The sequence below is a fragment of the Takifugu rubripes genome, chromosome 15 (assembly GCF_901000725.2).
Source record: "Takifugu rubripes chromosome 15, fTakRub1.2, whole genome shotgun sequence".
Classification (NCBI taxonomy): Eukaryota; Metazoa; Chordata; class Actinopteri; order Tetraodontiformes; family Tetraodontidae; genus Takifugu; species Takifugu rubripes.
This window is the reverse complement of record NC_042299.1, coordinates 1299369-1360316: the sequence shown is the minus strand read 5'-3', so window position 1 is coordinate 1360316 and position 60948 is coordinate 1299369. Positions and strand designations below refer to the sequence as shown.

The 60948-nt window shown below is 51.2% G+C and overlaps 6 protein-coding genes across 14 annotated transcripts in view; 3 read left to right on the top strand and 3 right to left on the bottom strand.

Moving 5' to 3' along the window:
• The first annotated feature begins 2352 nt into the window (after positions 1 to 2352).
• Positions 2353 to 7696, top strand: nherf4b (NHERF family PDZ scaffold protein 4b). Of its 5 annotated transcripts, none has more exons than XM_029848555.1 (11): positions 2353 to 2435; positions 4347 to 4374; positions 4615 to 4679; positions 4747 to 4955; positions 5482 to 5686; positions 5773 to 5909; positions 6071 to 6275; positions 6343 to 6542; positions 6695 to 6898; positions 7055 to 7255; positions 7337 to 7696. In XM_029848555.1, exons 3-11 carry the CDS (start codon positions 4658 to 4660, stop codon positions 7370 to 7372), a joined length of 1419 nt encoding a protein of 472 aa, XP_029704415.1. In that variant the 5' UTR covers positions 2353 to 2435; positions 4347 to 4374; positions 4615 to 4657; the 3' UTR covers positions 7373 to 7696. The 5 variants fall into 5 exon arrangements, with proteins under 5 accessions (XP_029704415.1, XP_029704411.1, XP_029704412.1 ...); XM_029848551.1 differs by lacking the exon at positions 2353 to 2435 and adding an exon at positions 2701 to 2973; XM_029848552.1 differs by lacking the exon at positions 2353 to 2435 and adding an exon at positions 2702 to 2973 and having other exon boundaries at positions 6346 to 6542.
• Positions 7697 to 8105: 409 nt separating this feature from the next.
• Positions 8106 to 9335, top strand: atp5l (ATP synthase, H+ transporting, mitochondrial F0 complex, subunit g). Its single transcript, XM_003970689.3, has 3 exons — positions 8106 to 8267; positions 8575 to 8735; positions 9143 to 9335. Exons 1-3 carry the CDS (start codon positions 8216 to 8218, stop codon positions 9239 to 9241), a joined length of 312 nt encoding a protein of 103 aa, XP_003970738.1. The 5' UTR covers positions 8106 to 8215; the 3' UTR covers positions 9242 to 9335.
• Positions 9336 to 9756: 421 nt separating this feature from the next.
• ftr82 (finTRIM family, member 82) lies at positions 9757 to 13908 on the bottom strand. Its single transcript, XM_011611006.2, has 7 exons — positions 13165 to 13908; positions 12062 to 12157; positions 11761 to 11994; positions 11519 to 11678; positions 11385 to 11441; positions 11133 to 11201; positions 9757 to 10853 (listed from the first exon to the last, which is right to left on the bottom strand). The coding sequence occupies exons 1-7, from the start codon at positions 13753 to 13755 to the stop codon at positions 10333 to 10335; spliced, it is 1728 nt and encodes a 575-aa protein (XP_011609308.1). The 5' UTR covers positions 13756 to 13908; the 3' UTR covers positions 9757 to 10332.
• Positions 13909 to 16549: 2641 nt separating this feature from the next.
• LOC115252685 (tripartite motif-containing protein 16-like) lies at positions 16550 to 20153 on the top strand. 2 transcript variants are annotated; one of them, XM_029848550.1, is made up of 7 exons: positions 16550 to 17226; positions 17500 to 17595; positions 17741 to 17974; positions 18106 to 18265; positions 18356 to 18481; positions 18863 to 18941; positions 19397 to 19527. In XM_029848550.1, the coding sequence occupies exons 1-6, from the start codon at positions 16657 to 16659 to the stop codon at positions 18913 to 18915; spliced, it is 1239 nt and encodes a 412-aa protein (XP_029704410.1). In that variant the 5' UTR covers positions 16550 to 16656; the 3' UTR covers positions 18916 to 18941; positions 19397 to 19527. The 2 variants fall into 2 exon arrangements, with proteins under 2 accessions (XP_029704410.1, XP_029704409.1); XM_029848549.1 differs by lacking the exon at positions 18863 to 18941 and having other exon boundaries at positions 19397 to 20153.
• A 585-nt stretch (positions 20154 to 20738) lies between these two features.
• LOC115252686 (ruvB-like 2) lies at positions 20739 to 25518 on the bottom strand. 3 transcript variants are annotated; one of them, XM_029848559.1, is made up of 14 exons: positions 25385 to 25518; positions 24170 to 24232; positions 24023 to 24078; positions 23707 to 23848; positions 23496 to 23625; positions 23361 to 23427; positions 23161 to 23267; positions 22811 to 22904; positions 22500 to 22718; positions 22303 to 22421; positions 21989 to 22108; positions 21787 to 21916; positions 21596 to 21710; positions 21291 to 21316 (listed from the first exon to the last, which is right to left on the bottom strand). In XM_029848559.1, exons 2-14 carry the CDS (start codon positions 24225 to 24227, stop codon positions 21291 to 21293), a joined length of 1383 nt encoding a protein of 460 aa, XP_029704419.1. In that variant the 5' UTR covers positions 24228 to 24232; positions 25385 to 25518. The 3 variants fall into 3 exon arrangements, with proteins under 3 accessions (XP_029704418.1, XP_029704419.1, XP_029704420.1); XM_029848560.1 differs by having other exon boundaries at positions 24170 to 24227; positions 25385 to 25507; XM_029848558.1 differs by lacking the exon at positions 25385 to 25518 and having other exon boundaries at positions 20739 to 21316; positions 24170 to 24227.
• Positions 25519 to 30171: 4653 nt separating this feature from the next.
• The window catches only part of LOC101075093 (protein spinster homolog 2), a 34254-nt gene continuing 3477 nt past the window's right edge, over positions 30172 to 60948 (bottom strand). The window contains exons 2-13 of one of the 2 annotated variants that reach the window (XM_029848565.1): positions 53337 to 53403; positions 45866 to 46002; positions 44290 to 44441; positions 42679 to 42745; positions 40787 to 40929; positions 40084 to 40236; positions 39800 to 39989; positions 38421 to 38486; positions 38016 to 38114; positions 35857 to 36020; positions 34440 to 34486; positions 30172 to 32830 (exon numbers count right to left, since the gene is read on the bottom strand). In XM_029848565.1, coding sequence (XP_029704425.1) covers positions 34444 to 34486; positions 35857 to 36020; positions 38016 to 38114; positions 38421 to 38486; positions 39800 to 39989; positions 40084 to 40236; positions 40787 to 40929; positions 42679 to 42745; positions 44290 to 44441; positions 45866 to 45985 — 1197 coding nt within the window. In that variant the 5' untranslated portion in view covers positions 45986 to 46002; positions 53337 to 53403 and the 3' untranslated portion in view covers positions 30172 to 32830; positions 34440 to 34443. The remainder of the gene's footprint in view (positions 32831 to 34439; positions 34487 to 35856; positions 36021 to 38015; positions 38115 to 38420; positions 38487 to 39799; positions 39990 to 40083; positions 40237 to 40786; positions 40930 to 42678; positions 42746 to 44289; positions 44442 to 45865; positions 46003 to 53336; positions 53404 to 60948) is intronic. The other variant, XM_029848564.1, reaches the window with a different exon arrangement.

Sequence of the window (60948 nt, the reverse complement as noted above, 5' to 3'; positions counted from 1 at the left end):
TTAGTAAGAACGGTTAGAGTCCGTAAATAAGTACGGTTCGAGTCCGTTAGTAAGAACGGTTAGAGTCCGTAAGTACGGTTAGAGTAAACCGGAACTAGTACAGTGCTGTATTTCATATACAGTGCACTGTATATGAAAAAGATTTGGGTTGGGACTCGGAGCGCAGTTGACGGGACGGACACTCCCGACGCCCGAGATTTGTGTTTTTGTGTGGGTTGGAAAAGTGCCAGAGTGAACGTGAATTAAAAGGCTCTTTGTCCTTGGGAATTAACCCCCAGAGTGGAACCGGATCAAAGACGTTTGGTCTAGAAGCTTGTTTCACTGAGGCATTGAGTTGACCGTTGGAGTCATTCACATTCAATCTCACTTGGGAGCATAGTTAAAGATGGAACTGGAATGTGGCAAAACGTGTTGGGATCAGGGAGAATGTTCTCCCTATCCTCGGTCTGTGGAAGAACAGTGGAAGTGGACTCTTGATCAGGTGGTGAGTGGCATGAAAGAAGAGGACAGGGAGAGAGAATTGGATGCAATAAAATAGTTGTGGAAGGAAGCTCAGAAGCAGAAGATACTTCCCCCTCCAGAGGTGAAGGTTAATTTAGCTGAAGCATTGTGTAAGTGGGAGTCAGAAACTCACACCATATTACAGGATCCTCTTGATAATCCAAAATTAGGTTTTATAGCAGGAGAATCATGGCAAAAACAGGGTAAGGAGTTAGAAGATGAGCGTCGAAGGATATATGTTGTGGCTGTGGCAGGTGCAGCGGTGCACAATTGCAGATCTAGGGGGGTCACACGAGTGCCTAATGTTGAGAAGCCTCCATTAGAAGATCCAAACCAGACATTGACACTTAACACCACTCTTTACCCATCATTACCTACTACCACTTCCCCACCCCCATATCAATTGCCAGTTTTGACTATTAACAGTGGTCAGTTAGATGTGGACAGAGATGAAGAACTGCAGGAGTTACGTGAGACAGTGGGTGAACTTCGGAGACAGGTTAGAATGATTAATCAGGGACAGGAAGAGGTTGAAGATAACTTAGGAAAAATTGAATTTAGAGAGGAAGCTCAGGTGGTTCGCCCTAAAATATCCCAACAAACTACATTTAAAAAACAGGACAGTCAAAAATCTACATTAAACGTCTTTAAAACACTTAGCAATCAAACAAAACAAGTGAAAAGAGCTGATCCCTCAGGAGGATTTTCCAGGGCTGAGCACAGGGAGGAGAAGGCAAGATTGATTTATGGCAGTGATAAAGAGGAGAGCGAGAATAAGACAGATACCTTCAAAATTCCAGCTACATTTATTGGAGAATTGGAGGTTCAGGAGCCTGTTGAAGCTCAGACAGAATTATACCAGTATAATAATACTGGTATTAGCTTTAGGGTTAGCATTAGGGTTAGGGTTAGCATTAGGGTTAGGGTTAGCATTAGGGTTAGGGTTGGAGTTAGAGTTAGGGTTAGGGTTAGGGTTAGCATTAGGGTTAGGGTTAGCATTAGGGTTAGGGTTAGCATTAGGGTTAGGGTTGGAGTTAGAGTTAGGGTTAGGGTTAGGGTTAGCATTAGGGTTAGGGTTGGATTTAGGGTTAGGATTAGGGTTAGGGTTGGAGTTAGGGTTAGGGTTGGAGTTAGGTTTAGCATTAGGGTTAGCATTAGCATTAGGGTTAGCATTAGCATTAGGGTTAGGGTTAGCATTAGCATTAGGGTTAGGGTTGGAGTTAGGGTTAGGGTTGGAGTTGGAGTTAGGGTTAGCATTAGGGTTAGGGTTAGGGTTAGGGTTAGGGTTAGGGTTAGGGTTAGGGTTAGAGTTAGGGTTGGGTTAGGGTTAGGGTTAGAGTTATGGTTAGGGTTAGCATTAGGGTTAGCATTAGCATTAGGGTTAGGGTTAGCATTAGCATTAGGGTTAGGGTTGGAGTCAGGGTTAGGGTTAGCATTAGGGTTAGGGTTAGAGTTAGGGTTAGCATTAGGGTTAGGGTTAGAGTTAGGGTTAGCATTAGGGTTAGGGTTAGGGTTAGAGTCAGGGTTAGGGTTAGCATTAGGGTTAGAGTTAGGGTTAGCATTAGGGTTAGGGTTAGAGTTAGGGTTAGCATTAGGGTTAGGGTTAGAGTTAGGGTTAGCATTAGGGTTAGGGTTAGGGTTCGAGTCAGGGTTAGGGTTAGCATTACGGTTAGAGTTAGGGTTAGCATTAGGGTTAGGGTTAGAGTTAGGGTTAGCATTAGGGTTAGGGTTAGGGTTAGGGTTAGCATTAGGGTTAGGTGAATGACGTATACACTCAAGGACTCTCACTACCCTGACCATCGTCAGCATAGATCTCACGAGAGCCCCAGGCATGGCACTGGCCGACGCATGTTAGTCCCCAGTTCAATTCCCACCTGACCACAGGTGTCAGAAGGGGACAGCAAGAAGAACTGATAAAGTGTGCCAGAGTAATGGTAAGTCCATGTCCCACATGTACCTATGCCAAGGTGGGTTTGGGTTAGGGGTTGGTTTTAGGGTTAGGGGTTGGGTTTAGGGTTAGGGGTTGGGTTTAGGGTTAGGGGTTGGGTTTAGGGTTATGAAAGTTAGAAAGTTATCTATGAGTGTGTATAAGAGAATCCTTTGTTCTAAGAGAGCTGGGCAGGTCAGGGTTAGGGTTAGCATTAGGGTTAGGGTTAGGGTATGGTTAGGGTTAGAGGGTTAGGTTATCGTTAGGGTTAGGGTTAGGATTAGCTCTTCAGACGATGGTCGTCCTGCATCTTTCGTCAACAAGGATTCAGTCAAATGGACAACGTTGAGCTGTTAAGACTGATGATGAGACTCTGCAGGGAGATCCAGGACAGTTGGTCAGGCGGTTACACATTAAACCGGCTGTCTTTTAAAAGGCAGCCCTCTGAATGCTAACATTAGCACAGTCAAGGTTCCGTCAGACCTCCCCGACTGTCAGTGTTGATGACATGAACGGATCGAGAGGCAGCATGCAGTCAAGAACAGGTCATTCATCTCTTTCATTGTTATTACCTATATATAAATGTCAAATAGGCAAAACCAGCTCTTCCATGAGGGTGCTTTTGTGTTTACAGATTTTAATAGTGAATCTTAAATGTTAGGGTTAGGGGTTTTTTGCGGTGTGCTGCTGCGCTGCAGTGCATGTTTTGACTCCAACCGTGGTCACCGTCTCAAAAGTGAAACATTTAACTCTTCCTTCACTTTGAATCAGCACTTCTTTTGTATTGAGCCCAATCAAAATGAGCTTTTTCAGCTTTGTAATGCAGCTTCTCTTTGTGTATATATGAACCGCCATGAGTTGAGAAGCTCATAAACACATTTTATAGCGGAGAAAAGTCAACAGGAGTCCATTAAATGTAACTAAGTGTCTGCGGTATGAATGAGTAAAAGTGTGTCGGGAGCAGGGTGGATATTTGCCATTTTTCCATTTTAGAGATGATTATTAGGTTCAGAGCTTCTCCTGCTGCCAGAATAATGGACTTTACTTCAGCTCGGTGTCCTAGAACCAAGGACTGATGGTAGACACAGCAAAGATAAACAACACAGTGGACAGGGACACCGGTCATTCCTCTAATGGCCACTAGGGGCAACAATTGTGCTGCACTTTTCAAAAGGTGACTCCTAATGCTGCAAATTAAGCTTTTTAAATGTATTTTAAAAGTAACACTCTATAATACAAGTCTAGAGCACTGCTTTTACGTGTGATCATGTTGTATCTGTCCATTTGCTGCCTCTCGGGGTCCAAGGTTGGAGGATCCTTGGAGCAGCAAGGGCAGATAAGTTTTGCTGCCCACTTCCACCAGGGAAGAGTAACACCTCAGACTCACCATGAAGCCCACAGCAGGATGCTACATGCCACCCTAAAGGGTGCCTGCTGCTCGTCCGTGAGCCAGACATCTTCATGAGGTGAAAGCAATAAAAGGTTGGGCAGGAAACCGACGCTCCCTTTTGAAAACCTTGGTTTCCTCTGGTTTAACACGTGAACACTCTTTTTTGGAGGATCATGATAACCTTTAATGCAAGATCCCAGGACATTTTATTGAGTTCAAAGGCTGATCACATGATCCCATGAAGTCGAACCCTGTTTTATGGTTTCTCGTTAGAAGTGATAGCTCAGCAGTTCTGACCCAAGGCAACAAAAGCAGTCTGCACTGTTGAGGTCAAGTCTAGCTGGCAGAGGCAGCAACACAGGCAGGAGAGTACGCTTATTTTAACAGAATCCTGATTGATTGCTGATCACATCAGACATCACATCAGATTGTAAAGGTGACTGCATGCGTAGGAGCTGTTCTGGTAAATACAGTGGCTTCCAGTGGTTCTGCTGACGACATTCTACCTTTATTCTCTTCTTTTTCAAGGTCTGGCAGAAGGAAAAGACGTAGCAGAGTAAGTATACTCTTTTTTGGACTAAAAACAACACAAAAGAAATACTGGAAAGCACAATTGTATGTAAAAATGTCCCTTTGAATTGAATGAGGACTTTTGGATCTAATCAAAACGACCGGGCCGGAGATAAAGTTCACGGTCTGTTGATAAGATGTCAGATTATACAGCTAACGAGCTTTAAAATGCTTTATTGTGCTTGGAATAGAAATATCTCCAAAAATTACAATTCTTCTTCTTTAGGAAATTCAGCTTTAATCCCAAAGAAGGAATAGACAACCCAGCGATGGTCATCACAGACGATGCAGGTATTCCTGAGGTGAGCTCTGGTGTTTGGTGGGACGGCCAGGTGGTTGATGCTTCTGGCTCCTTCAGACTCAGCGCCCAGCCCAAGACTGTGCCTTCTCAACCGCGAGGACGACGGGGAGTCCTACGGCTTCCGTCTGCGGGTTGAGAGGGGACGCCTGGGTCACATCATCCGATCGGTGGCGCCGGGAGGGGCGGCAGCTCACGGCGGCCTCCGAGATGGAGACCGACTGCTGGAGGTCAACGACTGCTACGTTAACGACCTTCCTCACCCCGAGGTAGAAGCCACACGATCACTCAACTGTAACATTTGAATGTGTGAGCAGGACGTGTTCTTCCCACTGGAACTGGATCACTGCCTGGAGAGACATCAGCAGAAGCCACGTGCACTAAACTGCTCAGAACCGGGCTCCCTTGTTTGCTTTGAGCAATATTTACACATGCATGTGCGCTCTGATAAACACTGGCTGGTTAAGGAGACGGACTCCGCGCAGGTTTGAGTCCTGCCGACGTGTCGTGACAGTAGAGTCTGTAGGAAGGGCTTGTGGTTCCTGAAGCAGCTAGTGCTAGCCAGCTCCTTTTTGGAATACTGCTTAGGTGCCCTTGAGCAAAACACTCCGTCTTAAAATGCTCAAAGCACCTGTCAATGGCAACTTACTCACTCTGACTTTATTATTGTATGTTCCCGTGACTTGTGTGAAATAAACTAGCCTGTCAAAACAGTCATTTTTCCTTATTTCCATTGGAATTTCAGTTTTAGGGCTTTTTACCCTGCTGCTTCTGAACGTCTCTGTCACCCTTCAGGTGGCTCAGAAGATAAAGTTAAGTGGAAACCAGTTACGTTTATTAGTGCTGGATGGGGAAGGGTACGAGCAGGCCCTCTACCGAGGTCAAGACCTCCAAAGTGTTGCCAGAGCGAGCCAAGGCGAAAGCTGCAAACCCCCCAGGCTCTGCCACATCACCAAAGACCCTGCCTCTGGCCTGGGCATCAGCTTCACACCGGCGGACGGTAGCTAACGCGACTCGGGGGGCCGAGGCTCCAGGTCCTGTGTCAGGAGGCCATGAAGTCTGATGTTAGTGCTCCTGTTGCTGTAGGACAGAAGAGCCGCTTCACCGTGAGCCTGCTGAGAGGAGGTGCTGCGGAGAGAGCTGGGGTGTGTAAGGGAGATCTCCTGGTGTGGATGAATGGAGCAACAGTGTCTGACCTCACACACGCTGCGCTCAGAAGGATGGTAGGAGGTCAAACGCAGCAGCCCCTCTTTTAACGTTCCAGTACAATAAATGCTGCCATGAGGCTGTTGTTGTCATGGCAGGAGGATTTTAAGATTTCCACAAACATATATTTATGTTTTTCTCTAACCTCAAAAATGATGCTAACAATGTCTTCAACCAGATGAAAAAGTGTGGCGACCACATCACCATCCTGGTGATTGACGGGGAGAGCGAGAAGCACTACCTGCAGCAGAGGATGCCCATCCTGCCCACCCCTGGGGTCCCACACAACCTCCCCCACACCGCCAGGAAACTCCAGCTGCTCTCGGACTCCAGGGGCTTTGGCTTCGTTCTCCGGCTGGAAAAGGCAACCTCTGGGCGCACGTGTAAGTGAGCAGAACCTTCTGGTCCTTCTGAAGGCCATCCTCCACCCAATAATGCCCCTGTGCACAGCAGTTCATGTTCTGCAAGAGCTGGAGAGCGGTGGCCCAGCAGAGAGAGCGGGCGTGAAGGATGGAGATGTGCTGCTGGAGGTCAACGGAGAGTCCGTGGAGTCGCTGAAGCATGGCCAGATTGCAGAGAGGGTGAGACAGAGTGGACAAAAGGTCTCTGTCACCACCATCACGCCACAGGGGCTGGAGTTTTACACCAAGGTGGGCAGCAGCACAGCAACAAACGGACACCAGAGTCCCCTCTTTCCTCAGGAAAGAAGAATCGTTTAAGTTGTTCAGCATAAAATGGGCGGCAGAATGGAGAAGGCAGCTGCTCAGTGTCGGTGTCTCCTGCCTGTGTCTTGCTCCTGCAGCTGGGTCTGTCCCCTCTTCTCTTCTGCGAGGAGGATTCTGACGAGGCAATTGACAGAAAGGAAACCTCCACAGCTGAGCAGACGTCACAGAGGGAAACAGGCAAAGCACCCAAATCCAGACTCTGCTCTCTCCAAAAGGGCCCCTTGGGCTTTGGCTTTAATCTGGGCTGCGTCCCGCGGCGGCCCGGGACCTTTATCAGCCAGGTGAGGAGAGGACCAATAGCTGTCTCCCAGATCTGCCTTTAAATCCAACTGTGAGCAACATTTCAGGAGGAAAATAGAATAAAATAGATCTGACTTTCAGGGTGTTCTGCTTTTTAGTTGTAGAACAGGGGTTCATTTGTCCTTTTCCTCCTGCAGGTGGCTGTTGGGGGCCCTGGGCAGCGAGCGGGTTTACATGTGGGTGATGTGGTGCTTGAAGTCAATGGACAAAATGTAGCCCAGGAATATTTGGAAGATGTGATCATGCTGATGAAAGAAGGAGGGAGATCTCTGTCTCTACGTGTCAAAGAACAAGCTGGTCATCCCAAGAGGCAGGAGAAGACACCACCCGCAGCCAAGGCAAGCCGAAGCCTGCAGAAGTGGAATCAGTAGCACCGTCCATTTGAACAATTCATAACCGACCTCCTGTTTGTTTCCCAGCACGGAGAAGAGAAATACAAGATAACGTGTTTGTGACAGAAGCTCGCCAGAAGCCGACCAAGGACAACTCCTGGATGATATCAGCTTCACCAGTGTTGCAGGGTTTGATGAGACACCCCGCAAGATGAGCGGAATTTAACCGTAACAGTTAAAGTTGTGAAAAGAAGCCTGAACTGTGTCTTTATTTATGATCCCAAAATGTGTTCCACTACGTTCAACAATGCAAATAAAGTTGTTTGTTTTTTTAATAAAAGAGATAAATTTCAACTTAGCAAGTTCGGCAACTACAAAAAATGACCAAAACAATAAGAAATTTATAAGATTCAACATTCTGTACAAATAAAAAATTATTTTAGGTTATACAAGTGTGCATGTTCTCCCCGTGCCTTTGTGTGCGTGTGCGCGTGTGTGTCCTGTAATTGACTGGTAAACTGTCCAGTGTACATCTTTCCTTTGATGACCCTGCTTATTTCGGTCCTCTTTTCTTCGAGGAAGGACGCCATAACTCCACATATGACAAGTGGCAGAGCACTAAGTGCGTGCGTGCGGCCACCGTGAGCCGTGTGCGTTACTGTGCACCAGGAGCTGTGCATGAAAGGCTCATATACTCAACTACCCCCTCTAGTGGTCATCTGGCAAAATGCTTCATTACAATGACGGACAGGCCGAATTAAATGAGGGAGATTTACATTATAATGCAAAGACCTGAATTTAGTATTACCGTATCCTGACTGTAAAACATCAAAACATGTAAAACATGATCGCGCTGGGCTCTGTGCTGGTTTCTGAACAGGCACCTGGGTGGCCAGCTACAGGGGTCCTTGTGCTGGTCCTGGAGGTGACATTCAGGAGACAGTTAGCATCGACTGCAGCGTAAACATGGCACAAACGGTGCAAAAGCTGGTCACTAAAGTACCCACACTGGTTAGCGGTAAGTGTATTTATTGTATTTTACCCTGAGGTCAGGGATTACCGGTAACTCAGCTGCACGCGTCAACGTCGGTAGTTCTTTATTGACACGGTGGAGACAGCGATGCTCTAAAATCTGCCGAGACTCATTCATCCATTGAATGAGTCAAGTGTGCGAACAGAGATAAACACCGAGGATCAGCTGTCACAATCCTGCTTTCCCCTCTTTAGCTGTTGCGGATGTGCTGGTTGACGTGTGTATGTAAGCGTTTGTGGACGGAACGCCAGCTCCGGCCTCCAGGACTGACTGTCATGACTGTCTCTCGTAGCCGCTGTCACCTACTCCAAACCCCGACTAGCAACCTTCTGGCACTACGCCCGGGTGGAACTCGTCCCTCCGTCCCCTGCCGAGATCCCCAAAGCCATCGAGGGGGCCTCAAGCCTCCTGAAGAGCTTCCAGAGCGGCCGTGTGGGTCAGATCACAGTCAAGGTGCGTTTGTGAGCCCCACCTGAGCCCCAGTTGACTCTCTGAGGCGCTTTAATGGTTTATTAACAAAGTCCTTTTAGATGTTTTAGTCGTGCTGCAGCATTTTTGATGGGATGAAGATAGGTTTTTGACTTTTTTCCCCACAGAGGGGCCCCCATCTGATGTTTGTAGTTGAGGACCTGCATGTGCAGGTAGAAGGGAGTTTAGAGCGTTGTTTCCAGATTAATTTTGAGTGTTGTGCAGTGGAGGCAGATGTTTAACCTGCGTCTGACCTTTGAGGCTCCTTCCATGTTTGCAGATGTCGCTGGTGTATTGATCACTTTCAGGGTCCAGTTTTAGTGTGAGATGAAAATAGATCAGCCTGTTAGAAGATGAAAGGTCGGGCTGACTGTTTGCTCTCTTTCTGACAGGATGCGCTGAGGAACGGACTGGTCGCCACTGAAGTCCTGATGTGGTTCTACATTGGAGAGTGCATCGGCAAAGGAGGCATCATCGGCTATGATGTCTAAGTTTGGACGATCCGTTTTTCCTCTTAAATGTGTGTGAACATCTTCCTCTAAGAATTCTGGGAACCAATAAATGCATATTTATTGTTTAAAACAACTCTTTCTGAATCACTGCTTTTTGTAGCGCTCCTACCAATTTTTTCAAATCAAACTTATGTTTATAGATTTAGGTTTCTACATTTCGTAGGGAAACCTTTAATCCTGTAATGCTTCTATTCTATGTTAGCATTTCCAACAGTCCACGGTGATTTAGTGCTTGATTTGTGATTGGTTCTGGCTTTTAAAGGCAAACAGTAATATATTTTAGCAAAACGCATATTTGAATATGTAGGAACGATGACAGTTGCTACTATTATATTTGGACTATTAAAACCACAGAAAACGATGGACGGCTTAGTGCGTTTCCCGCAGGCGGCCGCCAGGGGGAGGTGTTTGCTGCACGCTGTTCACGTACTTTATCCACGATTTAGGAAGGAAAACATGAATGAATAAATATCAAACCAACACAAGCTTACTCATCTAGGGCTTTATTTCAAACCACAGACGAATAAATGTTTTTTTACAAAACAAATTTCTATGATATCGGTCATACTGCGATGGTCCATTAAACAAGTAAACATAAAATTAAAAGTTAGTTCAAAGGTGGTGATTTCGAGAAGTAATGAAATGTTCTTCTGTGAGGGTTGAACTCATAATGTATTCATGCACCGATAATGTGCGTAAGAGTGTAAAATATTTCACACTAATGCAGCAATATTGGTCAAATGAGTGTTACTACTGGCAAATGTACCTCTGGTTATATCATGACTTATAACATCATGTTGTGTGAGAATATAGAACGTTTACATTTTAGCACAGTAAGTGTGACACGTTTGAGTGAAATTCAACATTCAAGAGAATCTTAAAAAGGCTCATTCAAATCGACGTCTTGTACTTGTGGGATTATGAAGTCGTGCATTTCTAAAAAACGTGAGCGTGTCAGCAAGTATATACATATTTTTCTTTTTTTTTTAAAAAAAAGGCTTGGTTTGGTATAGCTGCAAAAATAAATATTCCAAAAGCAGTTTGATGTCAAATCTTTGCCACAAAGATGTTCATTTGAGATTGCAGATCTTGACCGAGGTCCCCACCCCGAAGCCTGGGTAGAGGGGCTCCACGAAGGTGGTCTCAAACCTGTGCAGGAGCGTCATGCTGCCGCTGATGCTGTAGAACGCCAGCACGCCCGCGCTGTGGTCCAGGTACACGCCTATCCGGGGGGAGTGGGGGGCGCTGATGCTTTTGTCCACCCGGTTGTGCCAGGCAGAGTAGCCCGTGTCGGAGCACAGCAGACTCCAGGATTTGTCATTGTAGCCCAGCAGGCACATGGAGCCTTTGCCCTTCCGGCTGATGCTGCGGTAGGCCACCCCGATGGAGAACTCCCCGTTCCACTCGATTTCCCAGTAGAAGCGCCCGCCGGAGAGCGCCTCCCTGCACAGCACCTGGGCGAAGCTGTCGAACCTGTCGGAGGTGTCCCCGTAGGGCTGCAGGTCTCTGGTGCGGATGACCTTCCTGCTGTTCTCAGAGATGTACAGCTCCTTGTAGGCCGTGTTGGGGTCCAGCTTCAGCTGGCAGAAGTCTGCAAATCAAATCAAATCAAATCAAATCAGTCTTTATTTATATAGCGTCTTTTACAATCAAAATTGTTTCAAGGCGCTTTCCAGAATCCCAGGGCCTGACCCCAGACAAGCAACAGTGGCAAGGAAAAACTCCCCTTTAACAGGAAGAAACCTTGAGCAGGACCAGACTCATGTAGGGGGACCCTCCTGCTGATGGGGGGCTGGAGGAGAGCGCAATCATCCCGTCATCCTCTCCGACCGCGTGGGAGCGTTAGACCGACGTGTGCGGGGACACTTACACTTTAGAAAGTCAGCTCTGCTCTTCGGCTCTGAAGAAACACCGTCAGTCGTCACTTCTTTAGCTACACCTGCACAAAGAGTTCTGTTAGTTTTCTTAGTAAAAAAGAAGCTGAATTAGAATTGGAGGTCCTGGGGAAAGTGTGCAAGTTTGACGTCGCGACCCGAGGTTGCCGGAGCAACGTGGTTCTGACAGGCCCCCGTTGACTCACGGCTCCACCATCAACCTAAAGGATCATTAACCTGCCGCTCACCTCTGCTCCTCCTGTCCAACGTCCGGCTCTCGGTAGTGTACACCGGCATCTCGCTCACTGCAACACACGCCACATTCTCGTTTATTAAAACGGACGCCTCCCTTGTTTGCGTACCTCCGTCGCTGGAGTCACACCTGACTTGGAGATCTTGAGCAGCTCCTCCCGGCCGAACTCCTCCAGGCGCTCCTTGATCTCGGCCACGGCTTTCCTGACGGCAGCGAAGGAGAAGTCGGGGTTCAGGCTCACGCGGGGTATGAAGCCGTCGTCGGTGGGGGTGCAGAGGTAGTTGAAGTTCTGAGGGGGAAGAAGAGCGCGTGGTGAGTCGGCTGACGAGGACGATGGCGGAACGACCAGATCCCGCCGTCTCTTTAGGTACCTGCAGGAAGTGGATGTGGTCGTCGGTGCCGTACAGCTGCTTGAGGCCGGACTCCTTCTTCTTCAGCTCGTCGATCTCTTGCTCCAGCCGTTCGATCAGAGCCTCGGCCTGGTTGAACGCCGCCTTTTCATTGATGCCGATCAGCTTGGTCACCTCTGACCTCATCCTGTCGATGGAGCGGATCATGTCCTCGAACATCTTCTGGCTCTCCACCATGGCCCTCTGGGCCGAATTCTGGACACAACTTAAACTATAAGACGGGAGCGGCCTCGTTGACCACCACCACCACCATCATCATCACCTTCAGTGAATCCACAGCCGTCTTCAGCTCCTCCAGCTCCTTCACCCTCTCCTGACATTTCTGTCTGATCTCAGCTTGAGACACTCCCAAGAGTTTCTGCAGATAAAAACGCGTCACATCACTTCACGAACTTCTCATTCGTTCCGCCTCCCATTTTGCTGCCGCAGCAACAGACATTCTTTCTCATGGTGGAAGATCTCAGGGAGGCCTTTTTTTGGCACATCTAATTCACCCCATTCAGAGTTCCTTCTTAACGCTGGCAGCTTTTATCTCGGAGGGGGCTCGCGGGGGGAATCTCTAATGGAATTCTGGCCATTTTAGGAATGCGAAGCTGCGGCCGCCTGATTTGTAAAGAGATGTTTCAAGGTGCGCACGGCACTGATGTGCAGAATAGAGGGGTTCTAATTCAGCTTTTACTCAAGCCCACCAACCCATTCTTCAAGATAAGCTTGAGGAATGTGGGGAATCTGTTGGGGGGGGGGGTGGACAGAGGAGGGGGAGGGGAGAGAGCGGGAGATAGAGTGAGATTCAGATTATAAATCTTCTAATGGGGGAGCTTTGAAGACTTTGTGTTGTGGAAGGGTCCTTCAAACACCTTTGGCTCCATAAAACTCCCTCACACATTAAAAGTTTGCCCTTCTGCGTCCATCTTATCTCCACTTTACTGGCTGCGCGTTTGAAAGTGCACGGCTGTGGTTCTGCTGTGATTGGCTAGCCGTGGAAGACCTTGACATTCCACTATCGTGACTCCCGCAGGTGGGAACGAACTGGAGCGGAAGGAATTGTCTGGTTTCTGTGCGTCTCTCCCACAGCTGGAACAGCAGGCTCTGGTGACACTGCCCCCGCGCCTCCAATCACAGAGCGCTCCTCTCGGCGCTCAGGGCCCGCCGCTTTAGCTGATAGCATTGGTCAAACGGGTCAAAGTCCAGCGAGCGGCCGGGCTCCAGCAAAAACCGCCTGTTTGTGTTCACCTGATAATCTGACCACGGGTTGCCTCAAACGTATTCCAGGAAAAACAGAGAAGAGAACCTAACAGAGGGGTTTGGGACCTGAAATCCTGGTCCTACTTTGGTTTTTAGCGTGTGAAAGCGAAGGGTTCTTACCTGCTTCTCGCTCCTCTCTGCCTCCGCAGAGACGATGTCGTGGCCCCTGTGCTCACTGACTGTGCAGATAGCGCAGATGCACATCTGGTCCGTTCTGCAGAACAGCTCCAGGGACTTCTGGTGCTGCGGGCAGATCTTCCTGTCCAGGTTTCCCAGCTCGTCCACCAGCTTGTGCCTCTTGAACGTGGCCGACTCGTAGTGCGGCTTCAGGTGCTTCTCGCAGTAGGACGCCAGACAGTTAAGACAGGACTTGACAGCCTTCAGCTTCTTCCCCATGCAGAAGTCACAGGGGACGTCGCTGGCCCCGGCGTAGACGCTGTCCTGGGCTGCGTTGGCGTTCAGGTTCAGGCCGCTCTTCTTGATCTTCTCGGCCACCATGCTCAGAGTGGCATTGGGCCGCAGCACGGGCCTCTGGGTGAAGGTAATCTTACACTGAGGACAAATGTATATCCCTGTGTAGTCGGCTTCGTTCCAGTAGCCGCTGATGCAGTCCATACAGAAACTGTGGCCACACGGGATGGCCACAGGGTCCCTGAGAAGGCTGAGGCACAGGGTGCAGCTGAAGTAGTCTGGCGACGTGTGATCGGCCATTGTGATGGGCTGCAAACACAGGCGGACCTGTGGGAAACCGACAGAGAATGCCAAGAGCAGACGAGAAAGTCTGTCGAGTGTGCCTGGGAGCCCGCCCTCGAGAGTGTGGTACAGCCTGCCAGAGACAGGACCTACTTGTATTTCTGAATTCCACAGGTTATTGATTGAAAGCAGACAAGGCCCTCCCCCTCTGCTGGGAGTATATCGAGCCCTGCCCAGTTCAGATAAGCAGGTTGAACAAGGAGGGAGGAGAGAGAGAGAGAGAGAGACTGAAAAAGCACAAGAAGTGGCCTCTGTGCCAAAACACGCTTCCATTTCCCTGACAGTTTCCTTTATTCTCACATTTCTCATGTGGCTCATCTGTGCTGGGCCGGCACACACACCTCTCTGCAGCTGGATTTCCACCTATTGTTTTCAGCCTGAATCGCCATTGTCTCAGACCGGTTACAGTCTAACAAACACAAATGCAGCCTAAGGTGCTGCAGGAATGTGAAGGGACCACCTCATAAACAAACAGACGCCGCCAGCTCCAGCAGAGTTTCAAAGTCGTTCCAGGCTCTCCTTCCTCTCCCAAAACTGCTGTAGTATTTTAGCTTGCAGCAGGAAGCCTGTCAGGGTTCAGAGAGCAGTGTTTACACGGCGTCCAGTCCAACCAGTCCGGCCACTTCTACAGTCGCCTTGTAACTGTAGACACACACACACACACACACACATATTTGAGCGGCAACAGAGAGGAAATATTTGCTGCTGCATGGGTGTGCACACATGCCTCAGCAGACATCGGACCCGCTCATTTACATTTCAATTAGTCCCCCCTGTTTTAGCCCCTTTCACTCCGTCTTTTGTTCAGCTTGATTCTACTGTAAAATAACTGCAGTTATAACTCCCCCCCCCACACACACACACACACCTGCTGTATAATTATCACCATATAGGAAAATATCTTGGTTTTAACAGTACGTGTAGAGTTCAGCGGCTCCTGGTTCAAGGCCCCTGCGTTCCGAGTTCTCTGGGCAGTTTCACCCTCCATATTTGGTGAGTTTTCTGATAAGCCACTTTTCCTTCCTTCCTCCGGAGCGAAGGGAGCAGCTGTACTTAGAGGGAGGAACGACCTGCGAACTGGTACCGGGGAACCAACTTCACCCTATTGTTAAGGTTCTCCTTTCTCAGTGACCAACTAGGCGCACCTCTTTGAAGACGCCAGAGCGGAGCGGCAGTCTGTTTATCACAAAACACACCTGAATACCTGCTCATTCCCAGCCTGTGGGCCGGAGCTGCTGTGAAGACACAGAAACTCCGGTCATAACCAGCAGCAGCGCTCGGGGGCAAAGGTCAACCCCCCCCTCGGGTGCATCCAGCGTGTTTTCTACTGGGCCAAGAGAACGTAAATGGATGTTTGATCAAAGGGAACTGGACAGCGTTTCATCAGAGTGGTGAAAACAGGAAGACACCATCTTGAAATCTGTAAACACCACTATTGTCAAGCCCCCCCCCCCCCTGAATGATGCCTAAAACACTGGCTGACGTCATGTCAGAGATTAGATGTGATATTAAACCCTTTGGTTGGCTGATTTAATACTTGAAACTACGGCGAGAACAATCGGGAACAATTCCCAGGAAGTGCAGCAGCAGCGGGTTGCGTAACCCACGCGGCGCTTGGCTCAAAGGCACGTCTGACGTGTGTTTGATCACGCTTGCCCTCCCAAACCTCCCGTCAGCGGGAGCATTTGTCAGAGCGAATCATCGTAAGTTTGATTGCTCAACGCTAAAGTCTTGTAATTACAGACCAACCAGTCATTTTTGCGGTTTATATTTGGATCTCTTTATTTTATGAAGCCAAAGTCCACCCCCTCCCTCCCACAGGTCTCAAATCAATCCACTGGCAACCTCAAGTCTGGGATATTGGCAGTATTTTCCCACAGATGCCCGTTAAAAGGTGCAGTGTTAATGTGAGGCCATAAACAAATGGAAATCAATCACCTTATCAGAAAGCTAACCAATAAAGAAGCTATCAGTAAGGAGATTTCTAGGAGGGACTATTTTCACGTCCTCGGCTTCTGTCGCATCAGATGCTGCGTTTAATCGGTGCTGTCAGCTGATGCTGAGGGACGCCAGAGCCTCCGCTGGCTGGGACACAATGCAATCTTTCAGGCAGGCTTCCTCGGCCCCGCTCTTATCCGCCCTATCAAGAGGAGTCGCATTCCTGCCTTCGTTTCAGCAGCCCCGAAACTGCGTCCCGCTGGGGGCGTGTCCAGCGAGAGCCACTCTGCCCTTGAAGCGTTGCTGCCAGAGCGGAACATTCCCGGCATTGTTTTGGTTTCAAGCAGCGACGAGCACAAATTGATCTGTTAATTGATCGGCGGCGGCATCCAGGAACCACAAAAGGAACCCGGCCGGCAGGGAAGTCGTGCTCACATGGTCCAAACAACTGGACCTATTTCCTGACCACAGATCGGCAGGTAATCCCTGCCTGACCCCTGACCTTCACCACTCCTGAAGGTGGCCCTCGCCGCCTGGAATCTGGCTTGAAAGTGTTCATGTGCTGAGGTTAAGTGGCAGCGCGGCACGTTCCACTGAGGGTTGTTGTTTTTATTTACTTTGCCGTCTTCTACGTCAATAAGAAGCGGGATATAAGCGGAGATGAGGCAGAGGCCGCCACACCTTTCCCAGCTTCCGATTCGACCCTGGAAGCCGTGGAGGCATTCGTCGCTGCAGACTTTTTTATGCCCCTCCTTTGTTTGACTGGTTTCTGCTTAACCAGTTTAGCCTCCTTGTCTGTTTACTCTATATAAGTGGTGGCTGTGGTGGCTGTGGGCTCACTTTGCCACTTGGCTGACACCAGGCGCCGGCTCTCTCTGCAGGATAATCGGCACCACAGGAAACGGCGCTCCACTTGCCCCCATGTCGTCCGACCAGGATAGCTGCTACCTGTGCAAGGAGCACCTGAGGGACCCCGTCTCCATCCCATGTGGACACGTTTTCTGCTCCATTTGCCTGAAGACGTACTGGGACCATGCTGACCACACGGGCTCCTTCCTCTGCCCCCAGTGCAGGGTCACCTACAACAAGAGACCTACCCCGCGACGCGTAGGAGGCTCCCGCTACTCCACCCTGCCGCGCGACTCCTTTCCACCTCCGCCTCCGTCCCCTGACTACAACTACGCAGGGCCCCAGGACGTGGGCTGCGACATCTGCATCGGCAAGAAGCACAAAGCGGTGAAGACCTGCCTGATGTGCCTGGCCTCCTACTGCGAGAAACATCTCAAGCCCCATTTTGAGTCGGCCACCTTCAAGAGGCACAAGCTGGTGGATGAAATCGGCCACCTGGACCGGCAGATCTGCCCCCAGCATCAGAAGGGCCTGGAGCTGTACTGCCGCACCGACCAGATGTGCATCTGCGTGCTGTGCACGGTCAAAGAGCACAAAGGTCACGACATGGTGTCGGCCGAGCAGGAGAGGGCGGAGGAGCAGGTAGGCGATTGAGCCTTCGACTTTATGGCAACCGTTGTTTAAGGCGATCCGACGTAACGCGTACACGAGCAGGACCGTTGTCACGGTGACCTGCTGAATGAGTGGTTAACAAGAGATTAAACAAGCGATAAAGAAAGCCTCCAGCGCTGTGTCACACACACACACACACACACACACACACACCCATGTCTGATCATGGCCGCCAGCTTTAGCTCCGCAAGTTTCAATCGAATATCTTCCAGGTTCAAACGTATCGCTCGTTCTTTCTCGTAGCAACGGCTCGGCGCCACGCAGGCCGATGTCCAGGAGAAGATTCACGACAGGCTCAAGCAGATGGAGGAGCTGAAACAGGCGGTGGACGCTCTCAAGGTTTGTACCGCCGCCGTACACCACAAACGAACCACTCCTGAGAGCGCCAGCATGGGCGCATTCCTCCGAGCCAGAGTGGTGACAGCATCTGGTCGAACCAGTGTGGCAGCCGGGCTGACGGTATGTGGCCGTGCTTCCTGTGCAGAACTCGGCCCAGAGGGCGCTGCAGGAATGTGAGAAGACCTTCAGCGACATGATCCGCGCCATCGAGCGCATGCAGCAAGAGATGGCCAAGCTGATCAGCTCCAACAAGAGGGCCGCCCTCAACAACGCCGAGGGTCACCTGGAGCGCCTGACCCACGAGATCTCCGATCTGAAGAGGAGGGACAACGAGATCACGCAGCTGTCCCGCACTGAGGACCACATCCACTTCATTCAGGTGACTGACGGCGCCCACCGGCGCCACCTTCAGGCACTCTGATTCGGCGGGAATCCTCTGCCGAGGACGGGTTTCCTGCTGGGGTCAGACTGGTCGGGGGGGCCGAGAGTAACTGTGGGTTGCCGTTGCAGAGCTACCACATGCTGATCGCGCAGACCGAGGCCGAGGAGCTGCCCACCGTCAGCGTCAATCCGTACTTCTCCTTCGGCCCCGTCACGAAGGCCGTGTCCGAGATGAAACAGCACCTGAACGAATTCAGCAACGAGGAGCTGGTCAAAGTGGCCAAAGCGGGTGAGCGAAGGGTCCGGGGAGCAGGGGAGGCCTCCAGGGGCAGAACACGGGTGGATTTAAGGGCTCATTGTGCTTCTGCTGTCTTTACAGTCAACAAAATGACCTTCTGCCAACTGGACGAGTCCAAGAAGAGGCTGTCGATCAAAGGTGAAGAAGCGCCCATGTACAAGTCGGTGCCGGTGCAGGAACCCCAGTACAGGGAGGACTTCCTGAGATGTGAGTCTGGCTTTATCTCCTGATCTTCTGCTGTGACGCACGCCATCGCTCTGGCTGCTCGTTTCCCTGCACGAGTCCCCTTAGATGCTGACGGAGTTCTGCGTCAGACCCTGTGGCTGACCACCAAATCTGACCCTGGTGACTACTGTCTGTCCTCCAATCATGGCTGAGACGGGGGCTGATTACAAAGACACCCGTTGGCCGTTTGTCCTTTTTAACTGAATGTTCAGTTCTGATATGTCTGTTTAGAGGAATTATCAGCTTTGTTCCTCATTATCTAATCATCGTCGTTCAGGGAGGAGAGCTTCAGGTTTTGGCTGTCAGAGACATTTCTGTTTGTGGTCAGATTCACAAACAGTGTTGATACCTCTATTATTCCAGATAATAGGCCGCCCAGATCTAGTCGAGGCCACCGGGTGTCTCACCAGCTGTGACCTGCAGAGGTGGAGGCACACAGCAGGCAGGTGACCTCTAATCCCTGGGATTATTCTGGTGTCTGTGTCCGGTCAGAGGGTCTCACTGCAGAACTGAATGCAGTCATTATTTACTCACCAACGGGCCACGACCACAAGGTCTCCTGCGTTCTTGCATCCTTACGAGCTTTAGAATGAAAGATAGACGCAGAGAGGAGGTGGAGAGGGACGCGCGTGCGTGCGTGCGTGCGTGCGTGCGTGCGTGCGTGCGTGCGTGCGTGCGTGCGTGCGTGCGTGCGTGCGTGCGTCCAGGAGAAGGTGAACCGTTCTGGTGCTCAGAAGTGTGAATAAACAATGACTGCATTTCATGGTCAGGTGACTTTTTCCTTTCCAAGTCTGGTGGGGTCCTGGTGGAGGGTGCTGGGAGCAGAGGCTTTCTCCAGCTCCATACTGTCAACAAAGCGAGCACAATGTAACAGTAAAATGTCCCCCCCCCCCACAGATGCCTGCCAGCTGACTCTGGACCCCAACACAGCCTACAGGCAGCTCTACTTATCACGAGGGAACAGGAAAGCCACCCTCAAGAGGGACCCCCAGGCCTACCACGACAGCGCCGCCAGGTTCGACTCCCTCCCCCAGGTCCTGTGCGTGGAGCCTCTGTCTGGGGGGGCTTACTACTGGGAAGTGGACTGGAGCGGCGAGGGGGCTGCCATCGGAGTCACCTACAAGGGCATCAAGAGGGCGGGCTACGGAGACGGCTGCCGCATCGGATACAACCGCAAGTCCTGGAGCCTCTTCTGCTCCGACTCCAGCTACTCAGCTCGCCACAGCAAAGATCAGCTGGAGATCACGGCGCCCTACTCGTCGCGCATCGGCGTGTTCCTGGACCACGCCGGGGGCACCCTCTCCTTCTACGCTGTGGGTGAAAGCATGTCTCTCATCCATCGCTTCAAGGCCTCCTTCGGTGAGCCCGTCTATCCCGGCTTCTGGGTTTGGTACGAGTCAGCCATCACCATCATCCAGCTGTGAAACACGGCGTCCACTGAGCCGCCCGCCGTTTGATGTCCACGTGCATCTACTGAACAAAAACATGTATATTCCACGATCATGAGTCCAAGGTGCTTCCTGTTGCCTTTTGAAGGAAGCTGGAAGTCTGGATGTGGGGAAAATCTGGTGTTTTATAGAGTAATTACGTACTGATGAAACGTATCATGTGATCATAGCCTATTTTTTATTAATAAACTATTAATGGAGAGATGCACTTTTCCTCTTCTTTCTTCTTATTGCATGTTGGTCATTGTGCAGCTCTCTGCCGCTGCCGGGCACAAGAACGGGGCTCAGATTCATGATTATTGGCCTAAAGATTCATTTCAGTTACATGTAACTCCAGTTAATTCTGCTGCCAAGGACGCAGACGCGTCAGCAGGCCGAGTGGGGGCAGCCAAAGCAGCGTGGGCTTGTGGAGCTGGGAGGAATCCTCAGCGGGAGGGGGCCATGTTCTCACCTCCACACCCGAAGGCAAACCAGCCTGATCAGCTTCAGAATGGAAGGGAAAAAAGCCTGCAGATTTAACACAAAAGGCCTTTAAAGCAGCTCATTTACAGGTCAGACCCATTACCGTTAAAGACTGGAAACACGACGTTCCCAGTAAGTCTGGAAGGGCTCCTCGAGCTTGAGGGAAGTGAGTTGATTGTGTGGAATCCTAAACTCTCAGCCTTCAGGGGGGAATCTGAAGAACTTGTGAAGGTGCAGAGGACAGGATATGAACCATCTTAAGACTCAAGCCAATGCTTTTGTATCCCTTAATAATAAGTTTGTCTAGAAGCAACCATCAAAACAAGATGTTCCAGAACCAGCTTTAATATGGGTGACTGTGCAGTTCTCGTAGATGATCACCACCGTCACCAGGGACAACAGGTCCTTTCAGCTGTACACACAGCAGATACAAATCTGCTACATTTTAGATTTTACCGCTGCTCGTCTCCCTCTGACTATTTTACATGAATGAGTGCATACAGAGAACAAACATAAACCTGAACAACAGGTTGAGAGCTTTTAAACACACATGTAAATTGAACATAAAGAGGCACGTTTTTACTAGAATGCAAAGGGGCCGAACTGTATCTTCACCAAAGCCACCAAGTCTTTGCTGCCCTCTAGTGGTCTCATTGTGACCTACAGGACAAAACAACGTTCATTTGAATGTGATGGTCCAAACTGTTGCTTGGTTTTAGAATCTGCCAGATCCCGTAGTTGATGGACAACAAAAACTATCCCAGTGTTTAAAGAAACATCACTTTAATCGTTTCATAAAAAGAAACCATGAACAAACCGAGCAACAAAGCAATGAATTTTGCACAATTGAGAATATGGAAAAAAGGAACGCCGCCTCCATCCTATGATGTGTCCATCTGAAGAGATTCTGAAAGGAAAGGACAGAACACATGTATAAGACCGGCTGAGCTGAGCATTTCTGCTCTTCATTGACATGTAATAACAGACCAAAGATGAACACTACTACCTACCCTCCTTCCTCAGTCACAACTGCACACGGTAGTAGCTAACCTCTGAACGACCTCAGGTGTTCATATTTAGATTTCTGATGACACCTCTAAATGATGCCAACCTCAACAGTGAGCTGCTTTCTTTAAGGCTGCCCGCTGAGTCTAGAACGGAGGGACAGGCTGCAGAGAAAACTCACGTGTTTCATTGAACAGGAAGGAATCCTGATACTCCTTCATGTACTGGGAGGATCTGGTCTCATCCAGGAACAGAGAGTACACCCTCCTGATGTCCTCCACCTGAACTTCTGTGCCCTGAGGAAAACAGGCCACACCCAGATGAAGCCGCCGCATCGCGCCCACGTGGGCTCCCCGGGTTAAACCCGCTTACCTTCCGTTTGCGACACACGAGTCCGGCGGTGCTGATCAGCTGGATGGCGTAACGCAGAGACGTCTCCATCCCGATGCGCGTCAGGACCGTGTGAGCCTCTTCGCTCATCTCCACGTCCTCCTCCTCGCAGCTGAGTCAAAACCAAACACCTTTAGTTTGCTTCTGCACGGATTCGACCGAGACAGCGGGCGCAGGAGCTCACCGGATCTTCAGGATCTGCCTGGTCTCTTTCTCGGTGTAAGGAGAGGTGGCGATGATGAGCAGGCGATCCAGCAGGTCGATGGGGATGCCGTGGGGGCTCTGATAGTTGGTGCCACGGATGCTGAACAAAGGCTGGCAGTTAATACTCACAGTTCTCACACACAGGAACCATTTCATGACCCCCCAAAAACAAGGTTCCAGCTTTGTGGATGTCTCCCCGTACGGCTGAGACACTCTAGAGCCAGTGAACCGACTCTGGGCCCGTTTATCTGGCCGCTTACAGGACAACAAGGAGTGAGACGGGCAGAAGAGTACCGAGTGATGCCTCTGTTGGTGGCCATGATGAGAACTGGGGACAGGTCGCTCTCCAGGGCTCGATTCAGAAAGGAAAAGCACTCCATGTCCAACATGTGAACCTCGTCGATGAACAAGACCTGGAAGTGCAAGCCCACGGGTCAGATACGAGCAGAAGCGGAGCGAACGGAACGAGGAGGTCCTGCAGCTGAACGCACCCCTGGGATGATCTCCGCCTTGCCCTCTTCCCTCCACTCGTACACCTTGGCGTTAATCTGCTCGCGGACTTCGGACTTGATCTCTCCGGTGTCTCCGGAGAACAGAGCCAGGAAGCCCTGCGTGCGGCTGTTGATGACGTCGATCTCATGGAGGGACACGGTGTGGACCACCTCCTTCCTCTTCTGCAGCTCCCCCTCTGGGCACTGGACAAACTGGGTCTGCAAAGGGCCACAAAGGGGGTCAGAGGTGTTCGCAGCCTCCAGCCGGCGGCAGAACCAAAGGGCAGCGCTGGGCGCCACTTTCAGGATACCTGAGCTCCCATGGCGTCGTAGTCTCGGGCTCTGGTGAAGGAGCGGCCCAGCTTGCTGATCTTTCCAGTGGCTTTGTCGATGGTAATAACATCTCTGAAAGAGGAGTTCATGACAGCGTTACAACCATTTCCCTCAGGTGATGAAAACATGAACGAATGACGCGTCTTTAAAAACAAACCACCTAACTCCACGACTCAAGGTAAACTTCCTGTATAGCTCTTCTAAATGTCCCTTTTATCTAAGCAGAGTTTGAGACGTGTGAAGACTGCGGCAGAGTTCAGAGTTCTAATCTGAAGGGAGACCATTTAAAACACCGGCGATCCGGGAACCAATGCAGACATGAGCTCACCCTGCTTGAACTTTCTCCTTAACGAGACTCTCAATCATCTTGTTGCCCAGATCATAGATGGTCTCCATGTCGGTGGTTTTCAAGGTCAGCTTGCCCACTTTGGTCCCCTGAAAGAAGGGTTAAACATGCCAGTCTACCTTTACGGAGTGTCGGGATGGTGTTCTGACGCTCGAGGAAGCCAAGCATCGCGAGCAGCCTACCGTTCCGGTGGCCGGCCTGTCGATCTGGATCTCCACCACCTCTCCCTCTATGATCTCCGTCTCCTCTCTGTTGAACAATTGCAGCATGAGGAATCCTCCGCGTGGGTGCAGAGCAGCTCTCATCTTTGTACTCACTTGATCCTTATTCCGATGGCCTTCCGAAAGGCCTGGCTCAGAGCTTCAGTCTTGCTCATCTCTAGAGAGAAGATCTCGCTCCCAGCCAGAGCTGTGAAGGGCGTGTCCTGCCCAAGAGACTGGGCGATACCTGCGTCGACAGGTTAAAGGTCACCACCTAGGAGTGGAAACTACAGCCCAGACAGACCATGACCTATGGTGCTGGTCGTACCCATAGCAATGGCGGTCTTCCCAGTGCCTGGTTGGCCAGCAATCAGCACTGCTCTTCCAGCTATGTGGCCATCTTTGATCATCTCCAGGATGACTCCGGCTGCCCGACGAGAGGCCAGCTGACCGACCAACCCCTGAGACACCTGCAGGGGACAGAAACCACATCCACGATGCCTGGTGGGACCTCAATGGAGCTCTGCACGTCTACCTACTATTGGAAAGGTGTTTTCTAGCGCTCTCAAAGCATCGAAACCAAAGGAGGAACATCTTAATTTATATGCTTTATAAAATATGTACAGAGAGGGAGGGAGACTTACCTGTCTTGGCTGCAGAGCATCATCCAAACCAAGGCCACGGATGTGTGAGTGAGCTCCTAAAGGTGTTTAAACCAACCACGTTATCCACGCCATACATCAGATCCCACTAACAGCACAGCTGTGTAAACCTAGTTAAGATCTGCTTACCAATTCGTTCAACCCTTGTGATGTCACGGACCTCTGGAACCTTGGTAGCGGCCGCCATCTGTGCTGAAGAAAAGGCAGACGTGAGCAGTCGCACACACGAAGGGAGTTGAGCAAAGAATGCAGGCACATGACACCATATAATGAGAAACCTAAATGCTTTGGACCTTTTATGAGCAGGGATTTCCAGGAACCAGAATGTTACTAGTGTCTGAGTAGGCCTGGATGGAAGGATTGCTGGCTAGAGAAGCCGGGTGTTACTAACAGGGTTCAGGATGGGCTGTGGGTCAGAACGCATTAACAAGCCACAGGGTTTTTAGATTTGATTCACAACTCTTGAGGTGGAGGAGGAAGCTTCAGAGTTACGAGGGCAGGAAATTAGAAAGGGAGCCTCAACGTTGAGTTCCGATGATTTCCGAACTTCAGGGTTCAGTCGTGAAACAAAGGTCTAGCAGTAGAGGTAGTAGAAGCTGTGAGATCGAAGCCCTTGGCATGGATCCGTTGATCATGCCTATTAATCCCGTCTCTGACATCGAGCTGCAGCTGTTTCAGGAACCTAAAATTCCCTGGAATTCTGGCTCATTTGTGCAATATCACGAATGCAGTCATTATTTATGGAAAAACCACGAATAAAGTTAAATATGATTGATTCACTGTCAAAACTAACATAGATGCCATTTAATTTGATGTAAATATGAGGGCAGCGCTTCGAATTAAGGTCGATTTCCTTTTCGAGCGTGATTTTTAGCCACTATTTCAGTCACAAACCTCGGAAAGAGCTGGTTTTGCCAAGTTTCCTGTTATTTAAACATGATGAATAAAGGTTAACGAACAAACGTCAAGTGGTTGTCATAGTGACAACGAGTCAGATCACAACACAAGGAGCGCGTTTTAAGGGCTAGCTGTTGCTATCGCCCCCAAAGTTCTACCTTAGCCACAAAAACAAGACAAAGGTTGCCAGAAATACCAACTACAGTCAACTGTTGAAGGGAGGCCGAGATATTAGATATGAAATTAACAGCAGACTAGTTACTACAGCAAACTGAGGCGCTAATGCTAGCTAGTGTTGCGTTAGCCATCAAACTAGCTTCATTCACGGCTGGTCTGTCCTCACTGTTTCACGCCAAGAACTCCCACGGAATGAACACCTCTCATTATACTGAGGCCCAAAGAATAATGTACTGCATTTCTGACAGGTAAATGTGCAGATAAGCTCACCTTTACAACCACGCAGGTAAAACGTGAGACCGATGTGCCGCTTCTTTCTGAACGTGTGCCACCAGGGTAACTGTTTCCGGGGCGACGAGAGTGGGCTGCCCCCGTAGGGGCGGAGGGGAACTGCAACACGCGGTTCGAATCGAACAATAATAAAGTTATCGCCACACGGCCGCGCTATTAGCCTTATGCTGCGTCATGAATCTGAAACTCCTAATTGTGGGACCAGCCCAGCGTTTAGAGAGCAACAACGGCCAATGATCTCCCTGCATGTGTCCATTAACGCCTCCTTACAGCTACATCATAGGTCATATTTTAGGTGAACGTATTTATCATCCTCCTCTGACATTAATATGGGAGAACCTCCTCACACTTCAGATTCCTCTGTGCATACCTAATCATGCTTATCAGTCCAACTGAGTTCATTGTTATAACTCATTCAGATCGCCTTAAATCCACAGTAAAATGACAAAATGCAGTCAAAATGTGAACACGTGTTACATATTTAAAAGTGGTCACAGTAGTGATTTATATATTTTAGGTTGTTATTGAATGTGTAATTTACTCTGAAAATAAGAAGACACTCAATCAGAATCAAATCTGCACTCAGCAATAATAATTACCAGAGTTTGATGGGCTCTAATGATCAGAGGTAATTAATCCGGTCTACTGGAGGAGCAGTTTATAGCAGACTGTCTCCTACATGCAAATTAATATTTAATGTTAAATGCTAAAGAGGGTCCTTTGTGGATTCCCCTACTGCCTCCATCCCATAAATCCCCCTGTCTCCGCGGCTGCTGCCTACATTTGATGCATTTTACTGGTTGGAGGACAGCAGGACCAGACGTCCTGAAGGTGGAAGCCTCTTTGGGTGTATTTTCCCAACAGCAGCTCTCACATGGACGTTCTTCACATAAAACACAGAATCTCTCTGGGCTGAATCCACCAGGCTCCGGCCACTCTTCTCCCAGCATGCTGACATGTGCTGACATTTTGCCTGCTGCACACATTTGAAGACTCTTTGGGACGACGGTCAGACCATGTCAGCATTCTGCAAATGTCCCCACTGTGGGACAAACCTCTGGGAGAAACACACACTTGTATAATAATGACGTAGCTTTAGAATAACGGATTATAAACTTCCTCCTGTCCGTTTCCTTACTAGTTTAACCTGGTTTAGCAGGAGGATCTTCTTACCCGCTGAGAAGAACCAAAACACCCCTCTGTTCTATCCGAGCCCGGCTGACATTCTGTAGGTGCGTTTGACTGACACAATAATGGACACAATATGTACATATATTTATTATTTAGTCTCTGTGGCCACGTCTGTCTCCTTGATGTCAGGCCCATCATGTGCTGCAGGATGGAAGGATTAAAGTGACTTTTGGAATGTTTTCCTCTTGGAAGGATAGAATTCAAGTCCATTTCCTGAGCTTTCCAGAAAGAAAATAAAGCTTCATCTTCCTCTCAGCCGCCACGTATGGAAGGTCGGAGCTTGTGATCTCTGGGAGAACTTCAGCTAAATAATGAATCGTATTGTCCTAGTAAATGTATTATTTCCTCTGATGTGAGACTACTGGTGCTGGCGTCTGATCTGAAAAGAGGAACAATTACTTTAAAAAAAGGACAAAGCTGATTGTAAGGACATGCAGAGCAGCAGAGCTGCAGAGCAACAGAGTAGCATAGCTGCAGAGCAGCAGAGTAGCATAGCTGCAGAGCAGCAGAGTAGCATAGCTGCAGAGCAGCAGAGTAGCAGAGCAGCAGAGTAGCATAGCTGCAGAGCAGCAGAGTAGCAGAGCAGCAGAGTAGCATAGCTGCAGAGCAGCAGAGTAGCATAGCTGCAGAGCAGCAGAGTAGCAGAGCAGCAGAGTAGCATAGCTGCAGAGCAGCAGAGTAGCAGAGCAGCAGAGTAGCATAGCTGCAGAGCAGCAGAGTAGCAGAGCAACAGAGCAGCAGAGTAGCAGAGCAGCAGAGCTGCAGAGCAACAGAGCAGCAGAGTAGCAGAGCAGCACAGTAGCATAGCTGCAGAGCTGCAGAGCAGCAGAGTAGCATAGCTGCAGAGTAGCATAGCTGCAGAGCAGCAGAGCAGCAGAGCAGTATAGCTGCAGAGTAGCAGAGCAGCAGAGCAGCAGAGCAGCACAGCAGCACAGCAGCAGAGCAGCAGAGCAGCATAGCTGCAGAGCAGCAGAGCAGCACAGCAGCAGAGCAGCATAGCAGCAGAGCAGCAGAGCAGCAGCTGTTTGGAGCCTCCGTTGGCTCTTCTGCCTCCACTCATGCTGAGGTGGAATTCTTGCCATTCATCCTTTGCAGTCATTCACAAAGCTCCGCGCCTCACGTGTAGGACGCAGAGACGCAGATGCTGCTGTGCACACACCACCAAAGAGCCTCTGGATGTTTTTCTCAATCGCTTCATGTGATGGGGGAAACGCTGGATCTAAATATGGAACCATGGCAGCTATAAAAAGCAACAAAAGCCAGGCAGCATCTTTCAGCCTCCTCTAAGTCAAGCGTGAGTTCATGTTTAATGCAGCTCCGCCTTCACGACTCCGCTTGTTGCATCAGCCTGAGCAGAATTGGTGAGACTGTTCCACCCTCAATTTACATGACATGCTCATTAGCAAGCATGCAAATCCGATTCCTTCCTCCATGGGGGGGGGGGGGGGGGGGGGGGGGGGGGGGGGGGGGTGTCCTGCTAAACGCCTGTGGGACGTGGCGTCTTCTGCTGCTGCAGGAAGTCGCATCATTACTCCTTATTCATGTTTTCAGCTATCGTTTCTGCTCCATTCATGTCTCGCCATTTTCCACACGACCTGACAGGAAAGGGACGGATATCGTCTCCTCCTTCCTGGGGTGTGTGTCACATGACCAGCGAAGCATGTGGAGTCATGCACTCATGGGCAGGGGGACAGCTGAAGGTCAGCTGGCTCCTCAGGCCTGACCGACCACTGACAGAAGAGACGTTTAATGATGGGGGGAGGGGAGGAGAGGGAGGAGGAGGAGGGGGAGGAAGAGGGGAAGAAGGAGGGGAGGAAGGGGAGGAGGAAGAGGAGGAAGAGGAAGGGGAGGGAAGGAGGAGGAAAAGGAGGAGGAGGAGGGGGAGGAAGAGGGGGGAGGAGGGGAGGAAGTGGAGGAGAAGGAGGAGGAGGATGAAGAGGGGGAGGAGGGAAGGAGGAGGAGGAGGGGGAGGAAGAGGGGAAGGAGGAGGGGAGGAAGTGGAGGAGGAAGAGGAGGAAGAAGAGGGGGAGGAGGAAGAGGGGGAGGAGGAGGGGGAGTAGGAGGAAGATGAGGAGGAAGATGAGGAGGAGCAGGGGGAGAAGGAAGACGAGGAGGAAGATGAGGAGGAGGAGAAAGAGGAGGAGGATCAGAAGAAGGGGGAGGAGGAGAGGGAAGGGGGAGAGGAGGAGGAGGAGAAAGAGGAGGAGGATCAGAAGAAGGGGGAGGAGGAGAGGGGAGGAGGAGGAGGGGAGGATGAGGAAGATGAGGAGGAAGATGAGGAGGAGGAGGGGGAAGAGAAGGAGGAAGATGATGAGGAGGGGGAAGAGGAGGAAGAGGAGGAGGAAGAGAAGGAGGAAGATGAGGAGGAGGAAGATGAGGAAGAGGGGGAGGGGGAAGAGAAGGAGGAAGAGGAGGAGGAGGAGGAAGAGAAGGAGGAAGATGAGGATGAGGAAGATGAGGAAGAGGAGAAGGAGGAAGATGAGGAGGAGGAGGAAGAAGAGGAGGAGGAAGAGGAGGAGGAGGAAGAGGCCTCAGAGTGCTGCTGACCAGCCAACCAGCAGCTTACGGCCTAATTGTCCAGACCTCCACTAGAGTCTGTAACGTTGTTGCTCTATTGGGGTGTTTGTGGATCAGAATCAAGATTCCAGCTTTAATCTTCCCAATGAAACCTTCCTCCTGAGCCTGCTGGTCTGTGGGTGACGGAGGCTGGTGGACTGGGTGGGGGTGGGGGGGGAGGTGAGACTTCCACAGAGGGGGTGTGATCCTGCCCACGTCCCTCCGTCACCTTCTGCAGACCCCCGGAGGTGAAGCCTGTCCCATCACCTTCCTCTGACCTCTGGACACAACCCCTCCATCCCATCACGTCTGCAGCAGAGCAGCATTTAACGGGCTAACTAGTTATATATATATAGTTAACTAGTGCGTTTGAACCAGTTCATCTGTCCACTTGATAAGCAGCGAATTGGGGCGTGGCTCCGCCTCTTCCCTCCGGATCTCCGTGTTTGTTTGAGCGTTTGTCCTGAGCTGAAGCAGCAGATAGCTAATGGAAATTCCAGGCTGCCCTTTTCCTGCCTACACCCTGCTGCTTCCTGCCTGCTCACACTAGGTGTGTTGACTCTGGGACGGGAGCGCAGAGCTTTGGGGAGCGTGCTGGCCTGCCTGTGGGAACGGGAGGCGGCTCACCCAGTCCTCCACCTTCTGCCCCTGATTAGAGGCTTCCCAGGCAGCTTCTCTCCTGGGTAGACCTCCATTAGTGCTGCTGGAGCAACTTCATCCCTTTCTAATAAGCGGAGCCTCAGCGGCGCGCTTCCGTTCACAGCGCTGATGGAGACGTGCGCGTGGCTTTGATGTGTCTGGACACCAAAGAACAAGCACATTGCTTTACACTCAACCTGTCAACCAGCTCAACAAGGACAAGGTTGCCCACAAACGTTGCTCCGCGAGTAGAGCTGCGATGATCCAGCGGAGTATATCTCCGTCATCATGTGCTACTAAAAGGAGCGCTTGAAAAGCCTTTGGTCTTCCGAGGAGACGCTCCTGAAGGGTTATCTGGGATCAGAGAGGACTCAGTGGGGTGAAGTGATTAAATAGGTTTATTGCATTTACAGACATGTACATGTTCTACCAACCCCTGGACGGAGCATCACAGTTCAACTCTAGAATAACATCCTTTAGCTTGCTCCAAAAATAAAACCAACCTCTCTGTTCTGCTCCAGATCAGAAAAAAAAGGTTTCTTTTTACACAATTCTTGTATGACAAGAAACAAGAGCATCTCAACACATCACCTGAGTGACTATTGACACAGATTTTGTTCATGACGAGCGACTTGGTGCGAAATCAACCCCAAAAATTTGGCAAAGTGAAGCGCCGTCCCTTCTGACCGCGACGGCGCGTCGAGCGTGGCGTGACGGAGCCTCAGCAAGGCTGCGATGCAAATAAATCCCTGAACATTGAGTGTGCAAAATGGCTTCAGCAGCTGTCTGTTTTTAAAGAAAGCTAAAAGGGGGTGGGGGGGGGGGGGCACTAACAAGAGCTACAAAAGTAAATGCGCTGCACCCGAAGCAGGAGACCTATATGCTCTCGGCCCGCCGTCACATTGCAGTGGAGTGTAGAACATGCGTGTCCGATTCGTGGTCACAGTAGGCAGGAGGGGGGTTCTGGAGAAGGTCTGGCGTTGGTTCACTGGCATGGAGGAGGGTGACTACACAACGGGCCTTTCTCGGCCCTCCAAGGACACACAACAAAGTGTAATATGACAGATAACAATTCCCTTTAGAGATAATTCTTCATTATGGTAACAAACAAATAAATACATTGCATCCAAGCCATCATTTATAATATATTAAAGTTGCTGCATGATATAGCTATATATATATATATATATATTTATATTTAGATCTATTGTAGTTATAAAAACACCTCATTTGGTAGCATTAAAAACGATAAAAGGAAGGTAAGAAGCTTAGTTCATTAAGAAGATGTTGGCCTGTAAACACATCAGATTGGACAAAATCACATTCAGAGTTCTATGGGGCCAGAGAGAAGCTAAAGCTAACAAGGACACAGCCCCCCCAGAGCAGCCTCCTTCCCTCCCTCCTCTAAGGTCACTCGTCCGCCACCTCCACCTGCATCCGGCTCTGCAAAGTGCTTTAAAATAAAAAGATCCAACCTCCAGCTCCATTAGGGGCTCCGAGGTTTTTGTAAAACTTTGTCTCCCACTTAAAAAGACCAAGGAATTAATAAAAATGCAGTGAGGACAACAGCAGATCCGACTCTGGACGCACCGGCGTCTCCTTCCTAGACGTCCTCCTTCCAGCTGATGACGGCGTTCGCTCAAAAACATGAAACTAGTCTGCTGCTTTTCCAGCTCAACATGGTGGAGGATAATGAATGAAACCCATCCTGGGACTGAGCAACTTCCTGTTCCCGTCTGAGACTCTGATTTCTTCTTTTCTGCTAATCATGCAACGGGATAGCTGTACCTGTGAGGTCCGGAGGCCTGCCTTCACAATGGCCCTGATTGTAACCAGCAGTCCATCATTAAAGCGGACGTGGTCTCTGTGTGGGAGCTGTGTCCAGAAATTTAAACCCAGGCATCGGGGAGCGTCCCCCTACCAAGAGAATCCTGGCTCACTGATAAGGCAGTGTGAATACAAAGGGTTGGGTTCTTTTCAAATCAACGTATTGCTTCTCTTATACACAAACCGTCCCAAAATGTAGCATTTCAGTGACCTTTTAGGGCTAAAAGGTTTGTTTTGATTTATAAAATCCCTACTGTAGTCCAGTGTTTGCTTTCAGTTGCCTCGACTGCCCGTGTGAAGCAATCCTGGGCAACGACCTCCAGTTCTGAATACGACATCACAGGAAGAAAAGAACGAAAAATAAAGATTCACCAAAAAAAAGTATCAAAAATAATGTGCAGAAATCCCTCTGCCGCGGCGTCTGGCGCCGTCCGCGACCAGTTAAGTGCTAAAAGCTATAACACTACGAGTGTGTGTGTGTGGGGGGACAGGGGACAGGGGACAGGGGACAGGGGACAGGGGACAGGACAGTTGTCGATGGGAAAGCTCCAATTTTAAGGCCGATTCACTGACCGGTGGACAATAACGCCGTTCAGCTCTGTGTTGCCAACTATGTTTACATGCACAAAAGGTTATTCTGATAATAGCGAACACACACACACACACACACACACACACACACACGTATATGCGGCGCATGGTGGGACCTGGACTGGCTTTCTACTCCAGTCATAATGTGGAGCAACAACTTTCGTTTGTGCGCGTAACCACGGTGAGACGAAGTGGTGGAGGCTGATGGAGGTCAGTGCAAAGTGTGAAGGAATGTAAGGACGCCGCTGAGCACTTGGGACAGGGACACACCCTTTGGACGGACACATGCAGAGGGACAGACGGGGCAGGTTCATGGTCAGCAGTCAGTAGTCTAGCATCAGGGGTCACAGGGGTCACGTGGAAGGACCCGCCCCTCCTTCTCCCTGGAAGATTCAGCAGATCCTCACAGACAGAAGACAGAAGCTGGAGGACACCAGCTGTCCAGCTGGGGGGCTAACGTTTAACACCAGCCTGAGATTTAGAGGCTAATGAGGAGGGGCAAGACGCTCCTCCATCCAGGTTTGAGGGCAGAGGGAAGCCGGAGCAGCAGGATCCAAGAGAATGAGGACGACTGTTGCCGCGGATCCCTCCTTAAAGATCACATCCTCTGTCGGGGCTCACCTGGAAGACACAGAGAGGGGACACATGCAGAGTTAGAGGACGCGGGACGCTCTGGTGGAGAGCTGGGACTGTCCTGTAACGGAGACTGTGACCTGAATATTTCAGTCCTCTGGCCCTCTCACACACACACACACACGTACGTTCTCCCCCCCATAGCAGGTCTTTGCTCTCTGAACGAAGGAATCAGGACCTCCTCTGTTGGACAGCAGACCTGATTTGTCCTCGGGGGACGTTAATTGGATCTGGTAGTGTCTGATCTGACTGCTGGGATTGAGATTAATAGCTTAAGATCTCATCTCCTCTGTCCCCCACCCGCTCGTACGTCTGTCCCCGACGTCTCGTCTGTCCCAGCGGTGTCCCAGTGGACGTCCAGGTTAGTCCTGCCACGGCTGACCCGCATTGATCCGTCCGCCTGACACACGGCAGCAAATATCAGCGATTGGATCACGGCTGGAAATCAACGAGGGACTCTTGAGCAGAGTTCAGTCGGGTCAGTGGCGCGTCTGTAATCGCCGCTCTCTAAAATAAGCCTCGTGGACAGCGGGGAGGACACGCGCTCGCTGAGCCTGACAGATGTGACGAGCCGCCGCTGGAACCCGATACCTGCTGTAGCTCCTGCTAGAGGGGCCGTCGAAGTCCAGGCCCGGGTTCCTGCGCTCGCGGAGCTAAAGGTGCTTCAATGGCTGCAAATGATGACGGAGAAAACGGGATTTCGGTTGCTGCTATCTGAACAGCACATGCGCACCCACGTGCACGGCATGGCTCCCGTCCTAGCTGCCGTGGTGTCGCCCTGACTGGTGGCCCCGGCTGACCCTTCCTGTGAGAGAGCAGCACCTGAATCCTAACCACAGTATTCCAGACGGACCTTTCACGGCTCCACGTCCGGCTTTCCGCATGTTTGTGCCACGCCGTCCTCAGAGGAAGCGATAAAGACAACCGGTGTTAACACGGACTTCTGATTTTCCACACTGGGCAAACCGAACAGTACACACAACCTTTTCTTCACCTCAGGTGCACGCGCGCGTGCAGGATTTTGATTCCTGGTAGACAAATAAAGCCAGACAAGGTTATGATTTGGAAGCAGCGAGGCCTTGCCCTTTTGTTTAAACACGATAACCTTTACAAATAAGTCGGAACACATTCCATCTCAGGGTCAGGGTTGATTCCTGTTATTCTTTGCCGGCAACTCAACCTACCTCTCCTTTTTCCTACGGCGGGTAATTGTCAGGTTGGCTGCCAGTTATTGTGTTTTCTTTGCCCAGTTAATTATTAGAGAGTTTTTTGCAGAGTGTGTGTGTGAGGCTGATAAAGGCAGGAAGGCAACAGGGGCCTTGATAAGATGTCACGCTGTCGGTCAAGTAATCACCACTCTGTCCGTGGTTCAGCACTGCTGCAGCCTGGAAGTGGATCATTGATCGGGCGTTCTCTCATGTGCCGCCGCTGCTCTTTATGCAGTTATGTGACTGCAGACAACCTTGGCTCAAAGTCCGGACTAATCTGGCCGTCACATCTTTTTGCATCCTAAATAAGCAGGGCAAGAAAATGTCCACCTTTCTGTGTCAGGGATCATGCAAAAGGGGGGGAAAATAAAAGAGAAAAGGGAATTTACCTGGTCATACCTTGACTGAGGACGGTGGCCGTGTCAGCTGGTTCAACCTGAGGAAGGAGGGGGAGGTTTAGGCAAAAGCAAAGCTGCCATCTCTTGTCAGGATAAACTAGCATCTCGCAGCTAACCGAGCACAAACGGCGACTTGGTGTCAGGCTCGTCGGGGGCACAAATCAAACCGCGGCTATAAACGACAGCGCGGCAGCTAAAAATAGCAAACAACCTAGAAATACGAAGGAACACTTTATGGATGGAAATAGAAAGGAGCGCTCCAGCGAGTAACACATTTGGCTCTGTGCTTCTTATAAATAGCACTGTGTATCTGAGGACACGGCACAAAGGGGGGGCAGGCAGCAGCCAGGCCCTCTGTAGTCAGAGGGAATTCATAAATCGGGGGCTTTATAGCGTGAATGGAGCCTCTAAGCACACGCTGTCATGGAACAACCCGTGTTGTGCAAAGTTGTGGATGTTGTCATCTGTCCCGATCCCTGAGGTGCTGTTAGCGAGTGTTACGTAAGCGCTCCTGATGAAAGTTCCAGCTTTTCTCTTTCCTGGCATCTTAATGCACATCTGCACAACCCATGATTACTGTATGAATCTGCATTAGCGACGTCCCGTCCGTACCTCGGTGCATGCTGCACAATGATGCGTAAACCCTGAAACACTGATAGCATTAAGCTAAAAGGGTCTGAGGGGGGTGTCGGGCCTGAACAGGTTAAAATGGACGTTATTTTGTCTACCACGTTGACAGAATCACAACAAAAACCACTGACAAATTCAGTGGTTATCCTGACATTCAGTGGTTATTGCTGATGTCATGAGCTAGCATCCAATCTCGGCACGAGCTTGTGATTTTAGCTTTAGATATTGTGTATTTATTGATTTTTCACTCATTGGGTGGTACGTTCCACTCCACCCCTGCAGACACTGCTGCAGTTCGTGAGGAGGTGGTAGTTAAAATCTCTCATATCTCTCCTTGGGGAGGTTCTGTCATGGGAAAGAGTGCTGACCAACTGCTCTGGGTGTGGAGAAGGCAGCTGCAGACGGACAGACGGACAGACGTCCGACTGCCATCCTGTCTAAAAATGTCCCTCATCTTCAGCAGGAAGGAAGTCATTTTGAGGGCACCAGAGGAGTGTGTTGCTGTGATAGTTGCACAACATAGCCATGAGGGAATGTGTTTGTTTTAGCCTTTTAAGGCCATTAGCAGTGCCATCGGGGTGCCCGTTTGGTGTTTAGCTGATAAATAGCACGACCGCTATCAGACCTAGCTGGTGGGTGGGCAGAGCCATCTTTAGCAGCCCAGAACTGTGTTTTGACCCGAGTCTTCAAAGTTGAAACACTTCTCTTTAATATTTCATATTCCTAAAGGCTGGGTGGAATAACGAGGAGTTATTCCCACCGTGTTTGAATCACTTACTGTTTCTCGGCCTTCTCTCGGTCATCCAGGAAGAAAAGGGCCGTGACCAGGAAAAACATGCCCCCCAGGACGATGATGAAGGGGCAGAGCATCAGGGCATAGCCCAAACTGAGGAAGCGCCACAGCGTTGATGTCGTGTAGTTCTCCTGAAGGCCGTCTGAGATCTATATCGGACACAAAAACACATCAACAAACTGAGAAAATCCTGTGATGGAGCTTCCCCACAGAAGCAGGAGGGATTTCAGGCCCCCACTAACACTGCGTGTGTGCACGTGGAGCCGAGGAGAACAGCAGCTGGCGTCTGTGGGTGTAAAACGACCATTGGTGCCATGAGGCAGCACCTACAGCAGCTCATGATGCGGTGGAGGATGCTGACGCTAGCTTTCAGCAGATTGCGTGGATCCGCGGGGGCTGAGAGGGGGCTGGGTGCTCTGGCAGGAGCCCATTGATTACGTGTGAGTGTCAGCAGAAGGAGGCCGAGCTGCTGACAGTGGGAATACAGTATTCCTACACATGTGCGCATCCAGAGGAAGGTGGGCTAGCAAACGGACCGTCAGACCGTGCATCTCGGTCAGAAAGGCTCACCTAAAAGCAGCTCGGCTAATTAGCTCGGCTAATTACCCAGTGAGAGGCATTTCTCCCAAGATGGCTGAGAGCCGCTGCTGACATTCCCTCACCACCCACTCTGCCTGCAGCCCTGTCCGGGGGGGGGGGGTCCTGCTCATTTTAATCTTGCGGGGAAGAACATGCCTCTTATCTATGGTTGTATCTTTTATTTAAACGTTTTATGGGCAGTTTGGTGTTAATGTAGGAGAGGAGTCCTCATGTGGGGAGGGGCCTCAGGTTTGATCCTCTCCATACATTGAGGGGGGGGAGTCCATTACGCATGTGTCAGAGGATGGTAGTGGGGCACCAGCCAAGGTGGAGGAGGATCCTGGATCAAGGGCAGGACGGTTTCTGATGCACCGCTGTGGCGGGGAGCGATCGAAGGTCAACGGCCCCCGTGGTTGCACAACAATAATCACCTATGTCATTTTCCCTCTGCGCTATTTTAAAATCGGGTTTCTGAACTTGTGAGGGAATTCGTGCCAGGGTGTTTGGGCCACTTTGCCCGCGCTCAGCGTGCGTCATGGAGCCGTCACACCGGAGCGCTAAACCTCAACTCAGAAACGCTCAGCATTCTGACGCTGCTCTGGTTGGGCCTGGCGGACTGTTCCAGGCTGTCAGTCAGAGAAAAGTCAAGAGTCCGGCGGTGATCGTGTGCATGAAAAAGGAGATAAAAGAGTGTTTCAATGCAGCCGGACAGACAGACAGACAGACGGCTGCTCCCGCCTCCAGCCGCAGTACCACCTTATTAGCTTCAGTTTGATTTGATAGTCAAAGACTTGGCCTTTCTTCCGATGACCCGGGTTACAAACCAAAGAAATGTAGCATCAACACTCGTGCTGTGTCCACAGTCAACACAAGCATTTAAATTACAATTTACAGGACTTGATTTGACATTGCTGCACCAGGAAGAGAGCCCAAAGGTTCAAATTTACCACCATGTCTGTGGGCGCAGTGCATCAAAGAGAGCTGGAGTTAAATCTACCGATGGAGAAACGGCAGAAATGGTCCTCTGTGTGGAATGAAAAGAATTCGGACCATCTGAGGTGGATCGTGTTTCACACTCCATTGAATAGTGAGCAGTGTTTGCACACTGGCCTCATTGATGCTGTTCTTTGGATGACTGCGTCCACTTTGGAAGGAGTGTGTGTGTGTGTGTGTGTGTTGGGGGTTGTGGCAGTGACCTTGAAATGCCCAGGGAGACCCCCCTACCCCCCCCCCCCCACCCCCCCCCCCCCCCCCCCTCCCCGGTCCGTCTCCTAACCAATCAAACGCAACTCCTGCTGCCTCCCGGAGAGATTTACTGGTAAGAGGTGACAGCCTGAAGAGCAGGGGTGAAATCACAAATGTGCTCATCAGCCCCTCCGGAGACGTGTGCTAAGAGCACGTTGCACGTGGCCCACTTAAGGTGAGAGCCAAACCAGCAGCTGTGGTCATCCTGCACATGAGTGAGGCACTTAAAGAACCAATTAGAGCAACAACCGTTGGCGTGCGTCGCGTTAGCCTCTTCGTTCATGACAAGAAGGCGTGTCGGGGCCGCGTGAGCTGCTTACCAGGCCGATCAGGTAGGGGCTTCCTGCGTCGCCCAGGAGATGAGAGGTGAAGCTCTGAAAGGCCACCGCCGTCGCTCTCCGCGTGGGGATCACCACGAACTGCGGAGGAGACGGTTGAAGGTTAATGACCCTGACGTGTCAGGCTGCTAGTTCTGAGAGAACGGCAGCGATGTTCTGGCTCCATCCTCCCATCCCAGTCACACTGGATCATACTGGTCCACGTCAGAGGAAGGAATCCCCCTCCGCCGGTTCACACTATGAATCGATGTTAGTTATCAGTTACACCCAAACTGCTCCCACAACGGCAGGCGAGCCGCGCGCCCACAGCCCCGACGGCGGTTCCAGTATATTTGGCTGCAGGAATTTCCAGTGACCTAGCGGATAAATATAGGCTGTGGTACGTACCATTAAAATATCCGCCGTTATGGCCCAGTTCAGGAAGAGCAGCGTCTCTCCTATGAAGATGCAAACCTAAATGAGAGGAGAAAGAAATGTGACGGAGAAAAGTCAGATATTTCTCCTGCGTGTGGGAAAACGCGGCGCTCCGGTGGCTGCGGTTTAAAAACATGTCATTATGCTGTGGCCCAATTATACGTGGAATCACAGGCCTTCATTTTGGTCCCATTGGGCCGAGCGTTTAGCTCCAAAACAGCAGCCTGATAAGGGTTAACTATTCTTCTCAACACACGCAATGTGGAACGCCGCATCCTAACTTTAGATGCCGCCGCAGCGAATCAGAACCCAGGTTCTGAGCCAGGCTTCTTCTGACACAAGGGCTGGCAGCAAATGGCGTTGCTATTTAACCGCCGCCTTTTAAAAAGCCTGAGAATGACCTGGTTGCTAGGGGCAACCTTGTGCCGGTGCTGGCGCAGTTGTTTCCTGCTGGGGAATAACCCCGCCGTCGGAATGCCGCGCGCTCTGCCCCGTACACGCCAACAGACACCGTTTCTAAGCAGGACACGGATTATTTACACGTTGAGGAGACAACAGCTGCACGGGGTCAGCGGGACGGACGGAGCGACACCGATGACAACAGCGTCTAATGTGGCTCGTCTGTCAGCACTTCACCCCGAAACAGGAGACGCGCGCCAGCGACGGCGCCGCACCACTCAAACCCGCTCAGGAAAGCGGCGGACGAGGCCAGCTCACGCACGTATGGCCCGGACCGTTGACGCCATCCATGCTTTGCCCCTTTCGTGTAAACAACTATTTCACTATTTGGCTTCAAATCTGACCGGGACGATTGATGGCTAAAATCCTCTTTTGGCCCAGTAGAGTCGGAGGCCAGGCGTTCCCAAGGTCAGGAAGTGACCGTGGATGGGAACTATTTTCCGCCTTTTCCAGTTTTGCTGGCCCCGCTGGCCTGAGGAAGGTGGTTTCTTTGTCCGCGATAAGAGCGCGGCCTGCTCAGCGGGTCGGAGGGCCTGCAGAGGTTATTGCGTCTCACCCTTTCCTGTTCACAGGACCATTAGCCACACTAAAGTATTTTTCCAAAGACGGCCCAGATGGGATGTGAGCAGCAGCTAGCTGCAGCAGCTCCCGAGGCCGTCTCAGGGTAGCCTGTAATTAAAGCAGAGCAGGAGAACAACACCTCAGCCCTCTGGCCTGGATCTCATCCTTCAACATTAACCTGAGGGAACCACACTGTCCACCCTCGTCTTACTGCTCTACACGGTTCCTTTTTAATTGTTAAATCTGTAGAAGGCGTCTCAGGGTCATTCCATCCCTCCCATTTCCGTTTGACTCCACACCGCCACCATCCCTGACACCAAAGGGACTCTTACGTAAGCTCCTACGATGCTCTTCTTGGCCACCACGAAGATGAGGCAGATGAAGATGGCCGATCCGAGCATGCTGACGGCACACACCAGCGGGTCGGCGCGCTCTGTCTTCTGGCGGCACAGACGCGTGGTGGCGGCCCCTATGACCACGCCCAGAAGACCCGTCACGCAGGTGATGGCGCCGAAGATGAGGCTGGGAAAGAGTGGAGCCTGAGCTTTGAGAGGAACCATCTAAAGACATGAACACAGCCAGCAGCCCTGGCTAACGTCGGCTAGCGTCGGCTCACCTGTCCGTGCTGCTGCAGATCTCCTTGGTGCAGGCCTCTGCAGTCTTTTGGACCATCTGAGCTCTGGTCAGGTACAGAGGAATCCACATGCCAAACGCACCCGTGGCAAAAGACACCGCCGCCGACGCCAGCGAGGAGAACACGTAGCTGCGGCTGACGGAACAGGTTTTTACAAAAACAGAGCTGTCATTATCCCGACTTCTAAAGAGGCGAATTGATGAACTTCAGCCTTCTGTGAGAGGACCAGACCTGAGAGACCTTCTGCCAGGACTGGACACGCCAGCTAAGATGAGATATATGAGCAAACACTAACACCTTTATGGAAAAATAATGCCATTTAATGCTTTCAGTGTCCGTCAAGGTGGTGGCTGATGGAAACTGAGCACAGCTAAATGTCAAAGAGATAAATATGTGGCTGCCCTCGTAAAGTCCTGCCCAGAAAGCCACAGTGGTGGAGCAACTATATGGAGTTCAAAGGGTTTCTTTTAAAGAAAGGTGACCCACAGGTCGTATGAAAACAGGACCGACAGTGTCGTCGATAGTAGCCCGGTGCGGCCTGTGTTGACATTTCCATGCCTCTAATTAATGGCTACACTAAAAAGGAAACTTTAACGTCATCCAAGCTAAATGTAGGCTGAGCTTTGTGATGCCCCCGCATAGAAACAAGACGGATTCTCTGAAGCTCGATGGCGGGAGGTCTTACTTCTTGGCCAGTGCCTTCATGTCACAGAACCAGGAAGTGCGGCTCTTGATGCGTCCTCCAACCTGGTCGGCGCTTCCTCTCTTTGGCTCAGGCACAAAGACCAGGATCAGCGTTCCTGCAGTGATCCCTAAAACCGGAGACACCTACAGGCGACACAAACACTGGTGAGACCCTCACTAATGGATGCAGTGGGACAACGGGTCTACTGGGGGGTGTTCTACAGTCCAGATGAGTCTAGGTGGAAGTGGTGCTCTCAGCTCTTGTAAGGATTCCCTGACTCAACGGCTCTTTCCTGGTTTCGATGGATCCAGCCGGCTCCCTCTTATCATAAACAGCAGGAAGTTCGTGGGAGCGTTTTGGGCAAAAACAAGCGGATGAGCCGTGGCGTTCTTTGGCTTTAGCGCAACGCCACGGCCGGAAGCTGTTTCATGTGTGGCAATTGTTTTCCTCTGCGTGCCACGCCGGTGATGAATATGTTTGTCATAATGTCGGGAGCAGCCTGACCCGCTCCGTGTCATGAAAACCTCCTGTTTCCTCAGAGCCAGGAACCACGGGGAGGTGCTGAGAGGACGCTGAATGTCGGACACCCAATAGGAGTGGTGGGGGACATAATGGTGTTTTAAAGCTGACCCCGAGGTCTCCAGTCCTGGTGGACCCTGCTGGAATGCCGTATAGGCAGGTCACCTTCCAGGCTTTGTCAGCGCTGCTCGTTGTTGTCGCACTAAAAAAGACAACCGTCATTTGTGCGCCTGATTTAGGGCTGGTGTCTGCGCGGTAACTGTGTGCCGACTGTGTAGCTGCCATAAATAGGCAGGACAAAGCTTTCATTCAGAGTTTTATCCAAACGGAGCACCGGCTCGCTGCTGCTGGAGCTGGTTGTGTTAACGTACACACTCTTTCTTTATGGATCCAGCCTATTAGTTAAAACATTCATTTTCCCTTCGTTCCTGGTTTGCCTGCATTGAGAGTGTCTTCATGTGCTACACCTGTGTCCTATCATGAGTCCCAGCCTGTGTCCTCTTATCTCTCCTCTTTGTGCCGTCCTCTTTATCAGTGTTGTGTTACTTATTTATTCTTTAACAGCCTCTCTGGCTGTTCCTTGTTCTTTATCAGTGAAAACGAATCTTGGCACAACTGCTACATTGTCTTTCTGGATCAGACACTGAAGACAGGACAGATGAGTGGAGTGATGATAACTTATCACGTCTCTGGGGACGGCAGCCTTTGATCCTGCTGGCTGCGCCTCTGGCTCCACTGCTGGTTGTCCCTGTTGTAGCTGCCTGACTAATTATGTTTTACACTCAAGTTTGATGTTAAAAGTTTTACAATCATGAGCTGGAGGCCTGGCCTGCTGCTCTGACCTTTCGTGCTCTGCTGGGTCACGTCACTACGTTATCACAGTCTAAAGGGCTGCAGGGCCCCTGAGAACCCCCTGAGAACCCTCTAAGAACCCCCTGAGAACCCTCTAAGAACCCCCTGAGAACCCTCTAAGAACCCCCTGAGAACCGTCTGAGAACCCCCTGAGAACCCTCTGAGAACCCCCTGAGAACCCCCTGAGAACCCCCTGAGAACCCCCTGAGAACCCTCTAAGAACCCCCTGAGAACCCTCTGAGAACCCCCTGAGAACCCTCTGAGAACCCCCTGAGAATCCTCTGAGAACCCCCTGAGAACCCCCTGAGAACCCTCTGAGAACCCTCTGAGAACCCCCTGAGAATCCTCTGAGAACCCCCTGAGAACCCTCTGAGAACCCCCTGAGAACCCCCTGAGAACCCCCTGAGAACCCTCTGAGTCCAGACCGGGCCTCAGGCCTCCCCAACATGTCCTGCAGGAGGCTCTCTGTGTTCAAGCGTGTGTTCATGTAGGAACGATGAAGAAGATGATGATGATCTTACCCTCAACGCCCAGTGCCAGTCACCTGCAGCCACCTTGGCGCTTGAGCCCAGGATGTAACCCAGCCCACTGCAGGGAGAGAGAGTCATGTCAGCAACAACACACACATCCACCGGGACCACCAGGCACACACACACACACACACACACACACACACTGGGGGTCGTGTCATTAAGGCTGTGTTGAGTGTTTGGACTGTGGTTCTGTTGGGCTAATGAGCTCAGCTGGTTGGTGGGTGGGTGATTTATGAATTGATTCATGAAATGTCGGCGTGTTTTGCTGATCCATCTGAAGTCAAGATCAGATCAGATCAGATCAGATCAGATCAGATCAGATCAGATCAGACTGCTCCAATGCTGAGATAAGCCACTGTTGAGGGATCAGCATTCACGGTACAAAGAGGATTAGGGAGGCTTGAAGGCCAGATGACTGATAGTTAAGTGTGTGATCGCTATCTTTAACATGCTGTGTCCCCAGATGAAGATGTTCTTTCATTATTTTACGCTCCGACTTGTGTCGGTTTCTGCTTTCAGAGCATTTGTGAGTATTTTTCCAGCTCTGAAAGGTCAACGCCTCAGACGTTTGGTCCGTTCCAGCTCAGTCTGGTTTGAAGCAGGAGTCATCGATACTAAACATTCTGGACGCCTTCAAGCGCTTTGTCTGCATTTGTTCGACGTCAGATTTCCCCAGAAAAATGGATCCTCGATTCACCAGAGCTGATGACGGGTACGGCGGCGTCCTAGAAACACGTCCGACCGGTTTTACAGAAACACGCCGCTGACACATCTGAGCAGATGAAGGAGGAAACAGTCGACGTTTGATTCATCCCCCCAAAATAACAGTGTGACCGGGGGCAGGCTGCATGATCCTCCCAGGGAGTGACCTGCAGCCACCGCTGGACGCCACCGCTGGACGCCACCGCTGGACGCCAACGCTAAAACGTGAAACACGCGAGATCACATCAAACGCCAGCATCACTCAGAACTCTGTGTGTGTCGCCAAGGTTAACAACTAATGGGCCGGGGCATCTATTTCCTCCGACTGCTGACTTACTCTTGAGGTCACTTCCTGGAAACGGGTCACAACAACCAGGCCCCAGACAAACATGTTGTTGGACAGCACTTTAACTGGGCCCAGCCTTTCACCTCCTATTGTCTGCTGCTGTGAGTTTATTGGGACGCAAACATCTTAGCAGCTCATAACTGCTCGCCCTTTCTGGGCCTCCCCGTGCAGCGGCACCAGAAACAGCCCCGATCCCCACAAACGGAGGCGTTCCCCTGCAGTTTGCTGTGCAGCAGCACCTTCATATCGCTGCACGCTCTTGTTTACTCCTCGCTGTATGTAATGAAATGACCCTCGAGTGGATCCAAAAGCAGATTATTTTTTATTACTAGGCTTTGTTTGTTTTCTCCCTCTGGCCCTTTTGCTGATTGAATGAGCTGAAAAGTCTGGAGATTTGGGCTTAATAACGCCTCCCACCCTCACACCCCCACGCCACATCTCTTCCTTCTATCTACCCCCACAATAGAGGGAGCCTGGACTCCTGAAGCCTGAACCAGGGCTGCATTGTCTTCATGTGAAGTGAAACAGGAATAATAATGAGAGAGTCCCACCTTCCCAGAGGAATGGCCAGGTAGAAGATGGAGAGCATGGTGGTGCGGCTGTTATTGGTGAAGAGGTCTCCTATGATGGTGGGAGAGATGGAGGAGTAGCTGGACTCTCCGATGCCCACCAGTCCTCTGGAGAGCACAAACAGCCAATAATACTGCAGACAGCAAAAGGAAGCACAGAGCGTCAGACAACTCCAGTCTGAACGGCCATTTCAGACATTTTTCAGACATTTACAGACATTTACCAATCCTTGACTGGAGGTTTTGGGGACATTTATTGGCTTAAGAAGAGATCTAAAAAGACTGAATACAGGTGCAGTGATCGATTGGAACGGACAGTCGTAGCCGTTCTCTCATGACTGTCCTGCTGCTTTGGCTGAATTCTCTATTTAATTAGACATTTTCCATGGGATATAACGAGCTGCTGAGGAAAAAGACTCCTTAATAACCTTAAATAGGAGCACGCATGCTGATGCAGGCAGATGTGTAGGCAGCTGGAACTTCAGCTGTTACCATGGCAACTACCACGAGACACACACACGCGCGTACACAAACACGCACTCTCAGATGAATCAAACTGCACGCACTCGCAAGAATTGCTTCTACGATGATTGGATTACTTACAACTTCTTGTTGACAACTTCTATATTTAGCTCCTATTTACAGCATCATTTTATCATCACCCAGTGATTTCTCTTCAGGCATAACGACAAACACCATCAATGGCTGCTGTGTGTGTGTGTGTGAGGACCTACAGGTGATCATTCAGTGCCAGTATGAGGTCAGAAGTGTAGCGCCTCCCTTCATGCATCATTTCAAATGCTTCTAAAACACCTGTGAGCATCCTAAATGTGTAATGATGAGAGTCAGTTTCATTAACATTTCATCCACGTCAGTCCTTCCCTGGCTCACGCATCGTGGCGCCGTTATGTAAGAGACGCCTTCTCGGTCCTCCGCACTGGATCGTGGCCTCCGAGGCATCCGTCAGAGGGACGAAGCTCAGGGTTTGAGCTTGGCCATTAGCAGCCTAGCAGTGACAGCCGCTCAGGCCAGTGGCTGCCTTGTTTGTGGCTCCGCTAGCAGAGGAGCCTTCAGAGGAGCCGCCACTCCGTGCACACAGCGCACGAGGCCGTGCTGCTGCTGCAGAGCTGCATACGTGACCAGGCGCCTTCGGTTTGGATTTGGACTCTCTTGGTGGACGTTAAGACGATGTAATAAGGTCTGCCTTCACGCCCGCACACACCAGCACAGAGACGCTCCTAAGCTGTTTGTTCTGGCTGGGACACCCCTCCCCAACATGACCACCGCAAGAATAATAGCATTGTTTAACGTGCAGGGGGCTTTGGCGGCGATCGAATCCAGATGTCACCATCAAAAGGGAACTGAAAGAACAGAGTCTTATCTGCCAGCCTGTTGTAATGGAGACACGTCTGAAGCTCAGGCTTTCATTCGGCTTCAGCCAGATGGAAAGGGAGAAGCACAAAGGCAGAGTGGGTGTCCGCCTCAACGAGCGAATCATTTCATCTCGACGGCTTTAACTTCAGGCACGTCTCCTTCACTCGGGCTGTTCCTGTCCTACCTCTTTGCCGATGAAGGAGCTGGACAGAGTGACGATTGACCAGAAGAAGATGCCGCAGCTCAGGATGACCTTTCTGTTGAAGCGGTCGCCCAGGTAACCGAAGATGGGCGCTGCCACCATGAAGCTGCAGATGAAGACTGTGGAGAAAGGAGAGAGCGGAGAGCTGTTACTGAGCCATCCTGACAACATATTTGTGTATCTTTATTATCACAGTCCATCAAAGCCTTCAGCCAGAATGACTGGAGGACATCAATCTGCCAGGAACCTGTGAAGGGCTGCCAGAGGACGCTTCTACTCCAGCGAATCCACCAGCTATTACCTTCCCATTATGGCTCACCTACATTTAGTGCAAGACCCCTGGCAGAGCGGGTCTAGCAGACAACCCTGCCTCAGAGAACGCTGAGGCAGGCCTGTGTGCAGCCTGCAGGAGGGAGCGACATGTGACCGACTCAAACCACATGTCACTCAATCCATATGTAGGAGAAGAAGCTGGAGTCCATGAATAATTCCTCCAACCACATCCCAGTAAAGCCCAGTAAACGTGTTCCTGTGATCGACAGACGGGAATATTTAAAAGAGACGTTTGCCCAGGAGAAAGGGTAGCGGGGCTTCGCCTGACGGCCACGGGGGTCGCCTGGGGTGGGGGGGGGCAGGATGAAGGCTTTGGACATGGCAGCAACATGAGAACGCAAAAGAGGAGGGAGAGATGGAGGGAGGGAGAGAGGGAGAGACGGGGGAGAGATGGAGAGAGAGGGGGGAGAGATGAGGGAGGGGGAGGGGGAGAGATGGAGAGAGTGAGAAGAGAGAGGGAGGGAGAGGGGAGAGAGGGAGGGGGGAGAGAGGGGGAGAGAGGGAGAGAGAGGGAGAGAGGGGGGGTACATGGAGGGAGAGATGGAGAGAGGGAGAAGAGATGAGAGGGGGGAGACATGGAGAGAGAGGAGGGAGAGATGAGGGAGGGGGAGGGAGGGGTAGAGAGAGAGAGATGGAGAGAGAGAGAGCGAGGGAGAGAGGGGGGAGAGAGGGAGGGGGAGAGAGAGGGAGAGATGAGAGGGAGAGATGAGAGGGAGGGGGAGACATGGAGGGAGAGAGGGCAGGAGGGAGGGAGGAGAGAGAGATTGGAGGGGAGGGAGAGGACGGGGGAGAGATGGAGAGAAAGGGGGAGAGAGAGGGGGGAGAGAGAGGGGGGGACAGGGCGAGAGAGAGGAGGAGAGAAAGAGGGGAGAGAGAGTGGGGGAGGAGGAGAGAGAGGGAGGAGAGGAGAGAGAGGAGCGAGGGGGGTGTTATATAAGCCTCGGTGTAATGCAGCTGCTCAATTCCAATGAAAAAGAGAAAATAATCAGATTATTGCATAAAGATAGTTTTGAACAGGAGGTATTAAAGTATAAAACCAGAGTGCTGATGAGGTCAGTCCTGAGTGAGTCTCGTTAATAGGTTTCACCTAAACTTCCTGTTACGGTAACGGAGCGAGGATCTGCTTGGATCCTCCCACAGTGGGAAAAGGTGAGATAAAGGCTGACAGGAGAGTGTGGGCCACATCCTCCTGAAACAGGATGTAGACACCTGTTTATTATCTACTGGGTGGCTCTAATTGATGCTGATGAAGGCTCGGTGCGGGTCTGGCCCGCTCTCAGCACGCGCACGTGCTCATGCATGACGGCTGTAGAGGAGATAGCGGAGGGAGAGGCCCAATCTCCCGGCAGCAGCTGCCTTCAATGGAGGCAGGACGCCTTGACTCACACACCACCTAGCTTGATATCAGAAATAGCTGCGCAACATTAGCAGGACCACCAACTCTCTGCCTGTCTTGTTAAGTGTAATTCTGTGATTTGACGATAAGCGCCACCATTTTAGGGTCTCATTAACACCTCTGCAGCGCGAGCACGCGGGAGCGAAGTCGGGTCGTAGCAGATGTGTCTCAGCACATTTACCCACAATTCACTGAGCTCCCTTCTGAGCAGGTGAATGAGAAAAGATATACAACAACACTGCCGACAGGAAATGAGCTTAGGCACCTGCTGTAATCTGCTAAAACTGGAAAAAGATACTTTCTCTCGTTCAAAGAGATTACAGGGGAGTGTCTATTAATAGTAGGCTGTTTATTTATGAGGTAAAAACTCTCTTTATCTCCTTATCTAATCAGATTCAGATCCCAGTGCTTTAAACATCAACATTCGAAAGTTTCCAGGAAAAAAACAGGTACAAATTTAAACACTGATAACTTCTTTTCACATAGTTAGTTACATGGTTCATGTAATTAATCCAGTGTTGACAGACAGTGGAACTAATCTGTATTACATAAGACACATGCTGCTACTAAGAGCAGATATCCAGATATCACATGGCTCTTTTTAACCTCACAAAACCTCTCTGGCTCCAAAAAAGGGGGAGATTCAGTGATCGCAGTGTTCTCTTGTCACTCTGATTTAATGAGCGCTGAGCAAAATGGATCAAAATGAAGACTGGGAGCGGAGGGGTTCCTCACAAGTATGCCAAACCCATTTTAGATGAAAACTAAAGTAAAATCAAGTGGGTCGTTAAAAACAAGGCTGGATGAACCCATGATCGTGGACAAAAGAAGCTCCTGTAACATTTATATTCGCCCGGAAGCTTTTAAGCTACACGTGCTAATTTAGCCTTCCTGCGTCGGTGACCCCGGTCACCTGTACACGGGAGTTTGACCCTTCTCCTCAGGTGGTTTCCTCTCTGTGGTGACACTGAATTGATCGTTTATCCTCTTTACAGTTTATCCTCTAACGTCATTGGATCCGTGGAATTCCCAGCATATTTCTAACAGAATAGATAACAACGTGCACACTCACAAAGCAAACACTGAATGACAAAGCCAGTCACGCAAATGGTCCAGGTAGGCGCGTTAAACCGGTTCTGATGTTTTAAATATTTCTCACAGCCTCTCATTCACCAAATTACACCAATTACCACAGTCGTGGTGCATTCCACATGGAGACGTGGGAACGGCTCCAGCCTCCGGGCCACCGAAACGGCACGTTCGGATCGTCACACTCGATAAAATGAGCCGTGGTTCTGAGTGTTCGGCTGCTTCCCTTGATCATGCAGCTCTGCTTCTGCCTCCCTTTAAAGCAGTTTGGACTTTCAACATGAGACGTGCTTCGGGCTCCAGCTCTACGGGAAGGCAGCGCCACGGCGATCTGTCCTGACTGGAGCTCAACCTTCACAAACCCCAGCAGAAACAGCTGCGTTCACCTCTTTTCTCGCCTCTTTTCTCGCCAGCTCACGGTTACCTGGAACCTTCGAGGTTCCCACATTCCTGTTGGCTTCCTGCTGCCGGCTGTGGTGGAGGTTTTCTCTTGAAGACAGTCGTGATTCATGTATATCAACACCCACAACAGGTTAAACAGCAACTAATGACACAGAAATATGTAAACCAGCTGCTGTTAAATTCCTCAGAAGCATCTTCATGGTTTCTGAGAATGAGATAACAGGTTATCTCTGTTCTGCCTCTTTGTTTACGCTATATTACTGCGAACCATCATCCACGTGCCGACACCTCCACGGAATCTTTATTCCACTGAACAAGAAAACAAGTTTTTCGTAACGCTGGTCAGTAGAAAAGGGGTAAAAAGGCAGCTGCTGCGCTCTTTTCCACCATATTCTGATGGAACGAGAACAGACTGCAGAGCAAACACGCGCACCACATCCAGAAGGTGGAATAAGGAAACCGAATCTGGCTGTGAATCCCAAACCAGTGCGTCGTCGGCTCCTTTGTTGTGTTTTCAGGTGCGCAGCTCTTTCCGCTCCAGGATTAATGGGCTGCCTGTGTGAGGCGTGACACATAACTGCGTGATGAGATGATCACCAGATCAGAAAAGTCAACCCAGACATCCTCATTCTTGACGTCCCTTCCTCCTGCTCCCAAAACCTACTGCATTCCTCGCGTCTCCGATACCCACAAGCTCTGGGGTGAGAAGGCTGCCAGTGTTGGATTACTGGCGTGATGAATGCCTCATGCTGCTGGGAAACACCGCCACAGCTCCCTGCTTCGCCTCTCTGGCGCAGGAACCGCCATCAAGCGCTACCCAACGCCAGCAACAAGCCCTTTGATTTCACTGGGTCCTGGGAGAGTCGATAGCCTGGCGGCAGCTGCGGCCCGTCTCTCTATTACCTGCTGCAGCAGCGAGCTGCATCTGGGGGGAATTACACGCTACTACAAATACCAGGCCGTCTGGCCGGAGCGCAGCGGAGCCCATCTTTAGCACATTACCAGGGCCGTATTATCCACAAACACAGATGGTTAGAATGAGGAAAGGCGCCTGCTTCTGTGCGAGATGTGCAGCCGATAGCACGCCATCGCCGCCTCTCCTTCGCTCTCTCCCTCCCCTCTGCTGGGCCGACGGCACCTGAATAGATGCAGCGGAGCTCCAGACAACAAGGTGAAGAGCCCTTTCTGGTCGGCCATTTTCCCTTTTGCGGTAACTATGACAACTTCGTGCCACCTCCACGCACAAAAACTAGCATTACAATCCCAACGCTTTCAGCATCACCGCACGTCCTGCCACACTTCTGGCAGCTCCAATGGCAGCAGCTTCCTGTGAGGTCCTCCAGTCAAACTGGTGTATTTTCACCTGGCTTCAGTGAATCCTGAGGCGTCGCTCAGCTTCACCTACCTCCTTCATTTCACTCTCTTTGTTTTGGAGTCCCAGAACCTCTTTCAGCCAGTTAACAATGTTTTGTCTTTCTTTTTTTAGCTTGGAAGAGAGGAGCAACGTTCTAGGACACGGAATCAAATACGTTCTTTTTTCTGTTAGAGTAGAGAAACTAGAACAAGGTGATGAAATGATCCAATTTCACCCCGCTGCGGTAGTTTGATGTTGGGGGTGAGGGGCAGTAAAACAGACGAGTAAAGAGGAGAACAGAGGCTGAGGGATGCTGGGTAATTGTTGCTCATCACAAATTCTACTGGCTTTGTTGATATGAGTGAGGAGAAGGATATGAGGTGCCAATCATCGCTCAGCAGCTGCCCTCCTCTGAGACGTGGCCTATAAAAAAGCCTGAAATGGAGAAGCATGCGCGCGTGCGTGCACACACACACACACGCACACCACACACACACACACACACACACACACACACACACAGTGAGCGATGTCATCAGGTCAGTGTTCTATTCTGGTCCCAGCAGCAGGAGGGTAGGATGAACGTTATTTGGTTTGGGGAATCAAAAGCGGAGCAGACTCACAGCAGTGCTGCACAGACCAGGGAGGAAGCCACCAGTGTCCCCCCCGTCCCCCCTGTCCACCTGTCCCCCATCCTCACTGTCTCTTCAAACTCCTGTAAGGTGCCAATGGGAGTGAGAGACACTAAGAGAGCAAGAGCTGCCACCAAACCACTGGGGGAGGGAGGGAGGGAGGGACGGACAGACAGACAGACAGACTGACTGACTGACTGACTGACTGACTGACTGACTGACTGACTGGCTGACTGACTGGCTGACTGACTGACTGACTGACTGACTGACTGACTGACTGACTGGCTGACTGGCTGACTGACTGACTGACTGACTGGCTGACTGGCTGACTGACTGACTGACTGAGGAGGGGGAGAGACAGAACAGGAGCAGCTGTGAGGGTCCGGACAGCTGATCAAGCACTCGGGGTGGATCGACTGTCCGGGAGGTGCAGGGCGCCACGGCTCCACAGAGGGAGGCGTTGATTGACAGCAGCCATGGAGCTGCAGCACGCCACCACGCGCACCTGAGGACCAGCCAACAACATCCCAGCCTCCTGTTTTACAGCGCTCCAGCTCCACGTCTCGCCCAGCACCTGTGGCCCCATTCCTCCCAGCTCTGATACCCAGTCTGGAGCACTGGGGGGCGTGTGTGTGGGTGCATGTGTGTGTGTGGGTGTCATGTTTCGGAGAAGGTGGGCAGACACGCTGAGCGGGGTACAGACAGGCTGCGAGCTGTTTCAGCGCCGGCTCCTTATTAAAGCCGCTGAGCCTCCATACATCAGCCTGACGCCCCGATAACTCTGAATTATGGGCTGGAGTAGAAGAATGCAGCTTCAGTTTGCAGTTTCTGCTGCTTCCACTGCTTCACGCCTGTTGCAGCGCACGTAATTCACGGACATGTAGCCAATTTAGGTGTGCACGACAGCCGACCTGCTGCCCCAGCGGGATGCTCCAGAGGGGCTGCTCCACATTTAACCACAGCTCCTTCTCAATAATCCCAACCAGAGGTTTTTTTCTCCTTTTTTCTCCAACATTTAGCAGAATCTTTTCTCTGATTTCAGTCCACGTCCCCTCCAACCAAAGGTAACACCATCCAGCCCCCCCCCCCCCCCCCACCCACCCTTTCCATTAACCCTTCTGTGCCCTCAGGTAGGTTCCTTTTCAGTCGCTGCCACTTAGTTGGAGCCTGGGGGGAGTTTGTCATGTCCAGGTGGGAGCAGAGTGTGACAGGTGTGCTGAGCTCAGGTGAGACCAGCAGCCCCCCCCCCCGTCCCTGATCGACACCTGTGATTTCCACGTGCATGTTTGTGGAGAGAGCTCCTCACATTTAATGCACTCACAGATGACAGCCTCCTTGGTGGCGTTCTGGGATGTCAGGGTGGCTCGTGAGCAGTGACAGAGAAGAAACCTCGGCTGCACAAGTTTGTGCTTCCAGGAGGATCAGCGCTGCCAGGACAGAAGCAGGCCCGGATGCACGCACACGCAGGTGCCCATAGAGGCCGGGATTGTTCCCCCCAGAGACAGGCGCAGCAGGCTGGTGGGGCGGCTCCAGAAACACATACGCGCACGTTGTAAACACATCCGAAACCTGAGAGAGGCTCTCGCAGCACCGCCATTACGTCAGCCTGCTAACCTCCGTTCACACCTCAGCTCCCTGTGTGCGTCCGCCCTCTCATGGCCTCCAGGCTGGACACCCAGCATTCCTCAGGCTGGTGTGACTCCGGGGCCAACAGCTCCAGGACACCGACGGGCCGAGAGAGACCGGTCAAACCAACTAGTTCTGCTGTTAACCTGATCAGCTGGGATCAGCTGCACAGGGCGGCTCACCACACACACACACACCCGTCATCTCAACAAGTGTGTGTGTGTGTGTGTCCACGCACAGCCACGTTGCAACACTGGAGGTATTTCTGTCGCCTGTGTACGACCCAGCTGGGCTAAAGTGGGGCTGCGAGCATCGAGCCAGGGTGGGAAACACTGGGCTGTGTTCCCCCCCCCCCCACACACACACACAAACCCGCCTGCGCTCCCTCAATGCACGTTGTGTGTCGGTGTGTTGCTGCAGCAAGAGAGGCTCCTGTGCAAGGTATCTCCCTAAGAGCTGAATTCACTGGGGTGGAGCAGGAAGCCCGGCCCTGAGCGCCACTGCTGCCAGGCTTGTGGGTGCTGTGCACGCTCTCGGGAGGACCGCCGCCTGCCTCCTGACGGCTCTTCCTCTCTGTGACCCGCTGCTGTTGCCCCTGTGAGGAGGTGAGGCTCTCTCACCCTGTTTGCAGCAGCCCCGATCCCGCTGTCCGTTACTCCGTAATGCCGCTGGATGTCTTGAACAACACCTGCAAACACAGAGAGAGGGAGATGTTGAACAGGTTCCTCCTGGATCACAGTCCTTCAGGATCATTAGGAGATCTGATCTGGGGATCCCATCTAAGGCCATCATTCACTAACGTCCTGGCAGGGAGGGAAGTGCTCTCTGGCTCCAACACAGCGTTGAACGCCAACAGAAGTGAAAATGGCAACACAAATAAACAAATAAACAACGCCGAAACCCGTCTCCCACTGGTTCCTGTCTAAGACGCTCTGCAGAGCCACGTCGCCATAGTAACCACAGTAACCGGTGTGAGGTCACATGAACCTACAGCAGTAGCATAACTTTAGCCGCCTGTATGTGAGGGTGCCGCCTGTATGTGAGGGTGCCGCCTGTATGTGAGGGAGACGCCAAGATCTGATCTGCTCCCATGGCAGAACCTCACACTGGACCCATGATTCCAGGGTCCTCTTAAAGTGCGCCGGCACCTGCTGCGTGACAGAGGTGTAAAACAGGGCTGTGCAGAGCAGCCTGCTCAGGCTGGGTCGGCCCTGACCTGAGCCTTGGACCTGAGCCCTGGACCTGAGCCCTGGACCTGAGCCCTGGACCTGAGTCCTGGACCTGAGTCCTGGACCTGAGATCTGACCCTGAGCCTTTATAGGTCAGATTTTAGTGCACTAAAACACTTAAACCATGAAAACCACATTCAAAAACAAACATGTAACAAAAGGACTCATTTGGACTGGAAAGGAGTTTCATCAGGCCAGGACAGAGACATGGAGATGGACAGAGACATGGACAGAGACAGACAGAGACGCAGCGTGACAGTGCACCTCACAGGCAGGTGCACGTCAACCTGCAGAGACATACGTGGAATTCCTGTCACCTGAGTCCAAGCACCTGCTCTCATGCCTGACGCTACGACAGCATTCCTGTCCCACGCCTCCGTTTGTGGTTCCTGATGCTGCAGCTTCAGGGTTCCCACCTGAAGCCCAGGAAGGTCTTCAGCGGTCTGGAATGTTCCGGCTCACACCCAGAACCTTTGACACTCCACAGAATCGTTTTATGGGAGGAGCTGATCAGGTCAGACCTCAATGGAGCCAACGCAGGCGAAGGACGGAACATAAGATGGACGGAAAAAATCAACACGTCTGGCCTCTCAAGCATTCCACTACAGCATAGCACACACACACACACACACACACACACACTAATGTAAATGGCCTTGTCAGGAGCCCTGAGTGTGACTGTAACGTGCCCCTCTGTCAGGGTTGTCAAACAGCGATGGTGGTGTTTAACAGGGTCCTGAACAACCGCAGCTGTACCCTAATTATCCTGGAAGGACTCCTTCACATTACACACACACACACACACACACACACACACACTCAGCCTGCTGGGAGGGGGATTCCTATGCCAGATGGTGGAGCGTCCCTCCTGGACAGAGCCTGTATTTGTGCGAGCCACACCCGTCTACAGTTACCAGACAATTAATAAAGGTAGACTTGGCAAAATGTAAATAAAACGGCAGCGAAAGATTAGAAAAGCAGAGCGGCACAAACCATCGGATCGCGCTGCAGCAGCTGTGCGAGGAAATCCTGCTGCAGTGTACTAAGAACACTGGCTGCGTGAGGCCGCTGTCCTGCGTGTGGACGTTGTGTCCAAGCGTGGCTGTTTATTTTACTGGGTTCATGTGCACTGATCTGTGTAATGAAGTGTGTTAATCTGTGGGGGATTACAGAGAGCAGCAGCTCTTTGTTTGTGTAACAGCCTATCACAACTATCATCTTTACTCTGCTCGATGCCTTTCAAACTCGGCCGTCTTTCATATTTGAGCCTTATTGGACTCTTCAAAAATGTCTGTCATGATAAGGTATCACCGTCCTCCCCCGGGCTGGCAGCTGTTGCTGCTAATGCTAACGCTAATGATGCTGCTGCTGCTGCTGCTGCTGCTGCTGCAGAGGCACTAAAGGAGATAAAGGTCAAGCACCCACAAAGGAACTCAGCCTTTGCCCAATAGTGGCGCCTGCGCGCTGGCTGAGCCGCCACGCCGATAGTTCCCATTCGAGCGGCGTTTCGGCTCATTCGTCTCCATCAAGTGATCCACGAGGAGGCTCATCCATGAACCTGCAGGGGTCTGTGCTCATCTGGGCATGATGTCAGGCAGGAGACGTCACAAGAATGTGGATGATCCTGACAGCACCATCAACAACAATGCACACTCCCTCTGACACACACACATATGCACACACACTCACACACACCACTGTACACTCCCTGAGTTTGTACTAACAAACCACGATGAACAAGTTTGGAGGAGCTGTTGACTGTTGTGCACTAATGCTGCTTTTGTTACCCATCCAGTCCGAGGTGACTTCACATGGGTAATGTTGTCATGGAGACAGACATTAGTGTGTTAGCTCACACTCACAGGCTCCTTCCATTTCATATGTTGTGAGTCAGTGCACGAGGCTCCTGAACCTTGCTTCTGCTTTCTAAATACAGAGTGTGTGTGTGTGTGTATGTGTAAGGGGGGGATGGGGGGGGGGGGGGCTGCGGTGACGGTGCTTTTAATTTGAACCTATTTAACCTACCACTATTTCAAGGTGTCCTGAGAGGAAGTGACTAAGGCCACAGTTTGCAGATGTAAATGTTGCTCTCACAGCTTCAACGCCACACAACGGTGCGGCGGCGGCGGCTGTCTTCGACCTGGGACAGTCGGGCTGTGTTTGCACGGCCATCGCGCTGCTTGTGTGACCACCTCCCCACCCTACGACACACGGCAACGACGCTAGCGCCACACGTCCACGCTCAAGACGAACAGACCTCGTCCTATAATCCCCATCGACGCTGCTTCTATTTCTGCTGTGGAGAACTAGGCTGAAAGACTGATCCAGTTCAGGGAGAGAGCGGCCCGGAGGAGACAGGAGCCCGTTGATGAGTAAAAAATGGGGCCAGCTGAATTTAAGCACATGTTTCATTGTTGATCCATCAGCCCCTCCTCTGGTTTCAGCCCATGGTTGTGGTGCGTGCGTGCGTTGGAGCTGGTGGGAGCGTGAGGAGCAGCGGTGAACCGCTCTGCTGATGCGGCCAGATCCTTCTCCGTTCCTGGAACGGGGGTCGTCCCTTTTCCTCTGAAGCCGTATAAACAGTCTGCGTTGTGAACGATGGGCTGACGGGCCCAACGGAGGAGGAGAAAAGTGTGTTTCTTCCTTCTCATTGTGTTTGGGCCTGGACGTGTGTGACAGCAGAGGCCAGTCACGCCGCCGAGCGCCTCAGACTGCAGCGAGGAGAAAGCTGACCACAAATATGCCCGACTGTGGCCGGTGGGCTCCCGGCCGGCTGCTCTCCTCCCTTGCCGTGTGGCCGCAGTGGGAGGAGGAGTGATTTTTTTTTTCCATTCCACTTCCTTTTCCCCTGCCGCGCCGAAGGAAACGTGCTGCAGATGTCTGGGAAACAGCACGGGAGGGCTCCGGAGCTCGGAGACGGGTTAGGGTTAGGGAAAACCCGGGAGACCGGGCTGTTCCCGATCCTAGTCGGGAAGTTCGGGTCCAGATAATCCACACAATTTCAACCGGGATCCGCAGTTAACGCCATTCCGGACACGACTGGTCTGATAGTCGCATGTTTTGCTTGACTTTAATGAGGTTGAGGGTTCTTCAGCAGCAACACTAATTAGTGGAGATGATTTAATCAGTTACCTCCTAACCTGGAGGAGGCCCAAACATCCTTTTAGGCATTTAAACATCATTTTTCCAACATGCCAGATAAGAACTGCACAACTGCACAACATCCCAGCCCATCCAATAATCCTACATTTGTTCGCAGATTTGAGCTGAACGTTTGTCAGCGGTGATTCTGATATAATGAGATTAAAACCATCCCGGCCGTCGGTTGCGTGAGGATGAATACGTTACAGCAGCACTCTAGAACTTCTAACAGCTTTCTAATCTTCCAAATGTGTGACCTGCGAAGCAAACGCGCAGGCAGCAGGTTTGATTCATGAGGCTTTTTGTTTTATTCAAGCCTAATTTTCTCTCCCTAATCAAAAGCCTGAAGGGCGGCGGTTGCATTAGGTCCAGCCGGAGGCTGCTAAATATTTGATGGCGGTAGACAAGAAGCATTGGTGAAGCATGGGCGGAGCAGACTCAACCTATAGCTCATCACTAATACAGGCCAGGCTTGTTCGTGTGAGACGGTGCTTTAGACGTGCTGGGCCCGAGGCAGTCGGGCTCAGCGAAGCTATTTGTGCTGCGATGAGACCGTCCGGGCTTCTCCAGCACGTGCTTCTGGTTCACGCCGCCACCTCTCAGCAATAACAACCAGCTGAGCTCCAGCTCGCTCCAGGACGCCGAGGAACCTGCGTGGGATCCTCTGACGCCGAGCTCCGACCTCTGAAAACTGGCAGGAAAATGGCCCACGGAGGTCAAAAACCCAACGTTGGGACACACAAACAACATTATTCGTCGTCTTTAACTATGAAACGGGAGGATGATCCGGCGGGAACGCGTCACCGTCAGTAATCTGGGTGCTTATTTTACATAACAGCAGTAAGGATTATGGCCATGCTGCGCTCGCTTCTAAATGACCTTTTATCTCCTCTCTCGCTTCATTGCCGTGGTTTGACAGGAATCTGCTGTGAGCGCATTAAAACTTCACGCTGAGGGACAAAACTGACTGTCATAATCTTGCAATCGAACGAGACTTCTGTAATTAGCACGTTAATGACCGAAATACTGCCGCTTGAGCACTTACGCCGCCGCGAACGCGGCGCTGTTTGGTAAACTGGCCTGACAGCCGACTCGTCCACATCCGCCTCAGTCTCTCAGCGCGAGCTGTAAGCATGAAGACAAGATGTTCCGCAGGCTGTCAAAGCTCTGTCCGGACCCGGCGCTGCTTCGTTGAAGAAGAGACAGCGTGCCCAATACCCACGAGGGCACCGCGAGAAGAGAAGTGCTGGAGATTTCTTTTTACTCATTTCAGCTCAATTTAGCAGCAGTAGCGCAGCCACAGGCTGCAGATTGAGGCTCCACTAAAGGCTTCAGGGTCCGTCTCCATCATTAGCCTCACCAATTATTATCAGCTGAGTAGAAGTACCGTCCACACCGTGAGCTACGCCTCAACGCATCTGCTCGTTAATGACAACGGCTCCTAAACATGCTTTTTGTTTCCATCTACAGAGGTCTTCCCTTATCCAGCACCGCTCCGGCTACAGCAGGTGTGCAGAAATGCCTGTTGCCACGGTGACACACCAGCTAAAGGCAGGACACTTCCGAGAAATATCCAACTCATCAATAGAATCTGCAAAACAGTCTCATTGATTTCATAAACCTGTAAAAATGAAGTCAGACATGAGAAAATTGGCTCCTTGATCAGTGACGTATGCTGCTAAACGTGTTTTACATGACTTAAATGCTTAGGCTAGCGGTGTAAGGGCATTATTTCTTCAGTGTGGGAACGCTTGGGAACATGTCTGGTATTGTTTCTGAGCCACTTTGTCCACATACCATCCATTCATCAAAAGACAGCTGAGCTCACTGACTACAGCAGCCTCCGGGTCTTAAACACACGTTTTAAAAACGCGCATGAAGCGTTAAACCCTGATTGACAACACGAGTCCGGCTGAAGCTACGGGAAGAATAAGCCCCAGCCGCCCGTTCAGTCCAGTGGTGTCACGGATACACATGTGCAATCAACTTGGAGTCAGGCTTGAAGTGGCGAGCGGCTGGCAGCAAATAAATGTGAACACGGATCAGTAAACGCGCTGAAGAGGCAAGAAGAATGCTGGGATCAACCAGCAAGGCGTCGCGGTGGAGCCGACCATTGTGGTGCAGGGCAGAAACACGGGAACGCCAGATCGTGTGAATCGCCCGCCTGGTTTTAATAGCGCGGCCCGAAATAGGCCGTTTATGTGCGCCCCACAAGTCACACAGACGAATGAGGCAGAACTAATTGAAAGAAAGCACTTAAACTGCTCAGTAAAATTGGAAATTAGTGGTTCCAATAAGGTTCTTAATTAGAGAAACATCTGGGAACACCTGAGAGATCTACGATAAAAGGGGTGTCCAGAGGTTGCCTTTCTTTGTTTTTGGCCTTTCCTCATGTGCTGACACACAGATCTGACGACAGACCGTGTGAGGAGGCCCGCAGACCCACTGGATCCTGGTCAGACCCAGACTGGGCTCACAAAGGCCTCCAGCACCCCCCAGCTGAGCTCTGCACCTTACAGTACCACAGCGGAGGGAGCCTGCAGGAGCTGGGAGCTAATATGGCTGCCTGAGGCCGCGGCTCGATCCGGGATCCGCTCGTCTCCAGAAGACCGAAGGTGTCAGAGGAATCTCCGACACGGTAGGTGCATCGCCTGGAATGATCCCAGCTGCTGCTGCATTCCAAACGAAACATGCATGACATTTAAACCCGCAGCTTTGTTTTTCCTCTCCTGGTGTTTGTGTTGAAACAGTGTGTGGAGGAAAAGGGAAATGCGCAGTCTGAGGAGTGGAAAGGTCAGACGTCTGCGTCCAAAACAGGTTTTTGCTCTTCAGAATGCTGCGCGTTCCCCTGCTCCAATGCTGCGCCGCTGCGGCGCAGAAACACCCAACACCTGAACATGTTTTCCTTTCCACAAACACGGCCGTCGAGAACATTTCCTATCTCAAATTTGCCGTGATAACCAGATAGGACGGAATAGGGAGTGCACAAACTACATTTTTTCCCTATCACTTTTTTAAAACAGAGATCCATCCTTGTTTGACAGCAAAGAACTCAACATGGTGCAATTCGCCTCCTTTTTTCAGGCAGGACGCAGCACATCACGGAGGCACGCTACAAATGGAACTCCAAAGTTCAGAGCAGATACGGAGGGCTGTGATCCTGGAGCTAATGGAGACATGGAGGGTACAGAAACACACACTCCTCTGATGACAGAGGAGGAGGTCAGTGACTATCAGGCGGCCATCACGCTCACATCTCCAGCAGCAACAGGCAGCTTGTGTGAGCGCTGCTGTCTTTCACACCTCCTCAAAGCGCTGGAAGTTGAAAGATAAGAGCCTGTTAAGGGTTTACCTGATAAAGAAAGACACTGTGTGTTGACACTGCAAACACAGATAATGGATAGAGGTTTGATCTCATTACTGCCTTAGCAACGTTAGCTTCACTGTACCTGCGTGGAGCTAAAGGTTAACCCTGCCAGTACTCTAATCAGTAACCCGTCTCATGTGTCTCACGGCCTCCACACCTGTCTCACCCTCAGGTCACATGACTACATGAACCGCGGTACAACTTAGTTCACTTGACTAAAAGTGCGTTCTTACAACCCCACTTTGCTCCGATATTGAAAGGAACCTTTAGATTGCCGAACAAAAAGCCGCCTCCAAGAATGTGGACATTTGAGCGCACATAAAAAAAGAGGTCTTGGGGGATTTCCTGAATAAATGAGCTACAGAGAGAAGAGGAAGAAGCGACCAGGAAAATGAGACCCGGCAGGGTTAGAAATGATGGATCATGGCTGGTTCTGCAGGGTCATGGGGTGAAGACTTGTATGAGGGGAAACGCGTCTGCTCGGTGGTAAAATGTG

Coding starts and splice junctions, on each gene's coding strand:
- nherf4b (XM_029848551.1), top strand. CDS start 2,877: ATGCTAACATTAGCACAGTCAAGGTTCCGTCAGACCTCCCCGACTGTC. Junction 6,899..7,054: donor CCGGGACCTTTATCAGCCAG/GTGAGGAGAGGA, acceptor TTCCTCCTGCAG/GTGGCTGTTGGGGGCCCTGG. Junction 7,256..7,336: donor AGACACCACCCGCAGCCAAG/GCAAGCCGAAGC, acceptor TTTGTTTCCCAG/CACGGAGAAGAGAAATACAA.
- atp5l (XM_003970689.3), top strand. CDS start 8,216: ATGGCACAAACGGTGCAAAAGCTGGTCACTAAAGTACCCACACTGGTT. Junction 8,268..8,574: donor AGTACCCACACTGGTTAGCG/GTAAGTGTATTT, acceptor TGTCTCTCGTAG/CCGCTGTCACCTACTCCAAA. Junction 8,736..9,142: donor TGGGTCAGATCACAGTCAAG/GTGCGTTTGTGA, acceptor TCTTTCTGACAG/GATGCGCTGAGGAACGGACT.
- ftr82 (XM_011611006.2), bottom strand. CDS start 13,755: ATGGCCGATCACACGTCGCCAGACTACTTCAGCTGCACCCTGTGCCTC. Junction 11,995..12,061: donor CGGCTGTGGATTCACTGAAG/GTGATGATGATG, acceptor AGTTGTGTCCAG/AATTCGGCCCAGAGGGCCAT. Junction 10,854..11,132: donor CAGAGCTGACTTTCTAAAGT/GTAAGTGTCCCC, acceptor TTTGATTTGCAG/ACTTCTGCCAGCTGAAGCTG.
- LOC115252685 (XM_029848549.1), top strand. CDS start 16,657: ATGTCGTCCGACCAGGATAGCTGCTACCTGTGCAAGGAGCACCTGAGG. Junction 17,975..18,105: donor ACCACATCCACTTCATTCAG/GTGACTGACGGC, acceptor TTGCCGTTGCAG/AGCTACCACATGCTGATCGC. Junction 18,482..19,396: donor CAGGGAGGACTTCCTGAGAT/GTGAGTCTGGCT, acceptor CCCCCCCCACAG/ATGCCTGCCAGCTGACTCTG.
- LOC115252686 (XM_029848559.1), bottom strand. CDS start 24,227: ATGGCGGCCGCTACCAAGGTTCCAGAGGTCCGTGACATCACAAGGGTT. Junction 23,849..24,022: donor ATGCTCTGCAGCCAAGACAG/GTAAGTCTCCCT, acceptor TGTCCCCTGCAG/GTGTCTCAGGGGTTGGTCGG. Junction 22,109..22,302: donor ACCAACAGAGGCATCACTCG/GTACTCTTCTGC, acceptor GCCTTTGTTCAG/CATCCGTGGCACCAACTATC.